Genomic DNA, 72,089 nt, shown 5'->3' on the forward strand with positions numbered 1-72,089 from the left:
AATATGAAATGTTTAAAAGAAATTATAAATCCAAGAAAACAACTTTTACTCTTCTTCTTCTTCAAAGAAGACAAATTATCCAAGCAAATATCTTGCAAGCAGATGACCCAAGTTGATTTTCACATGTTTTAAGCCAGCGCCTTAGAATAGTCGCCTTTAGCCATCTTAGGCAAGGATAAAACCTTAAACCTGTCCATTTTTCAAATATTTCACATAATTGAAATCCTATGAGATGGATAATTGTGAATGTGTGTTTAGAATAATGAAAATATTAACGATATTCATATGTGAATTGAGTTTGGAAGTTGATGCTTTGAATTAAGACTAGTTTTAGACAATTCACCATAAAAATTAAGATTATCCTTGGATAAGACAACTTATCCTTGGTCGTGTTTTTTTAGAAGTAGATTACCTCAAAATCAATTGGTGATAGTATGATCTACTTTCATTTCCAATTTAATACTTCAATTAACATATAAATTCAGCATAATTAACATCATAGTTCAGTTTTATGCCACGTGTTATTGCATATTTTTTCTTCCTATCAACGGTAATTTATTTGTGCTCAACTTGTATATAAAGAGCTCTGCAGAAACACCACCAATAATTTCAATTCTTGCAAAAATGATGCTAAGCAAAAGCAACAACTTCCTCAAATCTCACGCTTTAACAACTCAAACCCTACCTCCAAATTTACACAACCATTTTCGCTACGGCGAAGGAAATGTTTCATCTTCAATTCCGATTCCCCGCCGATCCAAACAAAGGAATCTCCGGCTATGCCGCGGCGCTTCCACCGAAGTGAAACCTAGCTTGTTGACCCCCGTTGAGAAGTCAACTTCCGTTAAAGTGGTCATCACCGTGCTTGATGAGGACGGGGGCGGCCTCCTCAGCAACATCGGCATCAACCAGGGGCTCGACGGATTAACCGACTTGCTCGGCCGAACCCTGCTCGTCGAGCTCGTCGCAGCACAACTCGATGCTAGTAAGTCCAAATTCAAATTAGATTTTTTACTATGTTACATTAAATTAAAAATTGAAGCACGGTCTTTCAAAATTTAATATGCCTAGATTAACTTTATTGTATCATTAATTTGTGATGGTTAGATGAAACAATGAAGATTTGTATTTTTGTAAATTTTGTAATGCCATGCATATGTTCTTCAATAGGACCACGCACACCGACCAATCAAATCAATGTATTTCCAACGTTGTTGTACGTAAAATGGTTCCACTAAATTGTGTAGTTGCATTTGCCCTCGTGGATTCAAAATGAAATAAAATATTCACCAGTTCTCTCCCATTTAAGGAAAAATTTGAATACATAAGGAAACACTGGCGCCAGGTGCTCTAATTTATGGAGTACATAATCTATTTAATTTTTTTTAAGTACTCCTACTTTTGTAATAAAATGGTATCATTTTGATATTAAATAACTTTCTAAATATTAGCGGCTTGATTATTGTGTGTGAAAGTTTTGTTAAATATATTTGTACTCTTGATAATGATTTTATGTAAATGAATTATATAGAGTAGTAGTACTACTATTGTCGGTATCCTAAAATAAATTATAGACATACTGTAATTTTCTTTTATCTATTTTTTTTTACTTATTTTTTGCCATATTATCATTTATCAAAACTCAAGCTACAACTTAATGAGAACCATAGTTCAGATTATGTTTAATTTACCAGAAATAAAAGATTATGTGTTATACATATATGGAATGGGTCGAATATGAAGTCTTATATAATTAATGTGGTAATATCAATCTTTCAATTATAATGATCTATGGTAAATATGTCACTTTACTGAATTAATAAGTATCTAGTCTAGGGTAAAATCGCATGTACAATATTTCGCTATTTAGTACAATGAATTTTACTGCAAATGCTCACAAAATATATTTTTGTGTACCTTGTCTTGATAGTTTATGTTAGCGTTATTTATTTTATTTTATATACTGTATTTAGTTAGTTTTTAATGTTTCAAAACTTGCTATATATTGACACTATTATTATTTACTAAATAATATGCAAATCAAAGATTGGTTTATGTATTTTTTAAATTAATAAAAAAAGATTGATCGATCATTGGTTTTTTATGTTATTTATAAATTTAATAACATGAATAAAATCTTCAAGTGTTAGAATTTAAGTAAATGTATAAATTTTGTATGTTTATTGTATTGGGTTTGGTTTGTGGTGTAGTAGTCAACGTATATTACTCAAACTTAGTCATTAGGAAATTTGGACACCCCAAACAGTAATCAATAACTTCTTTTTGTATTTACTATCAATTGTTTGAATTCTTTTAATCCAAAAGGACCACCCCAACGACCAATCAGATAAAAATACAGTACCACTAAATCTAAATGCGTGGTTGCATTTTTTCTCTTGCAGATTGCAAACGGATAATAATAATAATAATAATAATAATAATAATAATAATAATAATAATAATAATAATAATAATAATAATAATAATAATAATAATAATAAGAATAATATATAACGATAATGACTGCTAAATTATGAAGACGATAATTGCATAGTAAAGTTCAATTTTATTAATGTCCCATCACCATTAATTCACTTATAATTCCTTTTATTTTACCTTGGTTTCTTGTAAAAATTGAAGAAACTGGTGAGGAGAAGCTGACACTGCAATCATATGCACGTAAAAGTGGGGATAATGAGAATGAGATCTACTACGAGTCCAGTTTCGAAATTCCATATGATTTTGGAGAGATCGGTGCCATTATACTTGAGAATGAACATCGTCAAGAAATGTTCGTTAAAAACATCTCATTGGATGGATTCCCCTCTGGCTCCATCAATATACATTGTAATTCTTGGATCCACTCCAAATATGATGATCCTGAGAAGAGAGTCTTTTTTTCCAACACGGTAAATTTTACTTCAATTTAAATATAAGTAATTATGTTTGTTAAATTAACATGAAATGACACTAATTTACATATATATAGTCATACTTGCCATCCCAAACTCCAGGTGGGCTAACAAGATTGAGGGAGAAAGAGCTCGTAGCTCTTCGAGGAGATGGCCAAGGAGAGCGCAAGACCTCGGATAGGATCTACGATTATGACGTCTACAACGACCTCGGCGACCCAGACAACGACGAGAATTTGGCCCGCCCTGTTCTTGGTGGGCCTGACCATCCCTATCCTCGTCGCTGCAGGACTGGCCGCCCAAGAACTGAGAAAGGTAAATAAGCTCCATTAAAATGTTAAGATATTCACATGTGAATTGTACAGTATCGAAAATAATACTCCCATCGTTCCATAAAAATATGCGTACTTTCCATTTTCGTCCGTCCCATAAAAATATAGGCATTTTCATTTATGGTAAGTTATCCCAATTTATTATCCTTATATGTCAAGGTATTTACAATTCATACCACCATTAAAACACATATAATAATGTGGGTCTCACGATCACTGGCGGACCTAAATACAATGGGGGAGGGGCTTTAGCCCTAATGAATTCTATTTTTAGACTTTTTTCTACTATAAAGTTCTAAAATTTATTCATATTTTATACATATTATTATATAAAAGCCCATAATCCAAACTACATACAAATTTATTTTTAAGGTAAATTTTGAAAATTTAGCCCCTACTCACGTTCATTTCTGCGTCCGCCACTGGTCACTATCATTTCTCATTCTCTCTTACTTGATCAATTTTATCTTAATTCACGTTACATATTATGTGCCCATATTTTTTTGGGACGGAGGGAGTATGAAATAAAAAGTGATCAACGTAAATACCTAGTGAGTCAATACTCATCTCACTAATTGATTTTAAGATATAATCTCACTAGGGGTTGCTTGGTCTCTCCCTTATCCTGGACATACACAGATCCATTATCGGAATCTAAGCCCTCTGAGATGTATGTTCCACGAGACGAAGCATTCTCCAAAGTGAAGCAAGAGACCTTTCAAGCAAAAGCTATCTACTCAGTGGTGAATGGGCTGGTGCCATTGCTCAAGTCAGTTGCAGTGGATGCTGACCAAGGATTTCCATATATTTCAGCTATAGACGGTTTGTTCAACGAAGGGGTCCTACTTCCGGATATTCCGACCACTGGATTCCTCGGCAACATTATACCTAGGCTTCTCAGAGCAATCACTAGCACTGGCAACACCATCTTGCGCTTTGAGACTCCTCAGTTCATTGACAGTATGTACATTTCTTGACCATCCATGAATATGATTGATACGCTAATATGCAGTCGACAATCCTAACATTTGTACTGTTGTTGCAGGAGACAAACTTGCGTGGTTTAGGGATACAGAATTCGCTCGACAGACTCTAGCAGGAATCAATCCATGTGCCATACAGTTGGTCACCGAATGGCCCTTGAAGAGTAAGCTTGATCCTGATGTGTATGGACCGGCGGAGTCAGAAATCAGCAGGGAACTCGTGGAACAAGATATTCGAGGATTCTGTACACTTGAGGAGGCAATGGAACAGAAGAAGCTTTTTGTCCTAGATTACCATGATTTACTTTTGCCTTATGTTGGAAGGGTGAGAGAGCTCGAGCAGACCACCCTTTATGGATCGAGGACATTGTTTTTCTTGATGCCATCGGGTACGTTAAGGCCCATCGCGATCGAGCTAACCCGACCAAAGATAGGCGACAAGCCCTATTGGAATAAAGTATTTGTTCCAAGTTGGGAGCCTACAGGCGTCTGGTTGTGGAGACTGGCTAAATCCCACGTCCTCGCTCACGACTCTGGTTATCATGAGTTGATCAGTCATTGGTATATCACCCTCAAACTCTCTAAATTCGTCATAAATGAAGTAATCCGTGAGACTTATATAGTGGTATCAGTCTCTCTTTACATGAATATGGAATACTCCCCCTGTCCCTAAGAATTTGTCACCATTTGACCAGGCACGGATTTTAAGAAATATAATTGAAAGTGGATTGAAAAAGTTAGTGGAATGTGAGTCCTACCTTTATATAAATAATAAAATGTGAGTGAGAATAAGTTATTGGGATATGGGGTCTACAACAAAAAATGTAAGACCGTCTCCAAGGGTACACTAAAACCTAAAATAAGATAGGTATTTAGCTCCAATAGTACTCAGAAACCAATCCTATTTTTGGTTTTTGAGAAAAAATACCTATTTTAGGTTTACACTAAACCAAAACCTAAAAAAATTTCAAATTTTGTGAGTAAAAAGGGCATAATATAGAGAATATTCTTTTAAGTTTGAGTTTAGTGTAAATGGTTGGAGTAAAATCAATATTTAGTTTGAGATTTACATTAAAATGAGTTTGAGTTTAGTGGAATGGTTGAAGATGCTCTAAAAGTGAAATGTGACAAATTTTTAGGGACAGACGAAAATGGAAATAAGTGACAAATTTTCAGGGACGGATGGCGTATTTGTTTACTTCATTTGCCAACCCATGAGTCATATAGTGATCCAAGTTCGCCTTTTAAGATATAAGATATTTGTTTGCTTCATTTGTCGGCATACATGACAGTTACAAACTATATTTTCCAGGCTAAGGACTCATTGTTGCGTCGAGCCATACATCATTGCGACACACAGGCAACTAAGCGCAATGCACCCGATTTATCGATTGTTGCATCCCCATCTACGATACACAATGGAGATCAATGCATTGGCTCGTCAAGCACTCATAAACGCTGATGGGATCATCGAGACTTCTTTCTCCCCCGGAAAGTACTCCATGGAGCTTAGCTCAGTTGCTTACGATCTTCTATGGCAATTTGACCTACAAGCACTGCCCGCAGAGTTGATTAGCAGGTAGTTAGTTAGTTATACGGTCAAATTCTGGTCAATGTTATAAAAATTTGAAAACACTTTAATATAATTAAATAATAAAGTTTGAATTTTTCTCAATCGTCTTGTCTGACTTGTTGGACAGAGGAATGGCAGTGGAGGATCCAAGTGCGCCTCACGGCCTGAAGCTGATGATCGAGGATTACCCTTACGCGAATGACGGTTTGCTTATATGGGATGCCATCAAACAGTGGGTCACAGACTACGTCCGACACTACTATCTTGAGCCAATCCTCATACAATCCGACACCGAGCTACAAGCATGGTGGACGGAGATAAGAACGGTAGGGCATGGCGACAAGAAGGACGAGCCCTGGTGGCCGGACCTCAAAACACCAGACGATCTTATCGGTATCCTGACAACCATTATATGGACGGCTTCGGCCCACCATGCAGCCGTGAACTTTGGGCAGTTCGATTACGGAGCATACTTTCCGAACAGGCCAAGCATTGCCCGTGTGCCAATGCCAACTGAGGAACTGAGCTTGGAAGAAAAAAAGAAGTTTCTAGAAAGGCCGGAGGTGTTTCTTCTGGAGTCTTTCCCCACACAGCTTCAAGCAATAAAAGTTATGATCGTTTTAGATATTCTTTCGAACCATTCGCCTGATGAAGAGTACATCGGGGGTCAACTCCGGCTTTATTGGGCAGATAATAAAGTGATAAAAGCGGCGTTTGAGCGATTTCAAGGGAGGTTGATGGAGATTGAAGGGATCATTGACGCTAGAAATGCGGATTGGAGTCTGAAGAATAGGTCCGGAGCGGGTGTGGTGCCGTATGAGCTTTTGAAGCCATTTTCTGGGCCTGGTGTTACGGGGAAGGGTGTGCCAAATAGCACCTCCATTTAGTCGTTTGTATGTATGTGAAACTGAATTATTAAGTGACAGGGTTTGCATGTGATCATGATTTAGCTAGTTTAATCAAAGGGGCAATTTGGTCCATTCCGCACCTTTTGAAATATGAACGGCAAATAACGTAGTTTCAATATTTCGCTACTATCACTTAAAATGAAAATCGAAAATTGATGCGGCAAAATCAAGCTGATGCTGAAGATAAAACGATGTTGTTTTGTTTGTCACGCCGTCTTGATTTTGCAAGTTTAATAGAAGTGGTTGCGTCTAAAATCACGAAATTTCGTCGAATTTTAGTCTGCCTCACATCTTTCAAAATCTAAATAACAACATTGATGTCATATTATCTTGTTGACTCTGCTACGTCAGTTTTCAATATTGACTTTATGGGACAATTGCAAAAACTGAAATATTTAATTTATAATTCAGATATTTTATAAAACTTTGTGATTCTAGCTGCAATTATCCAATAGATTAATTAAAAAAAATACATACACGTTAATTTGAATATGAAATGAAAAAATCGCACAACGGCCGCGTGCACTAGAATAGTCACAAGTAGGTGCACACGGTTCAAAAACCGCCGGTTTCGTTGCAGGTTCAAAACCACCGGTTCCGGGTCGGTTCGACGGTTCAAATTTTTTTTTTTCCTTATGAATTCTATGAAACCATTCTTGATTTTCTCATTTATAGAGACATCCTTGAATGTTTTATGTTAAACTTTCGATGTGAGACAAAATATGTTGAAGTATTTTCTTTTATAACTACATGTTTAGAGCATTCATTCATCTTTTTTCAATGTGGGATACGGAACTTTCTTTTGTCTTCTACTTTTCTTCATTTTTTTTATAATATATATATAAGAAATTATTATTTTAATATATTCTTGATAGATAAAAATTAATATAAATAATTATTGAGAAATATGATTTACATATAAAAAAATATTTATTTGTATAATAGTTATCGTTAGGTTTATACAATTTGTATAATAATTATTCTTTTCATGTGTATAATAGTATTTATTAGTTAACATATACATAAATTTATAAACATAAACAATCGATAATGATAAACAACTAATGAATATTAGTTCATGTAATAATATTTGTTGTTAAATTATAATAATAGAAGGTAGAGTAGTAGGAGTAATATAGACAAAGAATGATGTGAGATCTATCATATAGTTATAAATAATTACTTTTATCCCACATTGAAAAAAGAGTAACACATCCAAGAATGTGTAACTATAAAAAAAATAATCCAATACACTCTCTTCCAATTGAAGTATTGATATTTTAAAAATCAAAAGGTTTAACTTTAAGTATGAGCAATTGATTTTATTTTATTTTTGTCTTTTTTAGTCTTTATTATGTATAAAATAAAATATGCATAAATAAAATTCAAACAATAAGGTGAAAATTGCAATTTTATTGATAATAAATTTGAACAAGACTAAAAGTTACAACTTATAATGATTATAATTACATATAAAAATTAATAAACAATAAAAAGGTTTAACTTTAAGTATGAGCAATTGATTTTATTTTATTTTTGCCTTTTTTAGTCATTATTATGTATAAAATAAAATGTGCATAAATAAAATTCAAACAATAAGGTGAAAATTGCAATTTTATTGATAATAAATTTGAACAAGACTAAAAATTACAACTTATAATGATTATAATTACATATAAAAATTAATAAACAATAAAAAATACTTTAAGTTAGACCTTTTGATTTATAAAACTAGTGTCAACTCCCGTGCTATGCACGGGACAAATGATTTTCAAATAATGAAAAAAAATTATAAAGTAAATAAACTAAAGAAAAAGAATAATAAAAATATAATAAGATTTATGATTAAAAATATGTGTTAATTACAATAAGTATTCATAACATTATAAACAATTAATAACATCATAAATAATAAAAAAAAAACAAAAATATACTCCTGTGAACCCAATCTAAATGAAACATTTCATATTCGACATACGATTTCTATATTTTTTAATTAGAATAATTAAGTTTTATTTTTACTTAAAGTCTTACAAAAACGTAGTAGTAATTAATTAGAATAAATTCTTAAATATCAACAATCTTTAAATCTTATTCTAAAAAAATTATTATTGTATAATTGTTAAGTTTTTTGTTACGATTCGAAACTTTTCATAATTAAATTATGTGCTTTATTTTAATATGACATCTATTTTCACAAAAACAATATTAGTGTGTGATATTAATTGAGAAATTGACTATGTTTATCATCTCTGCTCATTTTTACTCATATTTTATTATAAAATTAAGATATAAAAGTAGGACCACGTTCCACTAACTTTTTCAACTTACTTTTTATTAGATTTTTTAAAACCCATGCCCGACGAAAGTGAGATAAACTTGAGAGACGGAGGAAGTATTATTTAGTAGTATATTTTATTGTTCAATACAAATTATTGTTCCATAGTACTCCCTCCGTCCCAGATTAAGAGCCACTTTTTGCCATAAAAGTCCGTCCCAGTTTAAGAGTCACTTTTAGAATTTTCCATATTTGGTCATATAATTTTACCTCATTCTTCATCAAAATTACATAAAAATGTCATTATCTACATTAAAATAAATCAAAACAAAATCAAAAGTCAAAAGGGACCCACCTTCAACCAACTGCACCATTTCGCTTCATTTATTACACACTCTACCATCTCACTTCATTTATTACACACTTCAACTCTTTTTTAAAATCCGAGCCATAACAATAAGTGACTCCAAATGTGGGACGGAGGGAGTAAATTTTATTAATAATAATTATTTTTGGCCATGGATATTATTTAATTTATTTAAATTTTGACAGATACTATAAATTAAATTAATCATCCCAATCCAATTAAATCCCCACTTAGTTAAAAAGAGTATCAATTTGTATAAAACTGTTATACGGTTGTTTTGCATTTATTATAGAAAATACATAAAAATGTCTGAAACAAAGCCCAAATATTATACTACTACTACATAAATTATCAAACCCTAATACTTCTTCACACACAGGAGGCAGCGCCGGCCCCATTTCCTTCTCCCTATCTCTATTCTCTCTTTATCTTCCCAATCGGAGCTGCTACTCGCCGCCGCTCCTTCTGCCCCGACTCGCCGCCTCTCCTTCCGCCAGACTCTCCGCCTGCCCACCGCTCCTTCCGCCCCGTCTCGTCGCCGCACCTTCCGCCCAACTCGCCGCTCCACCGCCCTTCATCGCCGGTTCTTCCGCCATTCTGTCATTTCTCTCTCGGTTTCACGCCCCACCCAGTTGTTGCCGCCCCGGCCCCGACAGCCACTGCATTAGGTGGCCGCCGTTCATGCCGGCGTTGCCCTTTGTTTGTCGCCGGAGAGGTCGCCGGTTTCGGGCAGAATATCCCCAGGAGATTAGCACTGCAATCAGAAAAGTAGTTCACATTAGTTCACATGAATGAATAAATGAATTCTCTTTCAATTCTACATCTATTTATCATTATTTCAAAACTTGTTTGGGAAGTCTTATTTGATTGGACCATTAATTTGGTCACTGCTTTTTTTCCATTTTTCTATTAGTGTAGATTAAAAATGAAAGCTTCATTGCAGCAACACAACTTTCAAGAACTCTCTCTGCCCATTATTTATGTAAATAAAGTAAATAAATAAATGACACATCATCTATTACCATCACTTTCCATTTTCCCTCCAAAAAAGGATGTTCTAGTAATCTATCAATATATAAAGTGACAGTTTTTTGGTATGCCACGTGGCACTGTTTTTGGCGGGAAACATCATAAAATTTTGGCAGCATCTTGGCTTAAAATTTGTGATCTTATTATAAAGTCCAGTTGAACTTATATCAGTTTTCTTTGTATGTATCGAGAATTGTGTGGGGGTAGGGTGCAGCCTATGTGTTTTATACTGGCATAGGCTTTTGTAAGAAAATACTAGTACTATATTACACAATATATATATATATATATATATATATATTTTTTTTTTTTATTATTCTAGAATATCTTCTCAGCTCTTCCCAATGTAATTAATCCCTGAAAAAATATTAATAGTATGTTAGTACTCATACTTAAAACCTATACTTTATACATTTGAAATTATGAACGAAATTGTACCTATGATATCAGAGAGGCAGGGAATAAAATCAGAATTTTAGAAAATGAAAAATGAGAATAAAATCATAATTTTAGAACACGAGACATAGAGAGAGAGAGGCCGAGAGATATTAAATGTACAAAAAAATTTCCTGCAAAGCAATAGCAATTATCTATTTCCAATGCAATTTATCCTTGAACAAAGTTAAATAATATGTTAGTATTCATATTTAAAACCTATATTTAGAATTATCAAAAAAGCAGCGTCAGAGAAATCCAGAGAGATAATATAGTCATAATTTTAGAACATGAAAAAAAAAGAGAAAGAAAGAGAGAATGAAACTAAAATTTTAGAAAATGAAAAATAATAGAGATAGAGAGTGGGACAGAATATAAATTTATAAATTTGTTGTATACAGATACCATACTGAATGAAAAACCTATCAAGTAGTATATATATATTAAAAACTAAGCATTGAATTCGTTTGTGAAGAAAACTGGAGACATAATACATCCTATTAAATAAATAGATGATAGGATTTGCAAAGCATTCTAGAATTAATATTGTAAAGAGTAGTAATTGTATTTGAAATCTAACAATAATAATCTCTAATACCTCATCAACATTAAGTTCATGTAAGTTAGATATGACTGTTGTCAAATATAGGTATAGGACATAGCTTGAAAAGAAAGAATTACATGGAGTACCTTTTTTTAATATGGTGATGTCTTGATGCAGTAGAGTGCAGTAGAGTAGGTATTGTAGCCGCCCATGCTTGCAATGTTATCTTCTCTCCATAATGATTGTAGAGTGAAGAGAGAGAGGCCGCTTTTCTTTTCCTTCTCTTTCCTTTTTCTGAAGAGTTGAGAGTGAGAGGCGGCTATTATATTTTTAGGGTTAGTTTTATTTTTTTAAACTCAATAAGTCACATATATATAACACAAGTGAAGTTAATAATTGCTGAAATGAATTGGACCTTAAATGACCTTTTATGGTTGCAAACTTATGAAATTAAATAGGCCAAATTTATGAGACATGAATCTGTATATTTAACTTATGTTCATATTAATATTAATTTTATATTTGTATTAATATTAATTAATATTAATATTAATATGAATATGAATATAAGTGTAAAAGACTTTCTATTAATATTTGGCATGCAAGTTGTTAAAGTATTTTAAGTCTAAATATTATTATCAGATATTTTTTATAAATACAAAATAGTTGTTATGTGGAAGGTCTCTCATGATTATGTTTTTTTGGGGAACATGCACAATTTTCCAACAAGCATGCTGAAGAGGACTCACACTATAAATACCCTACCACTCACTCCTTCAGTCACCCTCACTAAACTCTCTCAACCAAAATCATTCAGCAGAGTCATCATCAGAAATAGTTCAGAATCTTTCTTCTTTTTAATTCATCTATTCTCACTTAAATCACTACTCATTTATTGTTTATCTATTGTTCTATGAATCTGCAGTCTTTATAATTAATGTATTTCTTTCAGTTTCTGCTATTTGTGCTTTATCACTTCTATTTGCAATCTAATGGGATCATTTCCTACACAAAATAGGCTGTTAGTTTAAATACTGCATACATTCTTTAAATTAGTCACTGATTTATGAATATTTCTTTTCAATAGCAGAAAGCACTGTATCTCAAACAATGACACCATTCATTAGTTGCAGGACAATCTTATACCTAAAGTTACAACTCTACCATCAAGGTCCGTTGCATCTGTGTTTATGAATACAATTGTGGAGACAACAATGATAGCACTTTGGAAGTAGTATTCCATGATAGCTGGTATGTTTACCAAATCAGAATACATGAAATATAGAAAGTTTTATATAATATATATGTTTCTATTTACTAATTTTTTGTTTATAGGGCACCAGAATTCAAACTTCTCTTTCAAAGAATGCATGCAAGAAATTGGTTCACAAATAGAGGGTAATAGATATTCCAAGCATGCATCATTGTATTCAAAAGCACATGAATCAGGCAAAGTAAATTATTTGTTTTCAGAATTTGCTTATGCTTTCTACAAATAGCCATATTGACACCAAAATGACAACATTATCACTGTTATTATTGATAGATTCTGATTTTGTGCACCTGAAAAGAATAAAGAGAAGTATTCAAATAATTTGTGCTTTTCTGAAAGATCTGTAGTGTAGTTAAGTATATCTAACATGTGATCTTTTTCCTTTTGATCTACATTCTTTTTTTCTTGGTCCTCACCTTTTTCCAATTCATTGAATCATCTTTGCTAGGGACAACACCCTTAGAAACAAAGCTACTAATCATCCATATAGACTCATTATGAATTACAGGACTAAGATGTATGAAGTTAGAGACAATGATTTTCCAGCCATGGTGTTTTCATTTAACCATTTGGTGATATAGCAAGCAATGAGAATGAAGAACAATGATCCTTTTATGGTACAAGTCTTTTGATATATTTTGTGTTGCAGACCTTATTTTTAAATCTTTTGAGAAGATCAAGAAGAAGATGAAGAAAGTGAATGTGATTGAAGATGATGATGAGGCTTCTGTCAGCTACACTAAGGATTTGTCTGGAGGTGATTAGATTTGGAAAATCTTAAGAGTTTATCTGTTTTTCATTTGTTGCTTAAGTTTTTGAACTTTTCTGAACTTTCATCTTAGTTTTTTGGAGGTTTAATAGATGGACTATGTTACATCAGTTAGCAGTTCTGGATTTTGATTTTTGTCATTAACTATTTTGGTATTGGTAAACACTTCTAAGCTGAATTTTATTTGTAATAATGGTTGATGGCTTTTTTTTTATTGAAGTATTTATTTGGGTTTAGTTTTATCTGTTTTATGTATCTTTGCTTTGGTTTTCTATCGTTTAGCAGAATTGTGTTCGGACATACTTAAATCCTAAGTAAGATAAAAATTGATGCCTTCCAATTAGTAAGTATAGTATAAGGTTTACTGATTCTATTTTTTTGCTACTCTTCTGCATTGTTTCTTTTTAATCTTTTCTACTGGCTTTTTCTAACTCAAATTAGATCAGCTCACTATCTATGTTTCTGTTTTACAACTCAAGCAAGTATTTTAGTCATTTCTTAAAACTGAATTAGCTGCTATCTCTTCTTATAGTTATTTTAATAGACATCTGTATTCATTAACTCTACTTGATGATATATAGATATAAAGTTATACAACATTACAAATAAACATCCATTTCAACCAAATACTTCAGAGAAATTATGTAAAGCATATCATGATATTAACTTAAACTGCCATAGTTTGAAAATCAGAAGTTATTTGAGGCAAATCTACTTATATGGATCCTCAATTCTTAATCATGATCCAATACTCTCACTTTACATGCAGCTTGCGTAGTATTCATTTACAAATTTAAGTATTTCTTTGGAAGGCAAGAATACACTCCTTGGTTCCTTAAATCAAATATATGAGTCTTTTCCATAGTCATCTTCTACATATATGCCAACAGATATTCTCTTCCATTATATATGTATCTAAGCCTCTTGAGTAACTATGAGATAAAGCTAAGAATTTCCCTTTCAGCAGATATAAATATTTTTAAATGTGTTGTTGCTGTAATTATACTACATTTTAGATCTGAAACTAACAGTCAATGCACATTTCCATAGAAGTACCTAAATTTTCCTATCATTCTCAGGAACAGATCATTGTCTATTTGTCCCAATATTCAAATTCTGCAATTTTCTTATTAACCCTAATATTTTGGCAATTGAAAGATCATGTTGGAACACCTTTTTAAGTAAATACCTTTTTAAGAACACCTTTTTTTTTTTGCTAGACTTTTCTGTACTATTTTCTTATAGACTTTTTTACTGGCTTTTTCAAACTCAGATTAGATCAGATCACAAACTATGTTTCTTTTTTACAAGTCAAGCAATTATTTTAGTAATCTTTTAAAACTGATTTTAGTTGCTATCTCTTCATATTTTTTCTATCTCCTATGAAGGTGTATCAACTGATGCTTCAGGTGAGTATTATACCTCTGATTGGCTTGATGAACGACTGCTACTTCGTTTTTTCCTTCTTCTTCTTCTTGCATATTTCATTGTCTTTCAGTTTTTTTCCTGTCATTAAACAAATATAAGTATTTTTTTTTAATTAAAAAGCATTATAGTTTAATCTCCATTAACTTTCTATTTGAAGTAGATGGTTATGTAGTCTTTATTTCCCAGCACTATCAACAGAAGCCTTATACACATTCTGAAATTCACTAAAATCTTCATTTATGCAATGATTTTGCTAAATAGGAAACCTAATAGTGTGATAAAATTTTTTTGTCAATAGTCACAAAGTTGGTAGCTTGAATAGAGTCTATCAACTATATTTCCGAATGCGATTGAGAAAAATATTCCATAAATGAACTTTGTGTGAGGACACTTATCTCATCAGTTAGTTTTTTCAAATATTTGTGGTCTTTTTTCTAAATTTTCGATCTATTTGTTGAATCCACTTCTTCTCCGATTCTGGCAAAAAAGACAATGAAAAAAGTCAGAATACACCCAACCTTCGACCTTTTTGAATATTAGTCGAAATTTTCTTGGAATATATCTGTAATAGAAACCGAATTTGGTCTGATTTAGTAGCATATCTATGGCCTTTTGTTGTGGTTTACCGTTTTACGCCAGTCTCCGTCGTCTAGGTTGAAGGTACGACGGAGGCATCGGTAAGCTGTCGAAGAAGAAAATGAATTTGAGGTTTTTCAGTGTCAAATTTCTAGGGTTTGAGATTGTTTTGTTAGGATTTTAGTTGCAAATCTGAAGAGGAATCGTAGCTCGGAGTTGTAAAGGTGTAGTGTTGTCCTCCGCGCTGGCGATTAAACGGAGCATCTGATTTTCCGGCGGAGGAGATGAGTGTGTAGTTAGGGTTTCTCGAACGGCGCCGACAAGGAATAAGGAGAAAATGGCTTATATATGATGTACTATAAATTATGGTTTTGTTTCTTAATTTACAGCTAATCTGTTGTGTAAGTTTGGAATTATAATTTGGGCCTGCATTATTTAGATGTATGGGCCAATTTAATGAATCGGATTGGGCTTATAGAGTCTTTTTTGGCTATGTGTTTTAATGTGTTGGGCCATTTAATTGTGTATTAGTATTTATATATAAAAAAGAAAATTATTTTTTTCATTATATTTGGTTAATTTTTTTAATTTAATAATTTATATATTAATTATAAAGTTTGTTGTATTTATTTTATTCATAATAGCATCTAATTAGGTATATCATGTACAATGTTATTAATATTATGGATGAATTTTATTTTTAATAAGTATGAATTTTATTTATAACATTTTTGTTTTGTTTTGGAATCACATGATTATATTTGTATTTAGTTTTAGTTGAACTATTCTATTTGCATTAGTTGAGCACTTGTATGAAATGTTCAATCTTGATAACAATAGTTTGGTTTTATTTTCCCAAATATAGTAGAAACTATTAATTATATTGCTTGAAAGAAATATAGTAGAGACTATTAATTATATTCATTTTCCCAACTATTTGTTACCACCTTCGCTATGCACGGGTCAAAGGATTTTAAAAAGATGAGGACATATATTTAAAAGAAATAAAATTATGAATTATTTTTTTGTTAATTTTATTCAACTAATATTCATTTTTTTAAGGCTTTCTTGGTGGATTTGTTGAGAATCCTATTATTATTAACGATGTTGTTAGTGATGATCTTGATACATCTAATACGGAAGGGAGCACTATTGTTTCTTCATTTTTGTTTCAATCTGGAGGTATTTTTCTATCATTATTGAGATTGAATTATATCAATTTTATCATTTTTTTTTAACTTTTATTAATTGTTTTAGATTTTTTATATTTATACTTGACTGAATGAAATTAAATAATTTTTTTATATGTAGATTATTGGGATATCGGTGATGCTTTGTTCTCCTGTTCGCATTGTGGTGCGCTATTTTGGTATGAAGAACGTCTTGGCAAACCGAATAAACCTAAGAGTCCGAGATATTCCCTTTGTTGTATGAGTGAGAATATTGAGATTCCTTTTATGATAACACCTCCTGAAGTTTTGTTGCGTTTGTACTTTTTTCTCAAATGATGCCAAAAGTGTTCACTTCTTGAAAAATATTCGTTCATATAATTTTATGTTCTGTTTTACTTCGTTGGGAGGTAAAATTGATAATAGTATGAACACCGGTCTTTCGCCTCCTGTTTTTTGTCTACATGGTCAAAATTACCACCTGATTGGTAGTTTGCTACCGTAGAATGTTGCACTTCCCAAGTTTATGTAATTTTAATTAAGATTTTTTTTTTTAAGCTATAACGTTAATCACAGCTTCATAGTTCCTCCACGTTAACAAACTTCTGGTAAAATTATACGCTATGAAGATTATCTAGACATTAAACATTCGACCCAAACCAAACCAAAATCCCCAAATGTAGAAAAATATGAACGCAATCTAATTCGATTCCACCATCTCGACTATTTCCAAGTCTTAAACTATGAATTTGAAGCCGTATTTGGAAAAGGGCATTTTCTTTCTCCGCCGGCTCTCCTCCTTCATGTCCTTTTATTACACTGTATTTCATATATTTCATGATTGAAGGATTGTTAATAGTAGCAATATTTTCTTTAAGTAACAGTTTATGATTTATAATTATATAAATTATATGCTACATATAAAATGGTTCATTTGTAATCTTGATCATTTGTTTTGTAAATCTTTATAATCTTTTGAATACAAAATATAATAGTTTCTATTCTTGATTTTTCAATAATTTTTACATATTTCCTATATATTCCTTATTTTTATTTAATTTGTTTTAAATATATTTTCTTATTTTTTGAAAATCATTTGGCCCGTGCATAGCACGGGTGGTAAAACTAGTTTTAATAAACTGTCACTTTTAGTTAGTATAGATGTCAATACTAAAGTTGGATTTGAGGCTTTAATTTGAAAGAGAGTGTATTGGATTATTCTTTTTTATAGTTACACATTCTTGGATGTGTTACTCTTTCTTTCAATGTGAGATAAAAGTCATTATTTATAACTATATAATAGAATATGATAGATGTCTCATCATTCTTTGTCTATATTAATACTGTATCTTTTATTATTATTATTATTATTATTATTATTATTATTATTATTATTATTATTATTATTATTATTATTATTATTTAACAACAAATATTATTACATGAACTATTATTCATTAGTTTTTATCAATATCAATTTGCTTATGTTTAAATTTATGTAAATGTTAACTAATAAATTTTATTATACACATAAAAGAATAATTATAATACAAATTGTATAAATCTAATGATAACTATTATACAAATAATTATTTTTTTATATACAAATCATATTTCTCAATAATTATTTTTTTTATCAATCAAGAATATATTTACATAATAATTTCTTATATATATATTATAAAAAAAATGAAGAAAAGTAGAAGAAAAAAGAAAGTTGTGTATCCCACATCGGAAAAAGATGAATGAAGCTCTAAACATGTTGTTATAAAAGAAAATACTTCAACACATTTTGTCCCACATCGAAAGTTTAACATAAAACATTTAAGGATGTCTCTATAAAAGAGAAATAACCAAGAATGGTTTCATAGAATTTATTTATGAATTTCTTATATTCATTTATTTGTAAAATTGTTTTTTATATATAAAAAATTATTTTTATAAAAAAAAAATTAATTGAATCACCAGTTTAACCATTGAACCGGCGGTTCTGGTTTCACATTTTGTTGAACCTGAACCGGCCCGCTAGAACCGCCGAACCGCCTGCCTGTTCGAACCGCTGCCGGTTCCGATTCGGTTTTTGCATGCCTGGTCACAAGACTCGCAACGCATAATTTGTAGCGGCAATTATCTGATCAAATTCACATTCACATCGGACAATGCCCTGTCACATTGGGGGCCAACAATTTCTTTGATTTCCACATTTATTATTGTCTAGTTCTATCTTTCCATCTCCGAGGGGCAAGGGCAATTCAAATATGAATCGAATTGTTGATTATTCAAGTCTTGACAATTCTTCTCTATTACTATTGTTTCTATTTTCTATTGTTACTTTTCTCTTTGGACTCTTATTATATATAGCTCAACTTTAGCATAAATTAGTTAACTTTTTATTGAAAATTCTCTCTTTTATTTTAGTCTACGGTGTTGAAATATCGCCTAAACTACAAAAGGGTGACTTGGTCTGGGGTCGATTAATTTCAAGGTCTGAATCCTGACACTTGTAGATCACAGAATACAGAAGACCAAGACCCATCTGGTGCGTCGGCTTAGATATATAGGTCATTTCATTCTTTGGCCGTGTCGTGCCGTGAAGTGAAAGTAATTGTATCAAATTAGGTGTAGAGTGATCTAGTACCAAAAACAGGCTAAAAACGTTTTTAATCATAATGACTTAAAATTCGCACGGTGCTTGAACTGAGCTTAGAAATCAAAGTCATCAAAACACTGGATTTTGGCCATCTGAAAGTAGGGGATGATCTAAAAAAGTCATCGTGATGTCACGATGAACGATGGATTTTGGCCATCTATCATCGTTTAAGAGACGAAAAAGACAGTTTACTATTTTTTCGGGTTTATTTTTAATTTCTTAGTTTCGTTTTATTTTCTTTTGAGTTTCTAAGGTTTTTTAGGCTCTTATAAATTGTGTTTATAATAGTAATAATTTTATTTTCAAAAAACTATGGTTTCTTTGATTACCTCTAAGTTCAGTAATTCTTTATACGTTTTGCATCAGAGTGTATTTCCAACTATTTAGATATTTCTTGAATTATAAAGGATTTCGTATAGTATCGAATTCAGAAAATGAAACTTATGACACCAGATACATAAAAAAAGGTCACCCTCAGCATCAAAAGGCAAGGCCGCAAAGGTGGTCTAGGGGCTAAATTTAATGGAGTTTTTTTGCCCCTATGGGTTGACGGTTGAGTCACCCAACCCCAACCCCAACCCCACTTATATATACTCCCTCCGTCTCATAGAAATAAACCATATTTCCTTTTTGTTTGTCTCATACCACTTTCCACTATACGATTTCAACAATTTTTTGTTCTTCTAAAACTCGTGCCCATTCTAGATAGCATATTTTTATGAAAAGGAGAGCATGTCATTGATTTTGAATATTTGGGGTAATGTGTTCTGTACTTCGGTTGTTCAGATTCTTATGAGTCCTAAAAAATTTTTGTGCGCCTCGTTATAAAATCTTTTATACTAATCAATTAAACTTTTTTTGAATTTAAAAGAAAAGAATCAACAGATTTATTATACTCCAATGATTCCGGATAGAAAGGTCCCCACTTCCTGGAAAATACTAAGAAACATAAAACATGGAGTACTTATTATAAATCAATCACAGTGTCATACACCATCGTCGTCCTTGAGCTGCAATGGCGCCTTTCCCTTTATCTATCTTCCTACTGCTATTTGTGTTCCCACATTTAATTTGTTCTCAAATCATACCTGTCGGAACCACTTTGACGACTGCAGACTCAAACTCCGATCCATGGCGCTCCTCCCAAGCCGGAGACTTTGCTCTCGGCTTCCAGCCGCTTCAAGGCAACGATAGTCTATACATACTCTCCATCTGGTTCGACAAAATCCCCGACAAAACCATAGTCTGGTTTGAAAGAAGCAGCTACTCGGTGCCGCGTGGCTCAACGCTGAGCCTCGAGGCCGCGGGCGGCCTCGTCCTCAATAATCCCCAGGGCTCCCTTCTCTACAATAGTAACACCACCGGTCAAGTCGATCACGCCACCTTCAACGATTCCGGAAACTTTGCTCTACGGCGGAACGATTCCTCTATCCTTTGGGAGAGTCACAGGCATCCAAGCGATACAATATTGCCAACTCAGACGATTGAGCTCGGCGACACGCTCGTTTCCCGGAAAAGTGAGGCTAACTTTTCCATGGGGAGATTCTACGCCGCTGTCAACCGTGGTGGGGATTTCGCCTTCAACACCAAGAGCGTGCCCTCGAATACGGACTACGACGATGAGTACTACAGTAGCTCCACTTCTTCTCCGAACGCTTCTGAGGCTGGGATCCGTGTTCTGTTCAGCAGCCAAGCTGTGATTTCTGTCATCAAGAGGAACGGGCAGGAACAAGTTCTTAGCCCTAGTTCGATTCCACCATCTTCCGATAATTACTACCGGGCGACTCTCGATTGGGACGGAGTTTTCACACAGTATTATCATCCCAAGAGTCTAGACGTCACCAAACCGAACCGGCCCGTCCGAACCGGCCCGGAACTGTCACCGGCGGTTCGGAACCGTGAACCGGAACCGCGGTGGCGGTTCGGAACCGGATAGGAGTCGGCGGTTTAGGCGGGCCGGTTCAGGTTCACGAAAAATCATGAACCGTAACCGCCGGTTCGTAACCGGCGGTTCGCCGGAAACCGGCGGTTCCGGTAGCTTTTCAGGGTTTAGGGTATAGGCATGCAGGCGTAGGCATGCCGACTAAGAGTATATATATATACTATCTATTTACATTTATAATTTATTGTTTTTTACTTTAACTTTTTTTATTTAAGTCTTTTGATTCTTTTGTAATTTCAATTTTCAACATTTGTATTTGTAATATCGACATTCACATATCGTTCAAATTTGTATGATTGTATGATTGTTTCAATAAAATTCCAATTGCTCCAACTCCAATGTCGACTTCTACCCCATTTGTCAATTGTCATTCTCGTTTTATTTATTTATTCGATAATACAAGACTACAACTACACCTACAACTCTACAATTAGTACTATACCGGAATAAAATTAAAAAATAAAAAATAAAAAATTCGGCATTGAACCGGCGGTCCGAACCGGAACCGCCCCGGAACCGTCTAGAAACCGCCGGTTTTGAACCGGCTTGGAACCTTGATTGAACCGGAACCGGAACCGGAACCGCCTGACCCTAGGCGGGCCGGTTCAGGTTCCATATTTTTTTGAACCGGAACCGGCGGTTCCGAACCGGGAACCGGCGGTTCATGAACCGTGGTGACGTCTACCCAAGACCTTCGGGAACAGCTCGGGTTGGCAAGTTGCAAAGTCGTGGCTCGAAAACATCTGCACGGACATCGACGGAGATACAGGTGTTTGTCTTCTAATACTTCCTCCTTAAATGTTTCCTATTCTCTCTTATCCCATTAAAAATAAAACGTTTTCCTTTTAAATTGTCTCATTAAAAATGAAATGTTTCCTAAAATGAAAATAGCATACTCTACCTTTTCATCTTTTTTTACTTCTCTTTCTCTATTAAGATACAAAACAACACTTCATAAAATCTCAGAAATCAAATGTTTCTTTGTTTGGATGGTCCGTAAAAAACGTTTCATTTCTCTTTTACTCCCTCCGTCCCACAAAAAATGTCACACTTGTAGGACGGAACAAGATTTTAGAAGGTTTTGTTTTGTGTGTTATGTGGAAAGAAAAAATATTAATATTTATATTATTGTGAGATAGAATTTTTTCTAAAAAGAGAAATGTGACATCTTTAATGGGACAAACTAGAAAGGAAAATGAGACATATTTTATGGGACGGAGGGGGTATTATACTTCATTTATTAAGTGGATCCATATTCACTAACCCATTATATAATAAAACTAGTACCCCCTCCGTCCATCATTTAAAGAGTCATTTTAACTTATCACGATTTTTTAAAAAATTATTTGACTTTATGAAGAAAAGTAAATGGAAAAATATGTGAAATGTGGAATTCATTTTATATGAGTTCTATAATAAATTGTGAGCGTAAAAAGTTAATAGAATGTGGGGTCTGTATATTAAAAGTGGAAAAAGTAAATGATTCTTTAAATAGTAGACTGTCCAAAATGATAAAATGATTCTTTAAATAGTAGACTATCCAAAATGATAAAATGATTCTTTAAATAGTGGACAAATAAAATAGTAATATATAAAAGTAGGATACAAAATCTACTACTTCCTTAATTCCATGTTAATAGAGTCATTTTTTTTATTTTGAGAAGTTCCAAGTTAATTGAGTCATTTCTATTTTTGCTTAAAAGTAATTCTACCTTTTTCTTATTCTTTGTTTATCTCTTTTACTTTATTCTCTCTTACTTTTTTCACCATCCATTTAACACACTTTTCTAAAACTATGTGTTAAAAAGAAATGTCTCTATTAACAAGGAACAGAGGGAGTAATATTTTTAAATCATTTTTCTTTATAAAATTTAATCAAATAAATTCTTAAGACTTGCACAGTTTAGATATTGAGGACCGGAGAGAGTAATACACAACAAAAATTATGCACATAAATGTGATCTAGATTCCTAACGAACTGTGCGTTACTCTTGAAGACTACATGTGACATGCTTGACATAATATTAGAGTTATTTATTTAGTTTCATTGTTAATGGATTAGTGGGTTAGTTTACATGCATGGTTATTTTGTTAATGGATAAGGAGAGAATAAAATAAGACAGGTGATGCTGTTTTTATTTAGAATGATCAACTCAAAAGGAAAAATGTTACATTTTTAATAATACAAAGGGAGTATATCATGCTTTCCTTATTTTCCTAACAAAAAGTGAGTCTCTATATTGATTGTAATTGTAATTTTCTCACAAGGGATACTCAAAATACTTCCATAACATTGTGTGTTGAGCATATAAACACAACATTATCATAACATTGTGTGTTGAGCATATAAATACTAACATATAGAATCAAATCGTGTAGGTGGATATATTAACTATATTCAGTTATACATGCACGTCAATCCGATACATGAACAGTTTCCAGATTGAACTAGAGAAACTTAGGAAATCTACTACTTGTGGTAGTTTCAAATAATGTCTTCCGTTCTAAATATTTTAATTGCACTCTACACCTAGTACTCATGAACTTACATTCAATTGTGTGAATTAATCATAAGTAATTATATATAATTAGTTCATGTATGTTTTCAACAGGTAGCGGGGCGTGTGGCTATAACAGCGTGTGCAGGATTGATGAGAGCCAAAGGCCCGTCTGCACATGCCCGCCAGGGTTTTTGCTGGCCGATCCCCTCGATCGCAATGGCGACTGTAAGCCCAACTTCCCGCACATTTGTGTTGAGTTATTAAACTCAATTACTTCAATATTAAGAAAAGGCTCGGTGGAAGTGATGAAGTAGGTGCATCACCTACTTATCATATGTGGATGAAATTTTGTTTTTTTCATGGCTTAAGAGAAGGCCACAATCTCTCTACGTCACATGGCGGTGGGATGAGTGATCAATCTTTAATCTCTTCATGGCTAAGTAAATTGTCTCTTAGAATGATTATGAGGAGGTGACGTAGCATGTATGTGTATAATAGTTAGCCATACATAGTTGACTACTTTATTATCTTTCAAATCTATAAATAGGTAGTTGTAGTTCATTGTAAAATCAATCAAGTTAGAATTGTGAGTGAGAATTAGAGAGGAAAGAGCCGTAGCTCATAGAGAGAAAGAGAGAAGAAAGCTTTGTAGTGCTGAAGCATTTTTGTTTGTGTGTATTTTGTAATCCTTTTGTGAGAAGCCTATAAATACTTATCCTCCATATTTCATCTTTACTGAGTGTTCCTATATTTTGTGTGTCAAATATCCAACAAATATGGTATCTAGAGCCACTCGATCCTACCTATGGCGGCAACGTTGAACATGATTCAACCACAGATTCCTAAATTGAAGAAACACAATTATGGAAATTGGAGTATTCAGATGCGAGTCTTGTTGCAATCACAAGAGTTGTGGGATATTGTTTAAGACGGCTACACCGAACCTGCCTCCCAAGAAGCCGAAGATGCACTGACGAACAACCAGAAGAACGCCCTCAGAGATGCAAGGAAACGAGACAAGAAGGCATTATTCAATATCTATCAAGGTATTGATGAAACCACGTTTGAGAAAGTAAGTGCAGCCACCACGTCGAAACAAGCCTGGGAGATTCTGAAGAATGCTTTCACCGGTGTTGATAAGGCGATACGAGTTCGACTGCAGATCCTACGTGTGAGTTTGAAAGTTTTGGCCATGTCTGAAACGGAGAGCATTTCAGAATACTTCACAAGAACATTAGTTATTGTAAATCAAATGAAAAGGCAAGGGGAGAACATTGAAGATGTTCGTGTCATTGAGAAAATTCTTCGTTCCTTGATGTCGAAATTTGAGCACGTCGTTGCTGCTATCGAAGAATCAAAAGATCTCAACACCATGTCCATCGACCAGTTGCAGAGCAGCTTGGAAGTCCACGAGCAACGCATGAAGAAAAAGACCACTCCGTCACTTGAGCATATGCTACAAGCAAAGATGTCAATCGAAAAAGATAAGAAGTCTGAGCCTGGGACATCGCATGGTGGATACAACCGAGGCCGAGGCCGAGGTCGAGGCTATCGTGGCCGAGGAGGACGCAGACAGAATTACCAGTATGAAGGAGGACGTGGACAGAATTACTTAAATCAAGGAGGACGAGGCCAGAATTATCAATACGAGGGAGGACGTCAAAACTTCACTTATCGAGGCACAGGTAGAAATTCTTATGGACAACGAGGACGAGGAAGAGGACAATACAGAGGCGGTTATTCTCAAACCTACAGTCGACAAGGGTTTGATAAAGCAAATATCGAGTGCTATACTTTTCACGAATTCGGGCATTACAGTAATGAGTGTCCAATAGCCGAAAATACCAGGACCAATCAACAAGTCAATTATGCCGATGGTGGAGATGATAGTGAGCAGGTAACTTCAACCTCTCTTTTTATTCACAAAGGACTTGAAGGTGATCAGTGTAGCACGTGGTACTTGGATACTGGAGCGAGTAACCACATGTGCGGGAACAAGGAACTCTTCGTGGAGCTAAAGGAGACATCCTATGGGGACGTGACCTTTGGAGATTCCTCAAAAGTTGCGGTGCAAGGAAAAGGTAATATCTTGATTAAGCTAAAGAATGGAAATCATGGTTTTATATATGACGTCTATTATGTGCCTGCCATGAAAAGCAATATTTTGAGTCTTGGTCAATTGCTGGAAAAAGGATTTGATGTTAGTATCAATAATTCCCGCCTTACTATCAATGATGCTCGTGGTAATTTGGTTGCCTGTGTGAAGATGTCCAAAAATAGATTATTTGCATTGAATATGAAACATGATATGTTGAAGTGCATGAATTACATTGTTAAAGATGAATCTTGGTTATGGCATTTGCGTCTTGGACATCTAAATTTTGGTGGTTTAAAGCTTCTTTCCACAAAGAATATGGTGAAAGGTTTGCCGCATATTGATCATCCTGAAGAAGTTTGCGAAGGTTGCATACTTGGCAAACATCATAGGCCAAGCTTCTCTAAAGAAATGAGATGGAGAGCATCACGCCCGTTGTAGATCGTTCATACAGACGTATGCGGTCCTCTGAAGCCTGTTTCTAATGGAGGTAATCAGTATTTTTTGACTTTCATTGATGATTATTCCAGAAAGACTTGGGTATATTTCTTGAAAAGAAAATCTGAGGTGTTTGATATTTTCAAAGAGTTCAAAATTCTTGTTGAAAGACAGAGTGGGCACTATATTAAAGTTCTCAGATCCGACCAAGGTGGCGAGTTCACATCCGATCTGTTCGAAAAGTTTTGCAAGGAGCATGGAATCATTCACCAGCTTACTCCTCCATATACTCCTCAACTGAATGGTGTTGCTGAAAGGAAGAACCGAACAATTCTTGATATGGCGAGAAGTATGATGAAAGGGAAGGACTTACCTCGAGAATTTTGGGCTGAAGCTGTCGCAACAGCAGTGTATCTCTTGAATCGATGTCCAACCAAAAGTGTTCGCAACATGACGCCTGAAGAAGCATGGAGTTCGTTCAAGCCCAGTATTGCACACTTGAGAGTTTTTGGCTGCATTGCTTATGCCAAAATTCCTGAAGCTCGAAGAATCAAGCTTGATGACAAAGGTGAGAAGTGTATCTTCGTGGGATATGGAGATCGAGTAATGGGTTACAAATTGTATAACCCACTCACGAAGAAGGTGATCATAAGTCGCGATGTGATGTTTGAAGAAGATCAAACATGGAGCTGGGAGGATAAGAAAGCTGCAAGCTCGTCGGATATTGTACCTGATCAGCAAGAAGAAGCACGTGAAGTAGAAGAGCTAGATTCACCAACATCATCTCAAGGTCCAGTCGGAAGGCCAAGAAGAATGCGCAATCTGAATGATATATATGAAGCTACTGAAGAAGTTGATGGAGCTGGAGAGGAAAATGTGAATCTTATTTGTTTTTTTATGGATGCTGATCCAGTTGCTTATGCAGATGCTGCGCAAGATAGGAAATGGAAGATTGCAATGGACGAGGAAATCAATGCGATTGAGAAAAACGATACTTGGTCGTTGACGACATTGCCAGAAGGCCGAAAAGCAATTGGTGTGAAATGGGTGTTCAAAACAAAGAAAAATGCCAACGGTGAAGTGCAAAGGTACAAGGCGAGGTTGGTGGCGAAAGGATACAAGCAGAAGGCTGGAATTGATTATAGTGAAGTATTTGCTCCCGTTGCTCGTCTTGAGACGATCAGAATGTTTATCTCACTAGCCGCTCAACACAATTGGAAGATCTATCAGCTTGATGTGAAGTCTGCATTTCTAAATGGATTTCTTGAAGAAGAAATTTACGTGGAGCAACCTGAAGGTTATGTGAAACGAGGAGCCGAAAATAAAGTCTATAGATTGAAGAAAGCTTTGTACGGGCTCAAGCAAGCACCTCGCGCCTGGAATTCCAGAATCAATGAATATTTTCTGAGGAATGGTTTTGAGAAGTGCCCATATGAACATGCTCTATACTTGAAGAAAGATGCTAAAGGTAACATGTTGTTTGTTTGCCTATATGTTGATGATCTAGTTTTTACTGGAAATTGTGAAGCAATGTTTCATAAATTCAAGAAGAGCATGATCAAGGAGTTCGAGATGACGGACATTGGCTTGATGGCACATTTTCTGGGAACTGAGGTAGTGCAAAAGGAAGATGGGATATTTATCTCTCAAAGTTCATTTGCAAAACAAATCTTGGAGAAGTTCAAAATGGAGTCTTGCAATCCCGTTAATACTCCCGTGGAGATTGGTCAAGAATTGAGGAAGCATGATGGTGAAGCAGAGGTAGATCCAACTTACTTCAAAAGTCTGATTGGAAGTCTACGATATCTAACGTGCACTAGGCCCGATATTCTCTATGGAGTTGGACTAATTAGCAGGTACATGGAAACGCCGTCACAGTCTCATTTGAATGCAGCCAAGAGGATTTTGCGCTATATTAAAGGTACGCTGAATGAAGGTATACTTTATCCCTCTAATCAAGAAGTTAAGCTCATTGGTTATTCGGATAGCGATTGGGGAAGAGACATAGATGAAAGAAAGAGCACTACCGGCTACTGTTTTTATATTGGAGATGCCGTCTTTACCTGGTCATCAAAGAAGCAAGCTATAGTGACACTCTCAACATGTGAAGCCGAGTATGTTGCAGCAAGTTCAACGGTGTGCCATTGCATTTGGTTGAGAAATTTACTAAGTTTTCTGGGATTCGCGCAACAAGGCCCGACAGAAATATTTGTTGATAATAAGTCTGCAATAGCACTTGCGAAAAATCCGGTGTTCCACGAAAGAAGTAAGCATATTGATACTCGTTATCATTTTATTCGGGAGCACGTGAACCAAAATGATGTGGAGTGTACTGCAAGTCCCAAGATCAAATTGCAGACATATTTACGAAGCCACTAAAGCAGGATGTGTTTATAAGATTGAAATTTATGCTCGGCATGAAGACCTTGAAGAATTGAGCTTAAGGGAGGATGTTGAGTTATTAAACTCAATTACTTCAATATTAAGAAAAGGCTCGGTGGAAGTGATGAAGTAGGTGCATCACCTACTTATCATATGTGGATGAAATTTTGTTTTTTCATGGCTTAAGAGAAGGCCACAATCTCTCTACGTCACATGGCGGTGGGATGAGTGATCAATCTTTAATCTCTTCATGGCTAAGTAAATTGTCTCTTAGAATGATTATGAGGAGGTGACGTAGCATGTATGTGTATAATAGTTAGCCATACATAGTTGACTACTTTATTATCTTTCAAATCTATAAATAGGTAGTTGTAGTTCATTGTAAAATCAATCAAGTTAGAATTGTGAGTGAGAATTAGAGAGGAAAGAGCCGTAGCTCATAGAGAGAAAGAGAGAAGAAAGCTTTGTAGTGCTGAAGCATTTTTGTTTGTGTGTATTTTGTAATCCTTTTGTGAGAAGCCTATAAATACTTATCCTCCATATTTCATCTTTACTGAGTGTTCCTATATTTTGTGTGTCAAATATCCAACAAATATGGTATCTAGAGCCACTCGATCCTACCTATGGCGGCAACGTTGAACATGATTCAACCACAGATTCCTAAATTGAAGAAACACAATTATGGAAATTGGAGTATTCAGATGCGAGTCTTGTTGCAATCACAAGAGTTGTGGGATATTGTTTAAGACGGCTACACCGAACCTGCCTCCCAAGAAGCCGAAGATGCACTGACGAACAACTAGAAGAACGCCCTCAGAGATGCAAGGAAACGAGACAAGAAGGCATTATTCAATATCTATCAAGGTATTGATGAAACCACGTTTGAGAAAGTAAGTGCAGCCACCACGTCGAAACAAGCCTGGGAGATTCTGAAGAATGCTTTCACCGGTGTTGATAAGGCGATACGAGTTCGACTGCAGATCCTACGTGTGAGTTTGAAAGTTTTGGCCATGTCTGAAACGGAGAGCATTTCAGAATACTTCACAAGAACATTAGTTATTGTAAATCAAATGAAAAGGCAAGGGGAGAACATTGAAGATGTTCGTGTCATTGAGAAAATTCTTCGTTCCTTGATGTCGAAATTTGAGCACGTCGTTGCTGCTATCGAAGAATCAAAAGATCTCAACACCATGTCCATCGACCAGTTGCAGAGCAGCTTGGAAGTCCACGAGCAACGCATGAAGAAAAAGACCACTCCGTCACTTGAGCATATGCTACAAGCAAAGATGTCAATCGAAAAAGATAAGAAGTCTGAGCCTGGGACATCGCATGGTGGATACAACCGAGGCCGAGGCCGAGGTCGAGGCTATCGTGGCCGAGGAGGACGCAGACAGAATTACCAGTATGAAGGAGGACGTGGACAGAATTACTTAAATCAAGGAGGACGAGGCCAGAATTATCAATACGAGGGAGGACGTCAAAACTTCACTTATCGAGGCACAGGTAGAAATTCTTATGGACAACGAGGACGAGGAAGAGGACAATACAGAGGCGGTTATTCTCAAACCTACAGTCGACAAGGGTTTGATAAAGCAAATATCGAGTGCTATACTTTTCACGAATTCGGGCATTACAGTAATGAGTGTCCAATAGCCGAAAATACCAGGACCAATCAACAAGTCAATTATGCCGATGGTGGAGATGATAGTGAGCAGGTAACTTCAACCTCTCTTTTTATTCACAAAGGACTTGAAGGTGATCAGTGTAGCACGTGGTACTTGGATACTGGAGCGAGTAACCACATGTGCGGGAACAAGGAACTCTTCGTGGAGCTAAAGGAGACATCCTATGGGGACGTGACCTTTGGAGATTCCTCAAAAGTTGCGGTGCAAGGAAAAGGTAATATCTTTTGTTTGTGTGTATTTTGTAATCCTTTTGTGAGAAGCCTATAAATACTTATCCTCCATATTTCATCTTTACTGAGTGTTCCTATATTTTGTGTGTCAAATATCCAATAATTTGCGCCAGCGAAAATGGGTCACTGCCACAATACAATGAGTACTCCTTGGAGATGATAAACGACACCGATTGGCCTAAGAGTGACTACCAACTAATCAGTCCGCGCACCGAAGAGGAGTGCCAAACCTCTTGCCTCAATGATTGCTTCTGCGGTGCTTCCATACACAGAGATAACAGCTGCTGGAAGAAGAAGCTGCCCCTCTCCAATGGCAGGGTCGACACCAGTCTCGGTGCCAAGGCGTTTCTCAAGCTGGGGAAGAAGAGAGATATTATTACTCCTGTTGAGAAAACCGGGCAAATTTTCTCTCAAATAGTGAAATGAACCGATTCAGTAATTTTAGAGTTAACCCAATGGGGTCTACCTCAATAAAATTACTTCCCCAAATAAATTCTCTGGAAAGACTGGTGGGGACACTGTCCTCTCTTAATTACCAGACTCCAAACAAAATTTATCAGTCGGTGTACAAAACACTACTACAATACCCGCAAATAATATTGAATACAATATCACAGCAGAAAAGCAAACCCAGAAATAAATGCAGAACAAAATAAATAATAAAGAAAGAACACACCCGAAACTTTGATAACGGAGTTCGGCCAAATTGCCTACGTCTCCGAGCACCCTCTGCAGAGCCCACTTATATTTAAATGGAGAAGAGAATACAAATTTGAGGTGTATTACAAATGAGGGAGGAGTGCTCCTTTTATAGGCAGCTACTCCCCCCAGCTTCTAACTCCCCTTCGATGTGGGATGAAATTTTTTGACAAAAAGTCAAATATTGTAGGCCAATATTTAACAAATCTCCACCTTGGCAAAATTTCAAATCCCACTGGACACAAATCTTCTCCATCCAAACAAACCGACTCGCGGTGCTTTCATATTGGCGCAGTCAAGCGCCAGCTCCAAATCGCAGAATATTAACCAAGTCCAAACAATGTTCAAACTTGGCTCTCGTCACCACCTTGGTCAACATATCTGCAGGATTCTCCAAAGTTGGAACCTTTCTGATGACAATTTCCTCTTCTTCGAGAATTTCCCGCACAAAATGATAACGAACATCAATATGCTTCGTCCTTGCATGAAAGACCTGATTCTTTGCTAAATGGATAGCACTCTGGCTGTCAGAATATACTTCAAGTTGTTTCTGACCAACACCCAATTCTTTCAGCAACCCATGAAGCCAAATTGCCTCCTTCACAGCTTCAGTAATGGCCATGTACTCTGCCTCTGTCTACGTAGACAAAGCTACCGTTGACTGCAAGGTAGACTTCCAACTAACTAGCGCACTCGCTAAAGTGAACAAAAAGCCAGTAGTAGATCTTCGCTTATCCAAATCACCAGCATAGTCGGAATCACAATATCCGACTGCAAAATGACCAAGTGATTTATCCTGCTCAAACAACAAACCAATATCTACAGTATCTTTGATATACCGCAGAATCCATTTCCCAGCTTGCCAATGACCCTTGCCTGGATCATGCATGTATCTGCTCACAATACCAACGGCCTGTGAAATGTCGGGTCTTGTACACACCATTGCATACATCAAGCTTCCAACTGCGTTAGCATAGGGAACTTTCGCCATATATTCTCGCTCATCATCCGTATTTGGAGATAACTGAGAACTAAGTTTCAAATGAGGAGCAAGTGGGGTACTTACAGCTTTGGAATCATCGTTTATACCAAAACGCTGAAGTACTTTGGTCAAATACTGCTTCTGTGTCAGCCAAAGCTTGCCTCCCTCTCTATCCCTTGTAATCTCCATGCCGAGAATCTTCTTGGCTTCCCCCAAATCCTTCATCTCGAACTCCTTACTCAACTGAGCCTTCAATCTGTCAATTTCAACTTGGCTCTTTGATGCTATTAGCATATCATCAACGTATAAGAGTAGGTAGATGTAGGACCCATTTTGAAGTCTGCGCAAATACACACAGTGGTCGTATTTGCTTCTTGTGTACATCTGATCCTTCATAAATTTATCAAACCATTTGTACCACTGTCTTGAAGACTTCTTCAATCCGTACAACGATTTGTTCAACTTGCAAACCCAGTTTTCTTTACCAGCAACCTTGAATCCCTCTGGTTGGGTCATATAGATTTCCTCTTTCAAATTACCGTGTAAAAACGCGGTCTTCACATCAAGTTGAGCTAGCTCCAAATTCAACTGCGCTACCAAAGCCAACAAAATTCTAATGGAGGAATGTTTAACAACAGGTGAAAATACCTCATTGTAATCAATTCCCTCCTTCTGGGCGTAGCCTTTAGCTACCAATCTTGCTTTGTAGCGAACATCATCTTTGTGAGGAAATCCCTCTTTCTTTGCAAAAACCCATTTGCATCCAATTGCCTTCTTGCCTTTCGGCAACGGCATCAGCTTCCACGTCTTGTTCTTCTGAAGAGATTGCATCTCTTCTTCCAAAGCACCTTTCCAACCATCGCTTTTTTCGAAAAGGTACCTGGAACATCATCAACAACTGGAAGCGCATATGCTACCATATCCGCAAAACGAGCAGGTCTCTTATTTTCCCGCCTCGTTCGCCTGACTGCAATTGGCTCTGATTGCTGCGAAGGTTCTTGGGATGGAACCTCTTCATCATCTGACTCTTCTTCTTCCGTAGGAGAGTCATTTGTGGTGTTCGTAGTCGGGATCACAACTGCATCTTCGAACTCCACCTGCTTGGGTGTATACTCCACCTGCTGCGAAGTATCACTACTATTTGGATTTACCTTATTCAACATGGAAGATTCATCAAAGGTAACATCCCTACTTACAATCGTCTTCTTAGACTCCAAACACTATAACCGATATCCTTTAACACCAACACTGAAACCCATAAACAAAGCCTTCTTTGCACGTGGATCCAATTTTGATTCAGTGACATGATAATATGCAACAGAACCAAAAATACGCAAAGAATCATAATCTGTTGCAGGTTTACCGGACCATACCTCTAAAGGAGTCTTGCCATCAATGGCAGAACATGGCAAACGATTGACAATGTGTTGAGCGTATGTGATGGCCTCAGCCCAAAATTTCCTGTCTAGCCCAGTATTAGACAGCATACAACGAACTTTCTCCACTAGTGTTCGATTCATACGCTCTGACACTCCATTCTGCTGTGGTGTATTTCTCACTGTGAAGTGCCGAACTATGCCACACTCCTGGCATACATCTTGGAAAGGATCACTCTTGTATTCTCCACCGTTGTCTGATCGGAGAACCTTGATCTTCCTCCCCATCTGATTTTCAACTTGAGCTTTCCATTTTAGAAAAATCCCAAGGACTTCATCTTTGCTCTTCATAGTGTACACCCAAACTCTTCTGGAAAAATCATCAACAAAAGTGACAAAATAGTGTCTACCTCCAAGTGACGGAGTCTTGGCAGGTCCCCACACATCAGAGTGCACGTAATCCAGAATTCCCTTTGTATTATGGATTGCAGTGCCAAATTTCACTCTTCGTTGTGTTCCCAGAACACAATGCTCGCAAAACTCTAATTTGCAAGACTTCGTACCTTTCAACAATTCTTGCTTGGCGAGAATGTGCAATGATCTCTCACCAGCATGTCCCAATCGCAAATGCCAAAGCTTCGTCGCCTCTGCATCCTTCTTGTTACTCGAAGTTGCAGTTGCTACTGTCCCAACAACTGTACTACCTTGGTAGTAATACAAATTGTTCTTCCTCACGCCTTTCAACATCACCAATGCTCCTGAAGTTGCTTTAAGAATTCCATCTCGCATCATCACAACTAGGCCTTTAGATTCTAAGGCCCCCAAAGAGATGAGATTCTTCTTCAACTGGGGCACGTACCGCACATCCTTCAAAATCTGGTGGATCCATCCTGATTTTGCAGCTTGATTGAGCCTATCCCGACTGTCTTACATGGACTGTCATTTCCCATGTAAACAAGTCCGCCATTGAGTTCTTCGAAATCAAAGAACCACTCCCTGATGGGACACATATGATAGGTGCAACCTGAATCCAATATCCACTCGTCTGGATGCGATGTTGTAGGTGAAATGGTCAAAGAACAATCCGACTCCGCATCATTTTTGCATTCAGCAATATTTGCATCCTGCGAAGCCTTTTCTTTCTTCTTCAACTTTGGGCAGTCTTTCTTCCAATGTCCTTTCTCATAACAGAAAGCACACTCATCTTTGGCAGCTCGTCTTTTCGATTTGGACCTTCCTCTTCTCTCCTTTGATCGGCCTTGTTGACGACCCCTTGCCACTAATGCTTCATCTGTAACTGCTTTGCCTTTCATTTTATCTGCCTTTCGCAATTCATGACTATACAAAGCAGAACATACAGTATCCAAAGACACATTCTCTTTACCATGGAGCAATGTGGTCTCCAGATGTTCAAATTCATCAGGAAGAGACGACAACAACATTAATGCCAGATCCTCATCCTCAAATTTCACATCTAAATTTAGCAGGTCTGCTACTAACTGATTAAACAAAGTAATGTGTTCATTCATAGTGGTACCTGACCGGTATTCAAATCGGAACAACCTTTTCTTCATAAGGAGCTTATTCTGACCACTCTTCTTCAAAAATTTGTCCTCCAGTGTCTTCCACAATCTATGTGCAGAACTCTCATTCTTGACAGCATACTTCTGCTCCCTAGACAGACACGACCGTATTGTTCCACAAGCTAACCGATTTATGGTACTCCAATCTTTATCATCTATATCTTCTGGTTTCTTTTCTTCAATGGCAATGTCAAGACCCTGCTGGAAAAGAGAGTCTAGAACCTCCTCCTGCCACATACCAAAATGGCCAGTACCGTCAAATATCTCCACCGTCAATTTCATATTTGACAGTGGAAGCCTCGACCATGATGACGAACTAGCCTTGACTTCTTGATCATTACCCGCCATTACAGACTCAAAATAAAGTATTCAATATTACAAACAAATAGAACCAAGGACGAACCTTGGCTCTGATACCACTTGTTGAGAAAACCGGGCAAATTTTCTCTCAAATAGTGAAATGAACCGATTCAGTAATTTTAGAGTTAACCCAATGGGGTCTACCTTGATAAAATTACTTACCCAAATAAATTCTCTGGAAAGACTGGTGGGGACACTGTCCTCTCTTAATTACTAGACTCCAAACAGAATTTATCAGTCGGTGTACAAAACACTACTACAATACCCGCAAATAATATTGAATACAATATCACAGCAGAAAAGCAAACCCAGAAATAAATGCGGAAAAAAATAAATAATAAAGAAAGAACACACCCGAAACTTTGATAACGGAGTTCGGCCAAATTGCCTACGTCTCCGAGCACCCTCTGCAGAGCCCACTTATATTTAAATGGAGAAGAGAATACAAATTTGAGGTGTATTACAAATGAGGGAGGAGTGCTCCTTTTATAGGCAGCTACTCCCCCCAGCTTCTAACTCCCCTTCGATGTGGGATGAAAATTTTTGACAAAAAGTCAAATATTGTAGGCCAATATTTAACAACTCCTTCACTCAATCCGAGATCAAGAAGAGACAGGCAAACGGTGGTTGTTGTGTTATCAGTCCTCTTCGGTAGATCAGCATTCATCAATTTCTTATTTATTACAGCAGCTTGCCTCCCTTTTTTCCTCTTCAAAAACAAAAAACCCCTCAATCCTGTCCGAGACCCTTCGTCGTCTTCGAACCTGCGCTGCTTCACTTACAAACAGCTCGAGCTGGCCACAGATGGGTTCAAAGAAGAGCTAGGAAGGGGCTCTTTTGGAATTGTCTGCAAAGGGGAGATTCCAATTGGTTCCCAAACAATTGTTGCTGTGAAGAAGCTGGACAGAATGTTTCAAGATTCCGAGAAAGAGTTCAAGACAGAAGTGAACGTGATAGGCCGGACTCACCACAAGAATCTTGTGAGCATGGTCGGGTTCTGCGAGGAGGGGCCTCACCGTTTGCTTGTATACGAGTACATGAGCAATGGGACACTAGCGGACTTTCTGTTCGGCCATCTGCGGCCGAGCTGGAGCCTACGGGCTCAGATCGCAGTGGGGATCGCAAAGGGGCTAGCGTACTTGAACGAGGAGTGCAGCACCCAGATCATCCACTGCGATATAAAGCCTCATAACATACTTCTTGATGAGTGCAACATTGCTAGGATTTCGGATTTCGGGTTGGCTAAGCTTTTGACGATGGATCAGAGCAAGACGCTGACGGGTATCCGGGGCACCAAGGGCTATGTTGCTCCTGAATGGTTCAGGAACACACAAGTAAGAAGAATTTTTCTATGAATCATTTTTAATAATAGAAACTTTTAGGATAACACGTGTTTTAATGTAATATTGGTAAAGTAGGATTAAGTATGAAAGAGAAAGATAAAAGCAATTGAAACAATACCTATGTGACCCATTTTATACATAGTAATATGTGACAAAAAAGTGTTCAAAATATAGAAAGTGAACTAAATTTGTGAGACATATTAAAATGGCAAAATGAGATTGTTTTTCAAGGACAACGTGTATTAGACAATTATAAGAATTTTTTGTTTTGGTGGAGGCTTAAACCCTTCTTCCTTAAGCTAATTCGGTCCATTATTGTAGGTATCTGTGAAGGTTGATGTTTACAGCTTTGGAGTGGTGCTACTAGAGATCATATCATGCAGGAGAGCCATCCGGGACGACCTAGAGTTTGGAGACGGCGAGAATCCAATCCTAACAGATTGGGCTTGGGACTGCTTTGCAGATAGAAGATTGGATGCATTGGTGAAGAACGATGAGGAGGCCTTAAGCAATGTGGAAGTGTTGGAAAGATTCGTCATGGTTGGACTTTGGTGCATTCAAGAAGATGTATCTCTTAGGCCAACCATGAAGAAAGCCTGTCTAATGCTCGAAGGAGAAGTTGAAGTTCCTGACCCAATGAATCCATTCGCTTTCACCTCGGTCACGGTTGCTTGACATCAATAACCACAAGTACTAAAAGTGCACTATTCATTAGTTTCTTACTCCACTACTTTCTTTCTTAGAGTTGCACCTAGTTGGATTCCAAACTGAAGTATATATATTCTGTATTCACCATATCCAGCTATCCTTAAACACGCACATTGATGTTTGTTTTTATTTATAGACTAAAGTCCCTTTTTGGTCCATAACATATGACGATTTTTTTTTTATTTTGGTCCAGAACATTATCTTTTGAATTATTTGGTCTGTCACAAATAAAAATGGGTCACATTTTATATCAATTTTGACCGGATTAAGAGTTTTAAAAATTAGATGAGATTCCTTTCCTTTTATCCGGTTTCTAGTCGAGCAAATAATCAACATGAATCACGTCTTTGTCTTCTTCTTGAGGAAGATATCAAAAACTCATCAATCCGGATAAGCACCTAGCATGAACATGAGGGCATATGTATATAGATAAGCACAATCTGCATTTAATTGGAAAAAAAAGGAGAAAAAACAGTTTCTGAGGAGAATTGAGAGAGAGGATTTGGGCGGTTGCTTTTGTGGAACAAAAAGGAGAAAAGAGAGAGAGAATGGGGAGCACAATCTGGACAGGAAAATTGAGAGAGGAATAGAGACAATCTAGAGAGGAAATGTGTTAAGGACCTAAATCCCTAACGATCCGATAAAACGGAAAATAACAAGATAAAGATAATCCGGCGGCCGTGAGGGTCGGCGGAGATAAGGATCTAGGTGGCTGTGCGCGGGTCCAACCCGTCGGGCAACTGCTACAGATCAGATATACATTCCGGCTGTGAGCGGTGACCTTCCGTCGGGCAGCAGGTAGCATAGGAAATTATGGATTCAAAGCATTTCGCAAGGCATTTGGCCAAAATAATATATTCATTGATTCATTGATTGGATGATTAAATATGATAACAAGCTCTCCTATTTATAATACTAGAATACTACCCTAACTTATTGAACAAGAAATAAATATCTAAACAAATATGGAAAAGATATGGTAAATCAAAATATTGGATATCCTATATGATATAGGATCGTATCAACTCCCCCACAGTTAAAATCCACCTTGTCCTCAAGGTGTAAACCACGAAGCAACGTAGAGAGTCGAAAGCAAAAGACTTGGCGAGGCATCTCCTCCCGGATCAAACACACACCCAATGTGGTCGGTGAAATTCCATACTAAAACGAAAAGCTTTTCCACACCTCGAAGAATGCCCAAACATAAAGTTTCATTGCACGGAGGGATCAACCTAGCATCGGTGTCGAGCGATGTCTTTCGATGATTCATAATTGTAACATCACTGACATTCAAATCCACATAGACACAAGCAAGTGCATGCGAACCGGAGTGAGCATCCTCTGTCTTACCCAATTCTTCCGCTTTTAATTTAAGCTCATCCTCAAACAACCTTCGCTTCTCCTCCATTTCCTCTTGATTGTCCTTTTTTTTTCATATCAAATCCAGCCTGGATGTCATTTACAAGACTCTGATTCTCCATGCCCTCTCTCTTGCTCGGCATCTCAGTCAACACACTGAAATCTTTTTCTTTCGGCTCTAAACTAGATCGAAAGTCTTTGGCTTTATTTTCATTCTCCAGCAAAGTCGCTATATCATCTTTCATCTCCAACTCCTTATGTGTAGGAACATTATGATCATCAATCTTCTCATCATATGTCCCGACGAGCACTTGCAGCGGCGTATTGTCGGTCTTGACGATCTCTTCCAGGGACTCGACATTTGGTACAACAACATCAAGATTAGCACCCCCATTGTGAGCGGCATTGTTGGGAACATCCTCAACTAGATTTTCGTCATCAATATTCTCTTCAATTATGCAATTCAATCGGGCGAGGAGGGCAGCTTGTTCCAACCTATAAATACGCAATTTCTCATTGTAATCACTTACGGCAGCTAGTTGGGTCGGGCAAGGCGAACGAACCTTGAGATTGAGACTATTGGGAAGACCACGCTGCTTCTCCGAATCAATAAACTTGTTGGACTGTTGAGGCGGGTGCGTGAAACCAGACCGTGGCGGGGCAACGACAGGCAACGGAGCTGTGCAGTGACTCAGCGGTGGGTCAGACTGCGTAGGCTGCAAGGTGTGCGGGCAGCGATAATCGGGCGGATCCCAACGACTAGGCGGAACCAGTGGTGGCTGATCATAATCCGAATATCCTCGCGATGCACGGCGAGGCGGTGGTTCCCAACAAGAGGGTTGCCGCGACTGTGGTGGGTCGTAACAAGTGGCTTGCCGATTAAACTGCTGATCATACCCGCCTATTTGGTGACGATGTAGTTGATATCCTGGTGGGTCCCAACATGAACCCCAACGATTTCTCCCCTCGCGACGATATCGATCTCTTTGCGGGCTAAAATTAGGGTTTCTGAGGCGAGACCCCCTCTCCCAATTACATCTCCATCGTGCCTCGTCACCATCAGAATCGTCGTCGTCGTCATACCCTGTTCACTGATCATGCTTGTGGTTGGGGTTTGGTTCAAGATTATCGAACCGGCGATCCGTTTCATCCCTCCAAGAATCAAATTTATCTAATCTATCCAACAATTGATCCAGTTTTCTGCTAATGGAGTCGTCGTTGTTGCGGCGGGCGGAGCCATTCGGAAAAGTGTCCGGGCGGTGGCTCCCCCAAGTTCCATTCCCGTTATTATGAAAGCGGGATATGAGTAAACTGATGAAAGCACCAGTTATTAAGGACCTAAATCCCTAACGATCCGATAAAATGGAAAATAACAAGATAAAGATAATCCGGCGCCCGTGAGGGTCGGCGGAGATAAGGATCTGGGCGGCTGTGCGCGGGTTCCAACCCGTCGGGCAACTGCTACAGATCAGATATACGTTCCGGCTATGCGCGATGACCTTCCGTCAGGCAGCAGGTAGCGTAGGTGATAAGGCTAATTTCATGCATCAGTTATGTGGTGAGAAAACACTTTATTTCGCTGGGTCTAACGCAGTTTTTAAGCCAGTGTGTGTGAAGGAGACGCTAAATCCAAGAAGAGCTGGAGACAATGGACTAGCAAAGGAAAATGAAGGAAAGTGAGCAGAACTGATGGGAAAAGAATGGCTAGAAGAAGGAAGTCAATAGCTGAGGGCAACAAAGACTATTCATACCTCGCTGGACCCACTTCAACGCCTATAAATAAAGGAGCATGCAGCACACGCCAGATATATGATTTTTGCTCTTAGCTCACACACTCATACACACACTTGGTAAATGGGAATTCTGGGATAGTTTAGGGTTTCTAAGGGGTTCATCTTCGGTGAAAGTCAGTGGTAACACCGTCCTCTCGGAGGGCGAAGAAACAATCTGCTTTTAATTCAGTTTTTCGCACTTTTGTTCCGTCGAACTTCATTGTTTTGGAAGTCGATTTGGTTGTTGCTACTTATCGGTAATCTCTGCATTTAGTTTTTGTCATGTTGGTGTTATCTTGTGTTGATTTATGATTCTTGGTTTTCGTTTGAAGTTTTATTTCGGCAGTTGAATATTAATCTCTGTTTTGGATAATTATGTGTTTGATCTGGGGAAGAGGTTGTGGATCTGAATTGTTGTTGTTGATCGGTGGTTGTTTGTTGAATCTAAAGCGATGGATATACTTTTGGTCGGAGTTTGTGAGAGATGCTTAGATCCGGAGTGGATTTAGCATCCGAGGTTGGATCTGAACATGGGGATCAAGTTGTGCATGGATTTCGAACTCTTTTGCTCTCTTTTCAATTTACTCCGTCTAGTAGCCGTAGATCTGCTTAGTTTTTAGTTGTTCTTCGTTAAATTGCTTTAAATCCAGTCTGCTTCGTTTCGGATTCACGTTCCATCTCTGTTTTTACTGTTGTTTTATGCAAATCGATTGGAGAAGATTATGTCGCTGTTAGTTAGAACTTTAGTTAGTTGTTTTCCAGCTTTTCGTCCGTACTTTACCTTTTCAGCAAATGGTCCCCACCGTCAGTTTATTTCCCAGGTCTAGGTAATTTAGAAATAGTTTCTTAGATCTAATGAATGTCTCGTTTCCAATTTACATGCATGATTTCTGTTTTGCCTAAATCTAGCTGTTAGCGTAGCAGATTTCACTCAAGTTAGTTTAATTTCCTCAATCCAAAAATGCGTGGCAGCAGCCTACCCAAAAATAGTCCTGAATCCTTGAGCATTCTTTATTACGCATTCATCTCTATGGGATCGATCCCTACTTCCCTGTGCTAATTTTAGTATAAGTGGTTGAGGGTTTTTGAAGCAATATTCTGTGTGTCCGACGACCGAGATTTTCCAACGATCCGTGAGTTCTTAGACCTTGTGATCTAGTGGATTCGCTGGACCTAAGAGACTTGTTATTCCCTTCTGTGCACACAGTACTTAGCAAAATAAATATGCGAAAGCTTCAAATGGCGCCGTTGCCGGGGATGGATGGCGTTAATTGTTTATGCGTTTGAGGATTTGGTGTAAATAGTTTAATTTCTGTTATTTTGTTTTCTTGACAGTTTATGAACACGGGCTTCTATTCTGGAAGTTGGGCTAGTTCATCTGGATCAGGAAACGCACGATACAAGTGGCAAGTCAAGGAGTGTACGTCCACCGTCACTACCAGATCAGGGTTAAGGACAGTAGACTCGTTTCCGTTCGAATCAAAAAGTGAGAAGGAGTGGGACTCGTCAGGAGAAGAGGACCCGAAGTCGTCCACAGAAACAGAGCATTCCGAGACTGAGGAAGAGGAAGACGTGAATATGGCACATTTAGTGGATCCCGATCCGGAGGTCTATCGATATTAAGACAAATGTGCTCGGGGTTTTGCCCACATTCTCTGGACGAAGGAACGAATGTTCTTACGAATTCTTAAACGAGTTTAGTAAGCTTTGCAGCATTCAAAAGAGGCCCAACGAGGCGACTGAGGAGGACTACCGCTTGCGTGCAGTCCCGTTTGCCCTCAAGGGGGAGGCTAATACTTGGCTGTTGAGGCTCCCACCAGACTCGATCAACACATGGAAGGACTTCAAGCTGGAAGTTGGAACCAAGGGAGACAAAAGGAGGCCCCATGGAGGACTCACCCCAATTTTAGATGGACTGACAATGATCAAAGTCAGCCACCCCCACTGCAGCTCACAAATTATGCACACCCTCCAGAGAGGCAGTCCAACTGGTCAGGGAAAAATCAAGAGGGACAACTGCAACTGGGGTACAGGAATCAAGATCATACTAATTGGGGAAACAGGAATCAGAACAATCCAGGGAACTCCTATGTGCCACCTCACCAGATGAATAACCAAGGGAACTATCAGAATTCCCAACCACATACCCAAGGGAATCAAGGGTCTAGCAACCAGTACAATACCCACCAAGGAAATCAGGGGAACTATCAACAACCCCAAGGACAACACCAAGGTCAAGGATCAAATTTTAGTCAATTCAACTCCAGGCCACAAAGGAGTCTGGATGACATGGTCCACAACCTAGTGAGTTCATAGCAGTTCATACAGAATAACTAGCATTCCAATAACAACGTGGTGCACAAATTGCAAGATGCTCAGTCGGAACACAAAGCTGCCATGGACATGATGGCAAAACAGCTGTACCAGATCGCGGTTTCTTTGAACGAGATGCGGGGAAATGAAGGAAAACTTCCTGCCACGGTCAAGCCACCTGACCGGGCAAACATTAGTCACATCACCTTGAGATCCGGAAGGGGTTATGAAGGGCCGACATTGGAGATCGACGAGGAAGTACCCGCACAAGCAAGTAAGGGGAAGGAGAGTCAGGTGTTTCAAGGAGATAGCCCTAGACCCAGAGAAGTTCCTGTTCAGGATGACCTCCAGAAAGGAGATTTAGGGGGAAGTAAAGAAGATCCAGAGCCTGAGTTAGTAAGTAAAGAAGGAAGTAGGGAAGCTGGCGAACCCCCAGCTGGGAGTTCCACAAATGCGATTAAGCGGGCGAAGCCGTTTCCATACCGAGGGGAAGCAAAGAAAAAGAAGGATGATACAGAGGACCTCATGGAGATTTTTAGCAAGCTGGAAATCAACTTGCCCTTCTTGCAAGCCCTGAAGATGCCCGCCTTTAGCAAGTTCATCAAGGAATTCATAGCAGGGAAGACCAAGCCGGACGGGAAGATTGTGATCGGGGAGAACGTGTCTGCTGTGATACAAAAGAGAAGGATGTCTTCGAAATGCACAGACCCAGGTATGTTCACATTACCCATTTCTCTAGGAGATATCAAAGTTGAGCATGTTATGTGTGATCTAGGGGCGTCTATAAATGTTTTACCGCTTTCAATCTACAAGAAACTGACAGGGGTTAGGATGGTCGCCACTAAGGTGGTAATCCAGTTAGCGGATAGAACTTGCATCTGTCCTGAAGGTGTGTTAGAAAATGTCATAGTCAAGGTGCATGATTTTCTATATCCTGCTGATTTCTATGTTATCAAAATGAATGATAATGAGTCTGCTGAGTCTAGTGGCGTGCTTTTAGGGAGACCATTTTTGCGCACTGCTAAGACCATTATCAATGTCTTCGATGGAACAATTTGCTTGGATTATAATGGGGAAAAATATACTTTTAGCATAGATGAGGGAATGAAAAGACCATTGGATGTTGAGAATTTGTATGCTATAGATGTTATTAACCCCTTGGTCCAAGAATATCTTGAGACGGAGTTGATACAGGAACAGATTGACAACTCGGAGTTGAGCCATTTAATCGACAGAGAAGTTGTAGAGTGGTGTGCAGCAATGAACACAACGGAATTGACAGACGAGGAACTCACAGAGGCCATGATGGAGTTTTGCAGAAATCCCGAGTCATCTAGATTTGGGGGATCAGCTCACGTGGCTAGTCTGGAGAATTCTCCTGGGTCTGGGAAGGAAACATTACCTGATATTGCAGAAAAAAATCCCTTGCCCCAGGAAACGAATAACAAAAGGAAGGAACTGAAGACACTTCCACCAGGCCTCAAGTATGCTTATTTGGAGGAGGATGAGGCATTCCCAGTAATAGTCAACAGTAACTTGACTGGGGAGCAGGAGAAGGAACTGTTGGAAGTGATCCGGAGGAACAAGAAAGCAATAGGGTGGACCCTCTCTGATTTAGTAGGAATCAGCCCTGATCTCTGCATGCACCACATCCGTTTAGAGGAAGGTGTGAAGGCTCACCTAGACGCACAACGGAAACTGAATCCAAACATGCGAGAGGAAGTTCTGAAAGAGGTGTTGAAGTTGCTCTCTCTAGGGATCATCTACTCTATTCCGGACAGTGAGTGGGTCAGTCCTGTCCATATGGTGCCCAAAAAGTCTGGAATACAGGTTGTCAAGAATGATAAGAACGAATTGGTGCCCACTAGGCTGGTGACGGGGTGGAGGATGTGCATCGAATACAGGAAGCTGAATGAGGCCACAAAGAAGGATCACTTCCCCCTACCTTTCATTGATCAGATGTTAGAAAGATTGGCTGACAAATAGTATTTTTGTTTCCTTGATGGATACAGTGGCTATTTCCAGATCTACGTTAACCCAGAGGACCAAGGGAAAACCACGTTCACGTGCCCTTTTGGTACGTATGCATACCGAAGAATGCCGTTTGGGTTGTGTAACGCACCAGGAACGTTCCAGCGGTGTATGATGAGTATCTTTTCGGACTTGCTTGAAGTATGCATTAAGATACTCATGGATGATTTTACTGTATATGGGAATTCATTTGACACTTGTTTGGTCATCCTTGACCTAGTGTTAAAAAGATGCCAGGAGAAGCACCTAGTTTTGAACTTTGAAAAATGCCACTTCATGGTGACTGAAGGTATTGTCCTGGGTCACGTGGTTTCTGAAAGAGGAATACAGGTGGACAAGGCAACGGTCGAGGTGTTATCAAAGTTACCTTACCCCACGAACCAAAAAGAAGTCAGAGACTTCCTGGGTCACGCAGGATTTTATAGGAGGTTTATCAAGGATTTCGCGAAAATCACGCAACCACTCACTCATTTGTTGCACAACGATGTGGAATTTGTCTTTGACGAAGGATGCAAGAAGGCTTTTCAGTTGCTCAAGGACAGACTCGTGTCAGCACCAATAATCAGGGCGCCAGACTGGAATCACCCATTTGAGATAATGTGTGACGCGAGTGATTTCGCTGTGGGAGCTGTTTTAGGACAGAAGATAGACGGAAAAAGTTATGTTATCTTCTATGCATCCAAGACTCTAAATCAAGCTCAGAAGAACTATGATACCACGTAGAAGGAAATGTTGTTTGTCGTTTACTCGTTCGAAAAATTCCGACCTTATCTTCTTGGGTCGAGGGTTATAGTCTTCACAGATCACGCAGCAATAAAGTACTTACTGGCTAAGAAAGAGTCTAAGCCAAGGTTAATCCGTTGGGTGTTGCTTTTGCAGGAGTTTGATTGGGAAGTGAGAGACAAAAGAGGAACGGAGAATCGAGTAGCCGATCACTTGAGCAGAATTCATCAAGGGGAAACGGAAGAGGCCATACCCGATGCTTTTCCTGAAGAGCATTTGTATTATCTTGGGGATTTTCCTGGACGGATTAGTTGGGAAGCAGTTTTGGCATTAACCGATCTAGGAGAATCCGACAAGGGAAAGCGAACACTGAACGTGGAACCATGGTTTGCCGACTTAGCAAACTACTTGGTCACGGGAGAGGTACCAAGTTCAGACGAAGTTTCCCGGGCCCAAAAGATGAAAATTAAAAGCGAAGCCAAATATTACTTTTGGGACGACCCTTACTTATGGAAGATGTGTTCGGATCAAGTGATTAGACGCTGCATTCCCGAATGGGAACAAAGAGATGTGCTGATTCATTGCCACACCTTGGCGTGTGGAGGTCACTTTGGACCAAGGAAGACAGCAAGGAAGGTATTGGACAGCGGTTTCTACTGGCCAACGCTTAACAAAGATGTCTTTGAGTTTTGTCAATGTTGCTAGAGATGCCAACAGACAGGGGGAATTTCAAGGAGGGACGAGATGCCTCAGGTCCCGGTGATTGTTTGCGAAATTTTTGAAGTGTGGGGAATGGACTTCATGGGACCATTTTCATCATCCTGTGGGAACACATATATATTGGTTGCAGTAGACTATGTGTCTAAATGGATAGAAGCTAAAGCCACCACGACATGTGAATCGAAGGAGGTGGCAAAATTTCTGAAGGCCAATATCTTCAACAGATACGGAGTTCCTCGAGCCATTGTCTCAGATCAAGGAAAACATTTCTGTAATCGCATCATCGAGGCTCTGATGAAGAAATATGGTGTTCACCATAGGATATCTACCCCGTACCACCCTCAGTCTAACGGTCAAGCAGAAATTTCTAATCGCGAGATCAAGGCAATATTGGAGAAGACAGTTAATCCGTCAAGGAAAGACTGGAGTAAGAGGCTCGGCGATGCATTATGGGCCTACAGAACTGCTTTCAAGACGTCTATCGGAATGTCGCCTTATAGGCTGGTGTTTGGCAAAATGTGCCACTTTCCCGTGGGTATCGAGCACAAGGCGTAATGGGCAGTAAAGGAGATGAATATGAAGCCTTCGGCTTGTGAGGAAGAAAGAAAGTTACAGTTACAAGTGACAAACACGGATTTTGCATGTTTTAAGGGCTAGATTTGACTCGTTTTAAATGTCAATCATGCAAATTATGTTATTAAATTGCGTATGTTATACATTTGGTATTTTTGATGTGTTTGTCGATAAATGATAGAAAAAAAGGTGCAAAAAGGCCAAGGTGCAGCAGCCTCTGTTCGAGCCCATTCTGCCAGCGATTTTGAAGTCCAATCAGTACTTAGCTCATATCATTCTCTTCGTCTTTGAAAGAGCTTCGCGTGGATATCTCGCACGTCTCAATCGGAGTTCTGTGGAGAAAGTTATGGCTATTCTACGAACATTGCGCAGTGCAGTCAAAGCTGACGGGAATTTAGGCGGAAATTCACGGAAGAAAATAAATTATTATATTGTGAAGCCAAATCTCTCCCATATCTTGAAGGCCACGAAAATTAACCTTTTTCCAGCCTATAAATACCTCTAAACCTAATTTTAATCTTGATCTCAGAGCCTCCAATCCTTCCCCCTCTCTACACATTCATCCATCCCATATACCACACATAATCATCCATCTTCCATTGGAGCGGAGCTCTACAGATCCAGGCAAGAGAAGACTAAAGATTGAAGATTCAACCTTGGGTTTTATCTATTTCTTTCATATCTCGTACTTTATTTGTAGTTTTTACTTGTCTATGAGTAGAACAACTTTTGTGGATTTTTTTGGTGAAGATATTAAATTGATTTTCCTTGTTAGCTCTTGCAGTTATTTGATTTATCCTTGTGCCTTCTATATTCAATTGATTAGCTACCTCTTGAATATATGTTAGAGTTGATTAGAGTACTCGGGAGACGAAATAGTTGACTTGGAAAAGGGATAATTCACACTTTAATTCAATAGAACTCGGGAGAGTTGAGGTTTCACGTGAGGTCATTGGTCTTAACGATCTTTTAGGAGTTAGGTCTAAGAATTAGAAGGGGACTTCAATTATTACACCTAATCTACAGATTTCTCACCTCTGGAGGGGGTTTAATCTAGTCAAGTGACCGACTTAATAACTGTAGAGACCGTAATTCAAGGAGGTCGATTATGTTTTGGATCCTAAAATTCTACGTCATTAGCCTGATTTGTATAATATGTTTTTATGCTTCTTTTTATTTGTTTATTTATTTCTGTCTAGTTTAATAAATCAACCCAAAACCTCAGTTTCTCTAGATAGTATATGATGCTTAGTATATGGTAGTCAGTTGCAATCTTATTCCCTGTGTTCGATATCCCGGTACTGACCTTTAGCTATACTAGATCTACCTTGTATGCTTGCAGGTATTTTTAGTGCTAATAAATAGTGCATCAACAAGAACTGGAGGAACTGAGGCTGGAGTCTTACGAGTCTGCCATGTGGTATAAGGAAAGGACAAAATTCTGGCATGACAAGAATCTTCGGGTCAAGGAACTACATGTGGGACAGAGGGTGCTCCTTTTCCAATCCCGGCTCAAGCTGATGCAAGGGAAGTTAAAGTCTAAGTGGATCGGTCCATATACCATTGTCGGCCTCCGTGCAAATGAAGCAGTAGAGATCCAGGGAAGTGCCCCTAACTCTGTCCATTTTCTTGTTGACGGTCATAGAGTGAAAGTCTATAGTGATAATTCTGAGTTGTGTGTAGTGGAGGAAGTGTCACTACACGCACTCTCTATTATCACCTAGACAGACGAGGAGGTATTCTTGATGAATTCCTGGGTCAGGTAAATTGGTTGATATTTTGAATATATACATTGAACCAGGGAATCTCGAGAATACTCAAAAGGAGTATGTAAATAGTTTAATTTTTTTTCAAATAAAGGAAAATCCAAAAAAAATGTATATACAATTTTAAATCTTCCAAAAATATTTTCGAAGCACCAGACTCCGTAGGAAAACCGATGCCTTATATTCTAACCTTGACCTAGGAGTCTGGCGTCTTCAATTTTTTTAAGTATAGGGTCATGGTCAGGGAAATCAGCTAGGGGGGGAGAGCCTGGAGGAAGAAGTCAAGGAGGGATGGAGATAATTTGAATTTCAAAATTAGCCGATATTTATAGGAGGTGTACGGTTGCTTACATCACGCCTGCAACCGCACCATCTTTTCACCAGAAAAGGCTAACCGGCATTTCTCTCTCCAATAATCCCAATCGACGAAAATTGCATTTCCTCTTCCTTCTCTCTACTTTGTTTGTCTCTCAAAAACACAAACCCTAACCAATTTCGACCAAGTCACTTTTTGATTTCAGATTTACAGTAATGGATCCAACTCAGGCCACCGGAAGTTCGCAGCCGACGGTGTATGACGCAGTACTGTTGGCAGAACTGACGCAAAAATTAGGTAGCGTCAAGAAAGCAAAAGAAGTTTACGCTCTGTTCTCCACCAGTCTGATGGCGTCCGCGGCGGCCATACCACCACCGACAATTCCAGCGGATTCGACGGCACAACCCGCAGTTCCCTAGGAAGAAAAGCCTCAAGATTCGACCAGGGTACCGGACTCTGGTTCTCAACAAGCAGAAACCGCTTCACTGGAGGCGGAGAAAGAAGAGGCGACGAACGAACTGTCGGCTGATGGTGGGCAGAACGACGGCGAAACGGAGGTGGAGACCGAAAGACAAGGTAATGGAAACCCTAACTCTGAGGGTGAGAAAGTTGTTGAGGGGGAAACCCCTGTTCACGAAAAGATTGCTGAGGGGGGAACCCCTGTTATGGAAGACAATGTGGAGGGGGAAACCCCTATTGTGGAGAGGATTGCTGAGGGGGAAACCCCTGTTCACGAGAAAGTTGTTGAGGGGGAAACCCCTGTTCGAGAGTTGATGAATGAGGGGGAAACCCCTATGGAGGCTGGGGATGAAACCCCAAAGGATTTTAGGGGTGCGACCCCTGAACCAATGGAGGAGGGGGAAACCCCAAGTGATGTCAGGGGGGAAACTGTTGGGGTTTGTATACTAAAAGATGCTTCGAGCGTACATGCCTTTGTACAGTCAGCTTGTGCATGTATACGAGTGATAAGGCTCGTTTCATGCATCGGTTTAGGCTTAAAATTCTGTGCATTTGGGGCGCTAATGTGTGTTATTGAGTTCAGGTGCGTAGTAAATCTGTCGGACCCAGGAGTTGTTGTTACCTGACCTGGCATATGCAAAAGAGATGAAATTGAAGCAAAAATCAGAAGTCGTCGTTCAGACCTGGGAGAATCAAAAGTTGGCGACAGGAGCAGAATGGAGCGAGAGCAAATTATTTTAAAGAGTCTTACTCAAGGGCAGGAGCGTAAAATCACTAGAGGGGATACCCTAGGGATCAGAGCCTTACATATATAAAGAGCTCAACCTTGAAGAAGAAAAGGGGATCCGTGAACAGCCACTTCTAAGCTCTCTTAGCTCTAGTTCTAGCTCTCTACTTCAAAATTTCATCTTCGACTGCTGCGCACTTGGACATGGAGGATTCTGGCCACCGTGGTTCTCATCGTCATCGTTGTTATTTTGCTGTGTAACACCGCCTTGTGGAGGCGAAGAAACAATTTTATTTGCTTTCGTTTAGTACCTTGTTGGTTTTTAAATTTTGCAACTCTAGTTTCTTGCTTTGATCTACTGGATTCAGGCCTATTTCTAGTTATTATGGAAGTTTATGTTTGCTTTTGGTTGAATATCTCTGCGTTTATGTTCATCTCTTGTTTTTAGCTTTCGTTCTTGTTTGTTGTTGGATGTTTGGAGCTGAGATCTTTGTTTGTTGTTGGAGATTGGGAATTTGCATATGAAAATGTTTGGATTTGTTGAATCTTGGTGTTTCGGAGTTGGAGTTTCACATATTTGGTGCTTGATGTTTACGTTATGCATGATTATGGGTATTTACTTTCTGTTTCTGCATCCTTTAGGTCCAGTAGCGTAGATCTGTTAGTTTAGGCTTTAATTTCTCGTTTTAAGTCTCGTTTTAAGGTTGCTCTGTTTTCATGGTGTTTGCTACCCTGTTTTATCTGCTATTCTCGTTTGATTCCCGAAGAAGATGAAGTTGTTGGTAGTTGGAACCAGATCTGCTTTATGTCAGTACTTTTCTGCATGTACTTTACTTTTTCTGCATATCTGCTAGACCTGTCAGTACGATCTACTTTGTCTCTTTTACTTTTCTGCATGCTTTTCCAGACCCTGGCAATTTACGGAAATTTGTCTTGCTTTTCGCTTTATGCTTGTCTGTCCAAATTAGGAAAGTCTGCCTAGTTAAGTTTACTCCAGTTGTCTTAGAACTTTAAAATATCTCACTTTCTCTAAGTCATGTATGTTCCGTACGCTTTCGTTTCTTAGACCCAGTAGGTAGAGTAAAATTTCTTCTGATCTATTAGACCCAATAGGTAGAGTAAAGTTTCGCTTATCTCTCAGACCCAGTAGTTTTAAGTTCTCGACCCACAAAAATTGCGTGGCAGCAGCCAACCCTTTATTTTCCAAAACATCCTCAAATGCAGTTCCGTAACACCTGCTTCCTCGTGGGATCGATCCTTTACTTCCCTGTGCTAGTTGTAGTATAGTGGGTTGAGGTTTTTGAAGGGACAGAGTGCACCCAACGACCCTTTCTGATAAGTCTCATGATCTTCTAGCCTCTGAAGTCTAGAACAATCCTCTGGACCTATTAGATCGAGTGACACATATCACAGTACAAACCTGCACTGGACTCTTTGGACCTGTCAAAATGGCGCCGTTGCCGGGGACTATGGTGTTATCTACTTGATTTTGTTTCTATGACACTGTAAATAGCTTTCGACTTTCTTCAATTTTCTGTTTTTGATCGTTTTCTTTTGTCTAGGCATGACTTCTTATCCAAGGTGTTTCCAAGGTTGAAAAAAACCAAGGCTGAAGTGAAGAAGGAAAGCTCTCCCGTTACATGTGGCTGAAAGAATGCCTATGGGCCAGGGAGTTTCCTCATTCTTTCCATTTTATGTTTATTGGTTGCATTTATATAGTCCTTGGATACTTTAGAAGCTCATTTTGTAAATACTTTTAGCCGAGTTTTGATTCTTGTGAATACTTTTCTAAGAAAATCCAAAAACATTTTAAACATCAGAAAATTTCAAAAATATTTTATGTTCTTAAATAAAATAAAATAAAAAATTAAATATAAAAAAAAAGAGTTTTTAGGGATAATTCGGAACTATGCGTAGTGGAATCCACTACGATTCCACTACGCATGCACCCTATTATTGCCTAACTGGTCAGTTTGCTAAGTACTCTTCGGGAATCTACTGGGTCAGGTAGATAGGAAGGAATTTGAAATTTTTTGGACTGAACCAGTATACTCCCAAGAATACTTGAGCAAAAGTTGTACACAGTGTGAATATGTTTTTCTGAAATTTCCTTATTAATATCCAAACAAAGAAAAAAATTTAATCCCAAAAAGATTTTCGAAATTCTAGGTAAATCTGGGGAAGAAGTTTATAAATGAAAAAAATTCTTTTGGATCTTACATCCACTTGACCAGTTTGCTTAAGAATTTCAAGTTTTAGTTTCGTAGGTCAGGCAAAGAGTACAAGGGACCGACAAGGAATTCCAATGATGAAGCTCCCAATTTAAGAAATAAGGAAGGCGATTACCTGACCCAGCAGAATGGCAAGGCAGAAACATGGGAAACAGAGGATTCTGCCCAGCAGTTAGGCAAGCACCACCAGCACGCACAGGAAGGCTGACTCCAAAAGGAGCCATGAGAAGAAGTGACCCCACCCCCCAGTGACCAAGTAATTTTACATTTCAGTTTTTGGTTTTCTTTTCTTTTGTCAAGTATCTATGTTTGCATGTTTTCTCTGTTTTAAGCATGCTTGTCGCGTCTGTGTATATGTGTTTTGTGTGCTTCTCCCACTTAGCCCAATCATTGGTCTAAGTGTGAGAAGTTTATGTTAATACGGCATGCTTTGGTATCTGTTAGTTTGTTTATCTTCTCCCACTTAGCCCGATGCTCGGTCTAAGTGTGAGAAATTTGTTTTTGTAAATATATGTTTTGAGTCTGTGATTGTCGCACTAACTTAGCCCTGTTTTCCACTTCACAAAAAATGCTTGGGGACAAGCATGGTGAAGTGGGAGGGGGGAGGGAGTTAGTGCAAGTTAGTGTCAAGTATGTGTGTCTGTCTACTAGGTCTAGGAGTTAGTAGTAAGTCAGTTAGTAGGAAATAATGTGTTCATACATAACTGGTGAATAGAAAGCAAAGCCCCTTAGTGAGAGTGATTGAAGAGAGAATGCATGTCAACTTTGATGCCTTTTTCTTTAATAAATCAAAGTCGGTTTGGATGAAGTAAGGACGATAGAATATGCCTCGACTAATCTAGCTGTGAAGCCCTTCATAAAAGTGAGTTATAAGCCTCAAACACTTCATACTAACACAAAATGAGAGGGCTACCACTTGATGCTTAGGGAAAGAACTTAGAAGAAGAATAATTTTTGTGATAGAAGTAACCTCTCGGGCCTAGGGGAAGGGTACTGGAGGTATAAGCTGGACGAAGTCCAAGAAAAAAAATAAAAAAATAAAAAAAATAAAAAAATTATATATATAATTTGGAGTTATAAGCTGGACGAAGTCCAGGGTGGAAGGAGAAAATTATAATAAGAGCTAAGGCAGGGGAACTATCTGACCCGAGGCATCAGTGGTATGGCATATAAAGAGCGAACGATCCTAACATCCCTGGTGAGGAATGAGTGATTGAGCGAATCCAACAATTAGTGAAGTTAGGGGCTATCTTGACAAACTGACAAGCCGATCAGATAAAAGAAGGGAAGGGGAAGATTCAGAGACTGTAGGTTCTTGAATTGACCTTAATCTTGTGTGGATGGCTGCTAGAAAGTAAACCAGTTTATGTGTTTATGTGTTAATATGTGTTTTTATCTGTTTTCTATGTCTAAGTCTTTTTGCGTCTAGGTCTAGGAGTTTGTGTTTGTTTCTTTTCTTTAGAGTCGGTCAAGTGAAAACCATGCATTGAAACTTGCCTTATTTCTTTTATCTTATCTTTCATACTTGAGGACAAGTATGGTTTAAGTGTGAGCAGTTTGATAAGGCTCGTTTCATGCATTGGTTTTGGGTTAAAATTATATGCTTTTGGGGGAGATAATGCACAAATTTTGAGCTTAAGTGTGCAGAAATCTGCTGGATCCAGGAGTTTGTGTAAATTGACCTGGCAGATGCAAAATAGCTGATTTTGAAGTAAAATACCAGAAGTCGTCGCTCGGACCTAGGAGAATCAGGAAGTTGACGACGGGAGTAGAAATGGAGCAAAAGCGCAGAAAAAGTCATCTACCTGGTCAAGGAGACAGAATGGCAGAATGGAGCTGAAGCACAGAAAAAGTCATCTACCTGGTCAAGGAGACATAATGGCGTAATGGAGGTGAAGCGCAGAAAAAGTCATCTACCTGGTCAAGGAGACAGAATGGCGTGCTGACATGAAGATCCTCAATTATTGCAAGGGTAAAATGGTCAAATACCGACAAGAAGTTGCCTTAGGGTTGAAGTTAAAGCCACTCTATAAATAGAAGCTTTCCACAATGAAGAGGGAGCGCTTAACGCTATCGTAGTTTAGGTAGGAAGCTCTCGTAGGCGCTTAACGCCACCGCTCTCTTAGTTTAGTTAGATAGTTTGTTGCTTTCTTAGCTTAGTTCAATGGTTTCATCGGAGGAATTGACGACTTCACCGTTGGATCTCGATTCATTTCCAGTTTTATGAAGCTTTGGTGTTTATTTTCATGTTGATGATGTTTTTACTTATGTTTCTTGGATGCTTTTCGCAATTGGTAGCTTAGATGTTTAGATCCATGTTGTTTACATGATTTCCAGTAGTTTAGAGGTTGAGATTTAGTTGTTCACGTGCTCGATTTATGAGAGCCGATAGTTTAGGTGATGCATGCAAGGTAATCTGTGTTCATTTCGCTTCCTGCTTGACCCAGTAGCGTAGATCTGGTAGTTCTAGCTTGAATTTCGTGTTTACGTCTCGTTTTGAAGCATGCTCTGTTTTATTTCGTCAATGGTGTTGAAGCTCTGTTCTATGCTCTGTTTTTACTTGGTTGTTTGGAGAAGATGAAGTAGGAGTTAGTTAGAGAATCAGATCTGCTTTTTGCTTTTGCTTTTTGGTTTTCCAGCTTTTCTGTCAGCCCAACTAGGTTGAGAAAAATGGTCCCCACTTTACTTTTACACTTTGTCTGCCTATTTTAGGAAAGACTTTAGCTTGGTTAATAAGTTTCAATTGTTTTCTTTAGTTGCTTTCATGATTTATTAAAATGATGAAAAATATTTTCGTGTTTTATTTTCCTTCCGTACTTCTCCCGTCTCCTAGGTCAGGTAAATAGAGTCCAGTTTAATTCCGCCAGGTCAAGTAGATTAGAGTTTTAACCCACTCAATGAATGCGTGGCAGCAGCCGACCCCCTTTCCGCTTGTGTCATGGAATCGATCTCGAGTAGGTCCATAGTCTCTGTGGTTCGACCCCGCTCTTGCCGCTTATACTTAGTAATATTTGTTGCATTAGTGGAAAAATTATAAATCTTGTTGAAAGGAGGGACACGTGCACACGACACACGTGCAAAAACCCGACCCGTCAAAATGGCGCCGTTGCCGGGGAACTGCATGGTGTTATTAGTGTGCTTGCGAATGTTTTGGTGTAAATAATTTATTTAACATGTTTTCTTTTGTTTCTTTTTTCAGTTTATGAACAGGAGCTACCGGTTCGGACACTGGAACAACTCACCTGGTAGGAGAAGCGCCCAGACTAGTTGGCGGGTCAAGGAAACTATATTCCCAGTTACCACCAGATCGGGGCTTACAACAGGGGATCCAGTTCACCTGAGTTCGGAGAGCGACGAGGAGTCAACTTCCTCAGTTAAGAAGGAACCAAAGTCAACCTCAGAAACAGAGGAGGAAAGCGTTGAGAGCATGGCCAACGCAGGCGACGACGACCCAGAGATCGGCTGGCTCACTGCCCATTTAGATGGCGAGCCTGCCCAGGCCATCGTCTCTACCCAGCGCCAGAGGGCGATCGACATCAAAACTAATGTGTTGGGCATTCTCCCCACTTTCTCAGGTCGGAGGAATGAGTGCCCCTATGAGTTCCTCAATGAATTCAGTAAGCTTTGCAGCATTCAGAAGAGACCCAACGATGCAACAGAGGAGGATTATCGATTACGCGCGATCCCGTTCGCGCTAAAGGGGGAAGCTAACACGTGGTTGTTAAGGCTGCCACCCGACTCAATCAATACGTGGAAAGACTTCAAGTTGGGAGTTCTTGGATTACTTCTTCCCTTCTAACAAAACAAATGCTCTCAAGAAGGAAATCCAAGAATGTAAGCAAGAATATGATGAATCGTTGAGTCAGTATTGGTCCAGGTTCAAGGGGTTGCTCGACGCTTGCCCAAACCACCGGATGATGGAAGCCGAAACCTACTATCTATTCTATGAAGGGGCGAAACCTGAGTCCAAAGATCTGGTGAACACCGCTAGTGGAGGAAATTTCACCAAGAGGAAGGTGAGCGAGGCACGAGAGATACTGGGAAGATTAATTGATGCAAAAAAGGCATACGATTCACCTCGTACCATTCTAAGGAGAGGGAATGCGGATGCAGTCACAGTGCAAAATGAAGAAAGGATGGATGCCCGAGTGGATGCAAGGATGGATGTCAGAATGGAGCAGCTCGAGAAAACTATCCTAGCTGCCCTAGGGAAGAACGAGTCACCGGGTCCAACAGAAAGAGAAAAACAAGCACTGGGTCCAAAGGATGGTTACAATTATTGCGGATCTCAAGGAGGGATGGATTGTCCAGCCCATATAAATGCAGTAGGAAATTGGAACCAAAATAATCAAGGCAACAATTGGAACCAGTGGAAAATCAAAGACGCTCCATGGAGGGACAATCCATGCTTTAGGTGGTCCGAGGGGAATCAAAATCCTCAACTCCAGATTACTAATTCGGAAGGAAACCAAGGAAACCAAGGGAACCAACCCAACTGGTCCGGAAGGAGTCAAGAGGGGCAAGGCAACTGGAATCAAGGAGCACAAGGTAATTGAGTCAAGGAGGTCAAGGAAATCAATCCAGCTGGAACAATAGGAACCAAAATAACCAAGGAAGCTCATATGTACTCCCACACCAGAGGAACAACAACTATCAGGGACTAGGGAATCAGTACAACAATAACCAAGGAGGTCAAGGGAATTTTCGCCCGCATCAAGGGGGTGGACCAAATCATGGCCAAGGGCCAAGTGGAAGTCAACAGAACACTCGGACCCAGAGGAATCTGGATGATATGGTCCATGACCTAGTGAATTCTCAACAACACATGCAAAACAACTTGGTGGCAAACAATGACGTGGTTCACAAACTCCAGGATGCTCAACAGGAACACAAGGCCGCGATGGATCTGATGTCGAAGCAATTATCTCAGATCGCAACGTCCCTGAGCGACATGCGAGGGAATGAGGGAAGGATTCCAGCCTCAGTAAAGCCACCAGAAAGGGCAAACATCAGCCAGGTTACCCTGAGATCTGGGAAAGCATATGAAGGACCCAAGCTGAAGGAAAATGATGAAATGTCAGTGCCAAGGAGCGAAGAGGATATCCACCCGGTCCAGCAAAAAGAAGAAGTTAGAGCAGAGGATAATCTTCAAGCCGGTGACTTGGGAGGATCGTTACCTCGGATGGCAGACCCATTTTTCTTAGACCCAGAGCCTGAGGTAGAAATTGAAAAAAAAAAGAAGGAGAGGCGGAAGAACCCTCTAAGGAAGATCCTACCAACACTATAAAAAGGGTGAAACCTTTTCCCTACAGAGGAGATGCCAAGAAGAAAAAGGACAACCCCGTGGATTTCATGGAGATCTTTGGAAAGCTGGAGATCAACCTCCCGTTCCTGGAGGCTTTGAGGCTCCCCCCGTTCAGCAAATTCATCAAGGAATTCGTTGCAGGCAAGGCAAAATCTGACGGGAAGATCGTGATAGGGGAGAATGTGTCTGCAGTAATTCAGAAAAGGATAATGCCTTCAAAGCAAACTGACCCAGGTATGTTTACCTTACCTATCACTATAGGAGGTGTCAGAATCGAGCATGCAATGTGTGATTTAGGTGCATCTATTAATGTGTTACCGCTTTCCATATACAAAAAACTGGTAGGAGCGAGAATGACTGATACGAAAGTGGTAATCCAACTAGCTAATAGATCATGCATTAGCCCTGAAGGAGTGTTAGAAAATGTGATAGTAAAAGTTCATAATTTTTTATACCCTGCTGATTTTCATGTGATAAAGATGAGTGACAATGAAACAGCTGAGTCTAGTGGCGTTCTTTTAGGAAGACCATTTATGAGGACCGCTAAGACTATAATCGATGTTTTTGATGGCACCATCTGTTTAGATTACAATGGGGAGAAATTCACTTTCAACATTGATGAAGCTATGAGGAAACCATTAGACGTGGAAAACCTCCATTTTGTTGATATCATTAACCCCCTGGTCCAGGAGTTTCTTGAGACCGAACTATTGCAGGAACAGGTGGACACCTCGGAAATGACTGAATCCATGAGGAAAGAAGTTGCAGGATGGTGTGAAGCAATTATGGGACAAGGGCTATCTGACGGAGAAATCACAAAGGCAATAATGGATTTTTGTGGCAAGGCAAGATCCCCTGGGTCCAAGGAATCAGTTCAACTGGCCAGCATGGAAAAGTTGCCAGAGTTGGACAAGCTGATCAAGAAAGGTATGGAGAAAAATCCATTACCCCCTGAAGTACCCCCTCCAAAGAAGGAATTGAAGAATCTTCCTCCGGGTCTGAAGTATGCTTACCTAGGAGAAGGCGAATCTCTGCCTGTCATAATCAACAGCCTTCTGACCCAGGAGCAGGAAGTTAGACTATTAGAAGTGCTGGGGAGGAACCAGAAAGCAATAGGATGGACTCTGTCTGACCTAGTGGGGATCAGCCCCGATCTATGTATGCATCACATCCGTTTGGAAGAAGGAGCCAAAGCATACCGAGATCCACAAAGAAAACTCAACCCCAATATGAGGGAAGAAGTCCTAAAGGAAATATTGAAGCTGCTAGCCCTGGGGATCATTAACTCTATTCCCGATAGTGAATGGGTGAGTCCTGTCCACATGGTGCCGAAGAAATCAGGAATACAAGTAGTCAAGAATGACCGCAACGAGCTGGTGCCCACAAGGTTAGTCACGGGATGGAGAATGTGCATAGACTACAGGAAACTCAATGCAGCCACACGCAAGGATCATTTCCCACTACCCTTCATAGAGGTTGGCGGGAAAACAATACTTCTGCTTTCTAGATGGTTACAGTGGGTATTTTCAAATCTATGTCAACCCAGAGGATCAGGAGAAGACCACATTTACCTGCCCCTTTGGAACGTATGCCTACCGGAGAATGCCTTTTGGTCTATGCATTGCACCTGGGACATTTCAGAGATGCATGATGAGCATTTTCTCAGACTTGCTGGAAGATTGCATAGAAACTTTTATGGATGACTTCACCGTCTACGGAGATTCTTTCGAGGCTTGCCTGGGGCACCTAGATGTTGTTTTGGAGAGATACAGGAAGAAGAACCTGGTGCTAAACTACGAGAAGTGCCACTTCATGGTCAAGGAGGGGATAGTGCTGGGACATGTTGTATCAGAGAGGGGAATCGAGGTAGATCAAGCAAAGGTGGAAGTAATCTCTAAGCTTCCATACCCAACGAACCAGAAGGAAATCCGTGGATTCTTGGGGCATGCAGGGTTCTACCGAAGGTTCATAAAAGACTTCGCAAAAATTGCCCAGCCCCTAACACGACTTTTGCAGAATGATGTGAAGTTTAAATTTGATGATAAATGTGAAGAAGCCTTCCAGCTACTCAAGGATCGTTTGGTCACAGCCCCGATAATCCGCTCGCCCAACTGGGATTACCCCTTCGAGGTAATGTGCGATGCGAGTGATTTTGCCATAGGAGCAGTTTTAGGCCAGAGAATCGAAGGAAAAAGTTATGTCATATTTTACGCCTCGAAGACTCTCAACCAGGCCCAGAAGAACTATGACACCACCGAGAAGGAGATGCTGGCTGTGGTGTACTCATTTGAAAAGTTCCGACCATATCTACTGGGGTCAAGGGCCATAGTGTTCACTGACCATGCAGCCATTAAGTATCTTCTAGCCAAGAAGGAATCAAAGCCAAGGCTAATCCGATGGGTGCTGCTATTGCAAGAGTTCGACTGGGAAGTCAGAGATAAGAGAGGGACCGAGAATAGAGTGGCTGACCATTTAAGCAGAATTACCCAGGGAGAAGATGAGGAAGCCGTCCCTGATGCTTTTCCAGAGGAGCACTTGTACTACTTAGGGGAATCCACTAGACCAATCAGATGGGTAGCAGTATTAGCATTGACTGGGCCCGAGGAGTCAGAGAAACGGAAAGGTAAGCTGAATGACGAGCCTTGGTTTGCTGACCTGGCGAATTATTTGGTCACTGGAGAACTACCTACTGCACAAGAAGTCACTAGGGCCCAGAGGATGAAGATTAAAAGCGATTCCAAGTACTACTTTTGGGATGACCCATACCTCTGGAAAATGGGTCCAGATCAAGTAATAAGAAGGTGTATTCCAGAGTGGGAACAAAGAGACGTGCTAAACCATTGCCATGCACTAGCGTGTGGAGGACATTTCGGCCCAAGAAAAACGGCGAGAAAAGTTCTGGATAGCGGTTTCTACTGGCCTTCGCTGAATAGAGATGCTTATGAGTTCTGCCAGAACTGCAGTAGGTGCCAACTGACCGGAGGGATTTCTATGAGAGATGAGATGCCACAGACTCCAATAATAGTTTGCGAGATCTTTGATGTTTGGGGCATGGACTTCATGGGCCCATTCCCATCTTCGTATGGAAATACGTACATATTGGTTGATGTAGATTATGTGTCCAAGTGGATCGAGGCCAAAGCTAGAAGCTCAAGCGACGCGAAGGAAGTCTCAAGATTCCTAAAGGCCAATATATTCAACCGGTATGGCGTGCCCCGAGCGGTCATCTGAGACCAAGGGACTCACTTCTGTAATAGGACGATTGAAGCACTGATGAGAAAGTATGGAGTCCACCATCGGTTATCTACTCCGTATCATCCCCAGTCCAATGGGCGGGCTGAAATCTCGAATCGAGAAATAAAGGGCATCCTAGAGAAGACAGTGAATACCTCGAGAAAGGACTGGAGCAAACGTCTAGACGATGCTCTCTGGGCCTACAGAACCGCTTACAAGACGCCAATAGGAATGTCACCCTACGGATTGGTATTCGGAAAAATGTGACACCTGCCCGTGGAGATAGAGCACAAAGCATACTGGGCAGTCAAGGAAATGAACATGAAGGCTCATGCCTGTGAGGAAGAGAGGAAGATGCAACTGCAGGAACTGGAGGAATTGAGGATGGAGTCATATGACTCAGCCATGTGGTATAAGGAGAGGACCAAACTCTGGCACGATAAAAACCTCCGGGTCAAGGAGCTGCAGGTTGGGCAGAAAGTACTCCTTTTTCAATCAAAGCTCAAGCTCATGCCTGGGAAGCTGAAGTCAAAGTGGATAGGGCCTTACACAATCGTTCGCATTCGACCGCATGGAGCAGTGGAAATTCAGGGAGTCAATGCTAACTCTGTTCCGTTCCTTGTTAATGGTCATAGAGTGAAAGTGTTTAGGGATAGTTCGGAGTTGTGTGAGGTGGAAGAAATTCCACTCCACACACCTTCCACTATTGCCTAGTAAGCCATGTTTAAATATTCTTCGGGAATTACTGGGTCAGGTAGATAGGGTAAAATTTTCGATCAGCTGACTGGACCAGTTAATTCCCAAGAATATTTAAACATTTAGGTGTAAATAACATGAATAAGTTTTTTTTATGAAAATACAAAAAAATTAATTATATACTTCTAAAACCCAAAAAGATTTTTGAAAGTTCTGATCGTCTGTGGAAATGCACAAGTGTGAAAGGCTCATCTCTTTGACCCAGACGTTCAGCAAATTTCGTTTTTTTTACTAAGTGTTTCGGATTACCAGGTCAGAGGGAGGTGAGGAAAATCAGGGGGAAGTTTGAATTTTGAATTTTAAAAAGCTGGCGAGGCGTACGGTTGCTCGCGTCAGAGACGCGACCGTTCGCCTGCAGCCAATCATAATATTCCTTTTTTTTATTATTTTATTTTTTTCCTTTTCCTTTTCTTTTCCTTTTAATTATTTTATTTTCCTTTTATTTTATTTTTTCCAAAAATAACTTCCCTAAAAAAAACTAAATAACTTCCCTCACCTAAAATTATTTTCTCATAACTCCTAATTCCCAAACTTTTCTTTCTCTCTGCAGATCCGAGAAACATCAAACCCACCGCCGTTAGCCACCACCACAAAGACACCGCCATAAACCACCACAGTAGATAAAGATGCAGGGAAATCCATCGGTGCGCACAGCCCGCGGGAAAAACCCACCAAAGAAAAAGACCACAAAGAAGGTGACGGAGGCGACGAGTTCGGCTCCCATGGCAGAGAAAGCACCCACGCCGCCACCAGAAGAAAACTCCACCGCACCGGAACTTCCACCGCAGCCCGTACCGACTGTTGTGCAACCGCAGCAAAACACGGGACAAGAAAACCCCGCCGAGGCGAAATCCGAAGAAGTAGAGCCGGATCCCGAGGAAGTCATAGAAGAATTCATGAGGAAGTTCGGGAAGGGGCCGAAGGCGAGCAAATTCTTCGCAAAAATGTCGGAGGCATGCCGGAAACAAGAAGAGGTAATTCCTGCCCTAACCCCACTTACAATTCCACCAAGACCCCATACATTAATCGAAACACCCACTGCACAAACCTTACCCACACACACAGAAAACCCCCAAATTTTACCCGAAACCCTAACTCAAGAGACGAACCCCCCACACACTATTCCTCAAACAGAAACTGAGCCCCACGCCGAACCCTCTAAAAATATAAAAGAAACTGATGCTGAGGAGGGTGATAGGATGGGTATGGAGGAATTAGAGAGAGAGGAGGGAGGGGGTAGTCTAGGTGAGCAAGAAGAAACACCGGATGTAGAGGCCGCTGGGTCAGGGGACGAAGGGGAAAAAGAGGAGGGTGAGGATGGTAGCGAGGGTGACAAAGTAGAGGAAGTGGAGCAAGAAGAAACAGGGGATGTGGAAGAGATGGAGGAACAGGGTGTAGAGGAGACTGTTGATGATGGGAAGGGTAGTGAGGGCAGCGTAGGTGAAGAAGGTGAGGCAGTTGTTGACAAGGAGGCTGAGAAGGAAGGTGAGAGTTTTGATGAGGAAGTTGCTGAAAAGGAGACTGAGGAGGAAGAAAAGGATAAAGAAGAGGATGTTGAGAAGGAGGAAGAAAGAGACGGCGATGAACAAGATGCCGAGAAAGTGTGTGAAGGGATAGAAACTGACATCGTCGTGATAGACGATATAACTACTGACAAACAAGGGACACCGACTGATGAGAGGCTGACGAGGAGGCACTCCCATCGTAATAGGAAGCAAGTGGATGAGGCAGAGGTAGGCAGGCCCGAGCGCCTAAGGCTGGAGGACATAGAGGAGGCAGGGGAAGATATCCCCCTGGTCCAAGAGACTGTGGCAGCCGAGAAGGAAATCTCTCCGGAGGCTATGGAGACGAGATACGAAGCGGAAAGGAAAAGGAAGGGGAAGCATACCGCCAAGCCCCAACAGAAGAAATCTCGCCCCGCAAACACCACTGTGGTGATTAGCGAGCCGGAGGCGATCCGTGTGCCGTTTGCCCATCCAACAGACAAAGAGGAGGCTGAGATACCAGCCGTGGAAGAGAGCCCGTTTGAGACGATGGAGGTCCTTGTGACCAAGAGGTTGTTGGAAGCCATGGTCCAGTTTGAGGACCAAAAGCTGCAGAAGGCATGTGATGGCCGAGCCACGAACGGAAAATTGGCGAAGTCAGGAAAGAAGTTGTGCCTCTCGTACCTGGAGGAACTAGGAGTGGAGAAGAAGTTCACCTCCTACTTCAAAAGCATCGGGTTTGAGTGGCTTCTCAACCACAGCAATGCGGAGGTGCCGGTGGCTCTGGCAAAGGAGTTCTTCACATCTTTCAAGTTCAAACAATCTACGGATCTCGATGCAGACACAATCTTCTTCAGGATATTCAACGAGGAGATGGAAATGAGTATAAGGGAGTGGTCGTTGAGACTGGGGCTACTGACACCCAAGGAGGAGGAAGAAGGAGCGTGGAATGAGAGAGAGATCGGCGCGCCCAAGAATACAGCTGGCTTCGATGCTAAGCAGGCCTGGAGGATGGTTGCCCACAAGAAGGTGGCCAAGTTCAAGACAAGCGCATCGAAGGGGATGAACATCACTGACCCTGTACTCCGATTAGCACAAGTATATATCGGGTACAATCTCTTGGGTCAAGTGGGTGCAACCCTCACTACTCCATAGCTGTATTTCATGTGGTGCATGTTGAACAATGTGAAGGTCCACCTCGGGTACTGGACTGCCTATGCGTGCCAGAGAGTCAGAACTCACTCCGACCGCCATCTCTACACGTGCAACTTGCTGGGAGCATACCTCCAGAGAAATGTGTCAATGAAGATAGCCAACTCGGTCATCAACCTGCCAATGTGTAGCGATCCAGGATACTTCGATCTCCCGTTCTTCTTCAACAAGGGATTGACGATAATGAAGGACGGCGTGTTGAGATTTTACGAAGTAGGGAAAGCTGACGGAGTGAAGATAAAGACAGAGAAGGTAGATGATGAAGGAGAAGAGAAGGTGGAAGACGAAGGGTGGCGGACGAGAATGGAGGAAACGATGTTGAAGCTGGGAGCAAATACGGTGCAGCAACAAGAGATCTTGCTGAAGCTGCACCAAGAGGCGGTGGCTCAGAGGGAGATGATGGCCGCGCAAGCTGACAAGATGGCTCAGGCCGTGGAGACAATGATGAAGATGGTCACTGTGGGTGACCAAAAGATCCTCCGGGCCCAGCAGCAGCGCATGCTTCCCAAGTTGCCCACAGAATCTGTGCAACTGACCCCAGGAGCTAACCCAGAGAAGACAGCCCCCAGCACCCAAGGAATGCCACCAGAGAAGAAGAGAAAGGACAGTGAGACCACAACAAGCGTACCAGTGAAGAAGGATACCCCCAGGCCAGGGGAACAGAAGGCCAAAAAGGATGATGAACCCAAGCCCAACCAGAAGAAAGCAAAGACGATGCCCAAGAAGTCTGGTCCCACGGGGGACCAGAGCCAGAATTGACCCCCCCCCCCCCCCCAACCAAGTAATTTTAAATTTTAGTTTTTTCTTTTTACGTCTTTTTATGTTTTAGTTCGTTTTTTTTACAAAGCATGCCGTTTTTTATGTGTCTGTGAATACTTGTGTTATCTTTATGTATATACGTGTTTGCTATCTTCTCACACTTAGCCCGATGCTCGGTCTAAGTGTGAGAAGTTTGTTTTTATATAGCATGCTTTGGTGTTTGTTAATTTGTGTACCTTCTCCCACTTAGCCCGATGCTCGGTCTAAGTGTGAGAAGTTTGTTTTTTTTAATATGTGTTTTGTGAGTCTGTTAGGTGTCGCACTAACTTAACCCTGTTTTCCACTTCACAAAAAATGCTTGGGGACAAGCATGGTGAAGTGGGAGGGGGGAGGGAGTTAGTGCAAGTTAGTGTCAATTATATGTGTCTGTTTACTAGGTCTAGGAGTTAGTAGTAGTCAGTTAGTAGGAAATTATGTGTTTATGCATAACTGGTGAATAGAAAGCAAAGCCCCTTAGTGAGAGTGATTGAAGAGAGAATGCATGTCAACTTTGATGCCCTTTTCCTTAATAAATCAAAATCGGTTTGGATGAAGTAAGGACGATAGAATATGCCTCGACTAATCTAGCTGTGAAGCCCTTCATAAAAGTGAGTTATAAGCCTTAAACACTTCATACTAACAAAAAATGAGAGGGCTGCCACTGGATGCTTAGGGAAAGAACTTAGAAGGAGAAATTTTTGGTGATAGAAGTAACCTCTCGGGCCTAGGGGAATGGTACTGGAGGTATAAGCTGGACGAAGTCCAGGGTCTAAAAAGGGAGGAATAAACTGGAACAAGGTCCAGATAAAATATATATATATATATATATATATATATATATATATATATATATATATATATATATTTGGAGTTATAAGCTGGACGAAGTCCAGGGAGGTATAAGCTGGACGAAGTCCAGGAGGGAAGGAGAAAATTATAATAAGAGCTAAGACAGGGGAACTATCTGACCCGAGGCATCAGTGGTATGGCATATAAAGAGCGAACGATCCTAACATCCCTGGTGAGGAATGAGTGATCGAGCGAATCCAACAGTTAGTGAAGTTAGGGGCTATCTTGACAAACTGACAAACCGATTAGATAGAAGAAGGGAAGGGGAAGATTCGGAGACTGTAGGTTCTTGAATTGACCTTAATCTTGTGGGGATGGCTGCTAGAAAGTAAACCAGTTTATGTGTTTATGTGTTAATATGTGTTTTTATCTGTTTTCTATGTCTAAGTCTTTTTGCGTCTAGGTCTAGTAGTTTGAGTCTTTTTCTTTTTTTAGTAGAGTCGGTTAAGGGAAAACCATGCATTGAAACGTGCCTTATTCCTTTTTCTTGTCTTCATACTTGAGGGCAAGTATGGTTTAAGTGTGAGCAGTTTGATAAGGCTCGTTTCATGCATCGGTTTAGGGTTAAAATTCTGTGCATTTGGGGCGCTAATGTGTGTTATTGAGTTCAGGTGCGTAGTAAATCTGTCGGACCCAGGAGTTGTTGTTACCTGACCTGGCATATGCAAAAGAGATGAAATTGAAGCAAAAATCAGAAGTCGTCGTTCAGACCTGGGAGAATCAAAAGTTGGCGACAGGAGCAGAATGGAGCGAGAGCAAATTATTTTAAAGAGTCTTACTCAAGGGCAGGAGCGTAAAATCACTAGAGGGGATACCCTAGTGATCAGAGCCTCACATATATAAAGAGCTCAACCTTGAAGAAGAAAAGGGGATCCGTGAACAGCCACTTCTAAGCTCTCTTAGCTCTAGTTCTAGCTCTCTACTTCAAAATTTCATCTTCGACTGCTGCGCACTTGGACATGGAGGATTCTGGCCACCGTGGTTCTCATCGTCATCGTTGTTATTTTGCTGTGTAACACCGCCTTGTGGAGGCGAAGAAACAATTTTATTTGCTTTCGTTTAGTACCTTGGTGGTTTTTAAGTTTTGCAACTCTAGTTTCTTGCTTTGATCTACTGGATTCAGACCTATTTCTAGTTATTATGGAAGTTTATGTTTGCTTTTGGTTGAATATCTCTGCGTTTATGTTCATCTCTTGTTTTTAGCTTTCGTTCTTGTTTGTTGTTGGATGTTTGGAGCTGAGATCTGTGTTTGTTGTTGGAGGTTGGGAATTTGTATATGAAGATGTTTGGATTTGTTGAATCTTGGTGTTTCGGAGTTGGAGTTTCACATATTTGGTGCTTGATGTTTACGTTATGCATGATTATGGGTATTTACTTTCTGTTTCTGCATCCTTTAGGTCTAGTAGCGTAGATCTGTTAGTTTAGGCTTTAATTTCTCGTTTTAAGTCTCGTTTTAAGTTTAGATTTAAGGTTGCTCTGTTTTCATGGTGTTTGATACCCTGTTTTATCTGCTATTCTCGTTTGATTCCCGAAGAAGATGAAGTTGTTGGTAGTTGGAACCAGATCTGCTTTATGTCAGTACTTTTATGCATGTACTTTACTTTTTCTGCATATCTGCTAGACCTGTCAGTACGATCTACTTTGTCTCTTTTACTTTTCTGCATGCTTTTCCAGACCCTGGCAGTTTACGGAAATTTGTCTTGCTTTTCGCTTTATGCTTGTCTGTCCAAATTAGGAAAGTCTGCCTAGTTAAGTTTACTCCAGTTGTCTTAGAACTTTAAAATATCTCACTTTCTCTGAGTCATGTATGTTCCGTACGCTTTCGTTTCTTAGACCCAGTAGGTAGAGTAAAATTTCTTCTGATCTATTAGACCCAATAGGTAGAGTAAAGTTTCGCTTATCTCTCAGACCCAGTAGTTTGAAGTTCTCGATCCACAAAAATTGCGTGGCAGCAGCCAACCCTTTATTTTCCAAAACATCCTCAAATGCAGTTCCGTAACACCTGCTTCCTCGTGGGATCGATCCTTTACTTCCCTGTGCTAGTTGTAGTATAGTGGGTTGAGGTTTTTGAAGGGACAGAGTTCACCCAACGACCCTTTCTGATAAGTCTCATGATCTTCTAGCCTCTGAAGTCTAGAACAATCCTCTGGACCTATTAGATCGAGTGACACATATCACAGTACAAACCTGCACTGCACTCTTTGGACCTGTCAACGAGAAACGCCACGTCCACTTGTTTACCTAATTATGAGAATAAATAATATAATATAATGGTTTATTATTGAAATATGATAAACAAGTCTAAGGCTTTTTACTAAGAAGGTCAAGTAGGGAAATTCGATGAATCTCCTCATGAGTTTTCCAGTAGGGGACTTGGCCAGATCTAGTAAGAAGAAAAACGTATTCACAACCTAGATAGGCTTTGGCTACCTATTGGTACGGTTGCGGTGTTTGTGATAATTCTCTCTTACCTAAGAAGAGATTAGTAACACCGGTGTGGTAAAGCACTGAAAGGATCTAATCTGAAATGTATTCTTTATTGCTATCTACTGAAAGAATATATTTCAGAAAGTTAAGTATTTTGTAGTCTATGATATTAATATCAATATTGTTTATTCAATCAAACGCCACTTTGACTTATCAATATGTGAGAGTTTGTATGTAACTCAAGTTCATGATATCTTGGGTGGTAGTAATTGAATAACATGAAGGTATTGGAATATTATTTCATAGAATTCGCGTGCCCAGTGTGGTATGATTAAATCCCTAAAAGGGTGATCTCCAATGAGGTGTTTGAAAGAGGAATTTATTATTCAGAAATCTGCGCAGTTGGAATTTATTCCACGAATAATAAATAAAGTTTCAAACTAGAAAAACTCTTTGGAGAATTAATTTAATTCTAGTCACATAGCAGACAAAAGAATTAAATTGATGGATCAAGATAATCTTAAACGCGGGAAATATTATAAAATAAAATGGACCCAAGTTATTTGTAATTTGGTGATTTAAGTGGGAGTGCAATATTATTCTTTAGTGGAACAAAATAATATTCCATTGATAATATATTAAATCATGGGTCATTTGATTTAATTAGTAATTTATCTAATGGGTGAGCCCAACACTTAAATCATTCCATGGATCCCCATCCTAGCCCAACAAGTCCATGCTAATAAATAGTGTAGAGATGGGAAACCCTAGTTAGCACTCCACATATCACAAACCCTAACCCTAGCCGCCATAACCGACGCTCTCTCTCCCCTCTTGCCTCGGTTTTCGTGCCTTTGCACGAGGGAGATTAGGGTTTTGGTTTTTGTTCTTGTTCTATCCTAATTCATAGGATTAGATCAAGACAATTTCGTGTTTGTGTTGGTTTTCCCTAGATCTCATATCACTTTTATTTGGTTCTTCGAGATCCGCCAACACGGATGGAGAATCAAGGACAAGGGAATAGGTTGGAAGATTCGTGGTCGATAAACCAAGGATCTCCGGGTGGTGCAGCTAGCAACGTCAATCCAATGATGGATTATGAGGTAACAATCGAATCTACATCGAATATGCATGATTATGTGTTTATTTGATGTTATATCTATAGATCTATGTTTATTGCATGAAATTGGAGTCGAATGCATAATCACCTAAATAGATCCGTTCTAGGACCTATTTGGTTTCCGTGTCTTCCGCTGCGGTAGTCCCAACAGAAACCCCTGTTTATATTGAGGGGGCGACCCCGATGGTGGATGATGTGGGGGAAACCCCGGGAAAACTTGTGGAAGAGACAGATCTATACACCACTGGAGTACCAGAGCCCGTTGAGGAAGGGCTAAATCTGATTGTGGACCTGATGGACAACCAGGAAGAAGGACACCCCGGGTGGACGAAAGAGCAGAGAGGAGAAGGGCCAGGCGGAGTCTGCTTGACGAAGTAGATGACTTGGTCTATTCCGAGAATGAGGAGTTCCCTGCCCGAGGGATGGAAGCGGAAGTGGCAGAGGAGAGTCGCCTGGTCAAGGAAAGGGCGAGAAAAAGGAAAAGCAGCTGCGACCGGGTCAACACGGTCGAGGAAAGCTCCCTCCGTCAAGGAGGTTGAGGAGACCCTTTCCCCAGTGACCGAAGCTCCCTCTACCGAGGAACAAGACAAGCCTACTCATGGGTACGACTCTGAACTTGGAGAATCTGAAGAGGAGTTTGTGCAAGGACGTCCGGAGGTATGGCTGACTAAGGAACTGCTGGAGTCGATGAGGCATTTCGACGATCAGAAACGGGCCACAGTGTACAAAGAGAGATGCAGCGCCGGAAAGATGGCTAAGTCTAGAAAGCAGTACAGCTCCAGGGAACTCATGACGATTGCATGTGATGAGGACTTCCGCGCATGTATCTATTCAATCGGTTTCGAGTGGTTGCTGAAGCACAGCCAGGAAAAGGTGCCGGTGAACCTAGCACGGGAGTTTTTCTCAACATTCCGATTAAAGAACACCTCTGACCTCGACTCGGAATCCATAACATTCAGGCTTTTCAATGAAGGACACGAGATGAGCATCCGGGAATGGTCCTTGAAAATGGGGTTGTTTACCTAGGCTGAGGATGATGAAGGAATATGGAACGAGAGGATGATCGGCGTGCCGAAGAATACGCCAGGTTTCAAAGTACAAGCAGCATGGGAACTAATCACTCACTCCAAGGCAGGGGCGTTCAAGTCAAGCTACTCCAAGGCTTCTCACATCGAGGACAGAATCCTCCGTTTTGCTCAGACGTTTATCAGCTACAACTTAATGGGAACTGCAAATTCAGCTCTGACGACAACCGACCTTTATTTCACTTGGTGCATGGCAAAAGGCGTTAAGGTGCATCTAGGCTATTGGCTGGCTCAAGCATGTCATCAAATGACCAGCAACCCTGCCCGACACATGTATACCTGCCATCTCCTAGGCGCCTATCTCCATCTCCTTGGTCGTGATGTGCGAGCCCCCGGAAGTTTTCAGCATTGAGTACTTTTTCAACAAGGAGTTACTCCAAGCTCACGGCAAACAAACCTTCTTCTACAAGGTAAGAGATAAGGTGAAAGCGGAGGCTGAGGAGGCTGCGGAGGCTATGCCAAGTGAAGAGGTCGAGGAGCTGAGAAAGGATGTCCATGATGTGAGGAGAGAAATGCAGGTGATGAGGAAAGAAATAGTGAAAGAACTAGGAGGGATAAGGAAAGAATTGAACGGGAACCGTGAAGAGGTGAAAACCCTGTAGGGAAATATTGCGGACCTGGCAGTGTAGTCCGCCAAACAGAACGAGCGGATGACGGAGGCTGTGGAGCTTGTAATGAAAATGTTGAAATGGTTGGAGAAGACACTCCCCTTGACCCAGTCGAAGGCAACTCCTGGGTCCAGCAGCGAGGTCAAGCAACCAGGCCAGAGCAGTCCCTCCGTCCAGCGACCACCTCACCCGCTCAAGCAAATGGTTACCCCGTCCGCGTCTAAGCCAGTGTCAATTCTATCCAGGTCAAAGTCCATGATGTTAAAAAAGTCAGTGTCTGATGAACCAGAGGAAGAAGAGAAAGGGCCGGAGCTGCCGGCGAAAAAGAAAGTGAAGATGACCCGACCCGGAATCCCACCCCAATCTGGCTCTCGAGGGAGCCAGACCCAGAAGTGAATCACCCCCATCACCAAGTAACTTTTAATTTCTGCTTTCAGTTATTTTGTTTGTCTTTGTTTTTGTCTATGTTTTGTTTGTTATTTACTATATGTATTTGTCTTCTCCCACTTAGCCCAATGCTTGGTCTAAGTGTGAGAAGTTTATATTTTCTGTTTTTATTATGTCTTCTCCCACTTAGCCGTTGCTCGGTCTAAGTGTGAGAAGTTTATCTGTTTTGTTTTATTTGTGTCTTCTCCCACTTAGCCGTTCCTCGGTCTAAGTGTGCGAAGTTT

The 72,089-nt window shown here is 39.8% G+C and overlaps 3 protein-coding genes and 1 pseudogene across 3 annotated transcripts; 3 read left to right on the forward strand and 1 right to left on the reverse strand.

The window, feature by feature from the left end:
• Positions 1-597: 597 nt before the first annotated feature.
• Positions 598-6,780, forward strand: LOC125223654 (linoleate 13S-lipoxygenase 2-1, chloroplastic-like). The gene is made up of 7 exons (XM_048126901.2): positions 598-985; positions 2,641-2,909; positions 2,990-3,227; positions 3,884-4,204; positions 4,290-4,788; positions 5,540-5,806; positions 5,928-6,780. Exons 1-7 carry the CDS (start codon positions 625-627, stop codon positions 6,685-6,687), a joined length of 2,715 nt encoding a protein of 904 aa, XP_047982858.1. The 5' UTR covers positions 598-624; the 3' UTR covers positions 6,688-6,780.
• A 22,814-nt stretch (positions 6,781-29,594) lies between these two features.
• Positions 29,595-30,925, forward strand: LOC125220893 (uncharacterized). The gene is made up of 2 exons (XM_048123026.1): positions 29,595-30,483; positions 30,774-30,925. Exons 1-2 carry the CDS (start codon positions 29,595-29,597, stop codon positions 30,923-30,925), a joined length of 1,041 nt encoding a protein of 346 aa, XP_047978983.1.
• Positions 30,926-36,294: 5,369 nt separating this feature from the next.
• On the forward strand, positions 36,295-37,713 carry LOC148933618 (G-type lectin S-receptor-like serine/threonine-protein kinase LECRK3). Its single transcript, XM_089063275.1, has 2 exons — positions 36,295-36,833; positions 37,164-37,713. The coding sequence occupies exons 1-2, from the start codon at positions 36,408-36,410 to the stop codon at positions 37,515-37,517; spliced, it is 780 nt and encodes a 259-aa protein (XP_088919401.1). The 5' UTR covers positions 36,295-36,407; the 3' UTR covers positions 37,518-37,713.
• An 891-nt stretch (positions 37,714-38,604) lies between these two features.
• LOC148933619 (uncharacterized) lies at positions 38,605-40,188 on the reverse strand (annotated as a pseudogene).
• Positions 40,189-72,089: the final 31,901 nt, after the last annotated feature.

This window comes from Salvia hispanica, chromosome 1 (genome assembly GCF_029641045.1).
Source record: "Salvia hispanica isolate PSC_SH4W2 chromosome 1, Shi_PSC_v1, whole genome shotgun sequence".
NCBI classification, from domain to species: domain Eukaryota; kingdom Viridiplantae; phylum Streptophyta; class Magnoliopsida; order Lamiales; family Lamiaceae; genus Salvia; species Salvia hispanica.

Excerpts from the sequence above, each read along its gene's own strand:
- LOC125223654 (XM_048126901.2), top strand. The coding sequence starts at position 625 with ATGATGCTAAGCAAAAGCAACAACTTCCTCAAATCTCACGCTTTAACA. Across the intron at positions 4,205-4,289 it reads GACTCCTCAGTTCATTGACA|GAGACAAACTTGCGTGGTTT; the intron begins GTATGTACATTT and ends CTGTTGTTGCAG. Across the intron at positions 5,807-5,927 it reads CCCGCAGAGTTGATTAGCAG|AGGAATGGCAGTGGAGGATC; the intron begins GTAGTTAGTTAG and ends CTTGTTGGACAG.
- LOC148933618 (XM_089063275.1), top strand. The coding sequence starts at position 36,408 with ATGTTTCAAGATTCCGAGAAAGAGTTCAAGACAGAAGTGAACGTGATA. Across the intron at positions 36,834-37,163 it reads AATGGTTCAGGAACACACAA|GTATCTGTGAAGGTTGATGT; the intron begins GTAAGAAGAATT and ends CCATTATTGTAG.
- LOC125220893 (XM_048123026.1), top strand. The coding sequence starts at position 29,595 with ATGTCTGAAACGGAGAGCATTTCAGAATACTTCACAAGAACATTAGTT. Across the intron at positions 30,484-30,773 it reads AGTTGCGGTGCAAGGAAAAG|ATAACAGCTGCTGGAAGAAG; the intron begins GTAATATCTTTT and ends CCATACACAGAG.